This window comes from Rattus norvegicus, chromosome 14, assembly GCF_021556685.1.
Source record: "Rattus norvegicus strain SHRSP/BbbUtx chromosome 14, alternate assembly SHRSP_T2T, whole genome shotgun sequence".
NCBI lineage: Eukaryota > Metazoa > Chordata > Mammalia > Rodentia > Muridae > Rattus > Rattus norvegicus.
This window is the reverse complement of record NC_141547.1, coordinates 87,055,649-87,127,578: the sequence shown is the minus strand read 5'-3', so window position 1 is coordinate 87,127,578 and position 71,930 is coordinate 87,055,649. Positions and strand designations below refer to the sequence as shown.

At 40.2% G+C, this 71,930-nt stretch overlaps 1 non-coding gene and 2 pseudogenes across 1 annotated transcript; all 3 read left to right on the top strand.

The window, feature by feature from the left end:
* The first annotated feature begins 33,987 nt into the window (after positions 1 to 33,987).
* LOC148001443 (U7 small nuclear RNA) lies at positions 33,988 to 34,041 on the top strand (annotated as a pseudogene).
* A 10-nt stretch (positions 34,042 to 34,051) lies between these two features.
* Positions 34,052 to 34,105, top strand: LOC120096775 (U7 small nuclear RNA; annotated as a pseudogene).
* Positions 34,106 to 34,118: 13 nt separating this feature from the next.
* Positions 34,119 to 34,180, top strand: LOC120096773 (U7 small nuclear RNA). Its single transcript, XR_015637751.1, has one exon. It is a non-coding gene; the product is annotated as a U7 small nuclear RNA (small nuclear RNA).
* The last annotated feature ends 37,750 nt before the right edge of the window (positions 34,181 to 71,930 follow it).

The window sequence follows — 71,930 nt, the reverse complement described above, 5'->3', positions numbered from 1 at the left end:
GTTTGCACCAAATGAAGCCGTCTTCAAACGGAAGCATCTTTGATGCTCCTCATCTTCTTAGAAGTAGAGTGGGGGTGCTGCCAGGAGCAGATCTGTCTCATTGCAGAAAAATTCTTCAGTTTAAGAAAACATCTTTAAATGCCATATTCTGAGTTTCTGAGGTTTTTGAATTTTTGAATAAATATTTATTAATAGTATATTTGAGCAAGCAAAAATTACCTATTACCAGTTCAACCCAGAATGCATATTTCTGTGATGATCTAGACTAGTTTATGATATGACCATGAGCTTGACTCTCTATTAACTTTGTATTTCTTAACAATCCCTAATAGTTTGCAATAGAAATTATTAAAAAGACTGGGACTCAACCTATAGCATAGATATAACACCTGTATAAGAGTTGAAACCTACATACATTATGTTGTAACAAAAATTTAACCTTAAATTTTGTATCAATATACAAATATTTCTACCAATGAAACCTTAAACCTGTATTAATATAAAATAATCCATATCAATGTAAAATAACCTTATTTCAGAATAACAATAGATCTAAGTTGAAGAGTAGCTTCAATAATCTACTATTTATTCTAGCATTTCCATATGAAAATTCTATATTATCCCCTTTTCTTCTCAACCCTCTTGCCAGTGTCTAAAAAAGAAAGGACAGAGGAAAGGAAAGATAGAAATCTCTGAGTCTAAGCTCCCTATTTCATTTCCTCCTGTCCAAGACTATAATTATTTATAATCATTCCATAGAAAGGCAACATGTCTATAACTCTTTAAGTGACCAAAAGCATCTACCCAAACTTAAAGAGTGGGGCAATGGTCTTTATGTAATTGCTTCCTGCTGATTTTTAAATAGGATTCCTTTTTCAGGGACTCAAAAGAATTAGAAACGTTGTACATATTTCAATTCTCCAAACTCTATAAAATGAAACACACAATCTATTGTGTGGCATTGCTTTAAGTTAGCATCGACAATCATGATTACTCTTAAAGTCTAGCTGTAATATTTGTTGTCCAGTTTCTATGTGCTGAGAAAGTTCAAGACTTAAGGGGAATCCTGATTGGATCATTCTATAGACCTGGATGAACTGAGGTCATCAGGGGTCAGCAGCCCTTCCTAAAGCTGTTTTAGAAGCATCTCTTGAGGAAACAGCATCAGAACAATCTGAGGCAGGATTAGAGATCCTAGCACCCTTGATGGTAGATCTGGTCAGGGTTGCTTTCATGGCCTTTCATTCTGCAACAAACAAATATTTACAACATATGAAGTTCTATAAGGACATTTATGTAGAATGCACAGTGTGCACAGATAAAGATGATCATCTGTTCCTTGTTTGAGCAAGGGAAAGACAACTGCCTTTCTTTAGAAGTTAGTTTGATCATATAATCAAACTGCAATATAGATCTCTGTTCATGTCATATTAAAGGATGGCATACAATCAAAAGTTATGAAAATTTAGCCAACAAGACTTTTTGGCCATGCAAGCTGATGTTTCAGCTGGAGACATGTTCTTTTTTCTTTTTTTTTTTTCTTTTTTTTTTTGTTTCAACTAGTCTTATAGCTGTTCTCAAGTATGGGATTCCCACACACAAGTTACTTGTTTTGGTCTTGATTTGTTTCATGTCTGTGGCCGAGATCTTCAGGGGTTCTCCTTCTGTAAATCTGATTTTTATCTGTTTGGATGGAATCCATAGCTTTTTCTTTTCTGCAGAAGGCAATGCAAAATATCTTACCCAACATAACATACATCCTTTCCTTCCATTTTCAAACTAGGACTTTGATAGGCTGATCTAACTCAGCCGTCCTTTCTAAAATCCAGTGTATCTTAGCAGTTGTGTTATTTGTCTCATTGACTTTTAAAAAACTCTAAAGTCAACAAGGCACATTTTAATCTATCTTTGGGAGATCTCATATCCCCTTTCTGTTCTGTGAGCATTTCTTTCCAAGTCTAGTTAGATCTTTTTATAACAGCTAGACCTATAGGACTATAATGTATATCTATAACAGGTTTTATGGCATAAGGTCTAAAATATTGTTGCATTCTGATGGATATGTACGCTTGCGCATCATCAGATTTAATTTGCAAAGGCGCCTTAAAGTTAGTCATTATCTCTAATAAATGTGTAATCTCAAGTCCTTCAGAACTCAAGGCAAAAGCCCATAGGAACTCTGAACATGTATCAACTGTACAATGCATCAACATGTATACATATTTCAAATTTTCAAAGTCTATAAAATGGAACACATTTCATTGTGTGGCATTGCTTTAAGTTAGTATGAATAAGCAGAATCCAGATTCTTATTTTAGTATATTGTATCTCTATGGACTGCCATCCCAATTTCTTAAGCCTCTATAAAAGCTTCCTGTCTGGAACTACATTTTAGATGTCATTGTAAGTTCCAGATTGGATTTCTTTGAGATTTTCCTATTTTGATTTAAAGATTGTTAACTTCTGTTTTATGGTTGCCAATCTAGTATTTAATTTCTTAGTCTCTTCTTTCTCCAAGTCTGTGTTATTCTTATCTCTCCCAAAGAGGACATACAAAACTGTAATCACTAAAAAAACAGCCATTAGTATGCTGATAAGCAAAGCAAGATCATTTGGAATCCAGATGTGTAGTGTTATTGTGCTTCCTTCCATTACAAATATAGAAAATATTTTCCCTTTTTAATCTCAAAACGTATCCCCAAGGACTTAATTTCTTACATTTAAATTAAATATCTATTTTAATGAAGTTTTTATACCTAGGTTCCCTCCTCTTTTATTGTTCTTTAAATTCAATACCTTATCAGTTTAAATTATTGGGACTCCATAGTTTAAACTTTATGGTGTTAGGCTAGGCCCAGCTGTTCAGATAGCTCAAGTCTCTTGTCTCTGCCTTTTTTCCAGTCCTGGCCAAGCCTCTACAACCTGCCCTGTTTCTGTGATGTTTCAGGTCTTTGTCTGAGGGCATCCACCAGGAGTCTTTGGCTCATGGATCCTGAGCTAGTACCTCTAATGAGACTCCTGGCTGGGAACTAAGTGGACCCAGACTAGACTGCTGTTGTTCTCCAGGGGCCTCAGCATGAGGTCCTCTTTCTGCCAAGGACCTCTGCTTTCTGCCATGCAGAGTGCAGGCTTCCAGAATAGCTAGTAGCTCATGGGAGAACTGCGGGCTGTGTCTATCTTAGCAGCTGTGGGTTCATGGGCACTACAGTGTTAGCATCAAACCTGCATTTTGGGAAGGGCTGTGCCTCTCTACCTAGTAACTTGTCTTAGATTAGTCTGGTTCTATGTCCCACATTGGGCACCAAAATGTAGTAGTGATAAGAACTGAGTACTTTCCTTGATACCAGAAACAGAACAAAAGGAAATTTGATAACCTCTTCAAGTCAAAACCAGTTCAGAATGCCCATACAGCCATTAAGGCAAGATAAGTAAAAATGCATCCATATTTTGGAAGAGAAAAATTATCTATTTTGAGGAAAGACTGAGCAAAGTTTGGATACAAAGTCATTTCGACTGCAATAGAATTCGAACCAATGGAATTGGGAGTAGAATCTATTCAGAGAAACCCCCAAAAGAATAAAATAACTGGGATTGTGACATACACTTATAATCTCAGCTCCTCAAGAGAGTCTGAGGCATGGAAACTGCAATTGCAAGCCAGCCAGGGAAAATGTTAAATTTTAGACATTTTATTTATTTACTTATTTATTTATTATGTGTGTACATGTGTGTATGTATCCCTGTGTGTGTGATGGGTGTTTTGTTTTACCCTTTGCATCTTCTCTGCACTTTCTACATGTTTCTCAACATGCTTTATTTGTACAAGTACAAAATCACCCCTGACGAAATGTTTTCTTCCTGAATCCTCTCAATCAGGCAAGTTACCAATGCAATTCTTGTTTCTGTCTCCTAAAGCTGACAAATTATAGCCATGGCTTTGCTGAAGGCAGCCTGGGATGCTAAAGCTGGGACTCCTTCAGTATGAGAAGAGTCCACATCACTGCTCTCAAATGTGCTAGCGCAAGGACATGTAAAACAGGTCCAGAGGAGACGAGACCTAGAGATATAAAAGTAACAGTGAAGATAACAAATGTCATTTAATTAAAGGAATGAATGTTAAGCTGACAGTAAGCTACACATCAATCAACAAAGATTGGGTTACATAACAGAAGAATCAGCCATATATTTAAATGCAACACTAAAATGTATAGAAAGAATCTATCATATTATGGAAATATGTCCAAGGTATGTTAAGTAAAAATCATGCCTATGTAAAAGCATGTTGAACACATATAAAACACTATGTTTATAGTTACATCACAAATTCCTAACTTTTATATGAAACTTATGAATGGTATATGAGTGAATTAGGGTTGTACATTTGGCTACATACCAAATTAAATGATTGTCATTTATGTTTTATATATTTCATATAACCAAGAAATATGTTTTATAGCCTTGGGTTGATGAAAATAAAAGCTTTGCTTTCCCACTCAACATCATCTTCTAGAATCTTTATCTAACTCATTTTCTTAGTAGTTCTGAAATCATAAAGATAATCAAGTTGTCAGGAATTTTCACATTTATTACAAGTTTTATTGAATTATCCAGAAACATCATAACATTGCAAGTTCAGTTATCTGCACCTTAGTGAAACCAGGCTAGAGAAAACATCATGAAATGAGGAGTGATGTAATCAATAACTCTGAAAAATTCAGTCACAAAGATCCAGATAAATAGAAGCTTTCATTTTTTGTTCCCTTGCTTGTGATATGGCAATGCCTTTAACCTCTGTTTTGGAGCACAATGAAAGGAAATTTCATCAATTATGTATGTAATAGCTCATCCAGATGAACTAGCTTGTCACATTCGTTACAGAAGCATATATGGAGATAAGTTGACTGATCCTAGAACTGCCTATGATAGCTATTGGAGCAACAGTGTTTGTCTTTCTTTGGCTATAGAAATGCCCAAAAGTCTGTTTGATATTGAAGTTTTAACAAGAAGGCTGATATATTCATATGTATGCTTTCTCAGAGGCTTTTTAGGTTTTCCCCCATGTTTTACATTAAGCTCAATGTCAGGGACCTCAGTTATCTCTTTATACCTGTACATAGCTTATGACAGATAAATAGAGATAAATGAAAATTTTTAAGTTGAGCCCATTAAATCGACTAATCTTGGGAGCTCTGGATTGCAAGTTTGGATAGAACAGCACTGTTTTATTAAGACTTTTGCTTGAATTGAAAGCATCACAAGAATCACTCTTGGCCTGGAGAGATGGATCAGAGTGTGCAGTTATCCAGCAATCTGTGGTCAATCTCTGGCACTCGCATGGTGAGAGGAGAAAACCAACTTCTGAAAGTCATTCTCCGCTCTGCATATGGACATCACAGTGTCTTCTCTCTCTCCTTCACCCTTACTTTTCCCCCCTCCTCTCTCTTTCTCTCTCTCCCTCCCCTGTCTCTCTCCCTCCCATCTATGTAAATAAATGAGTAAACATCTGGATAAATGTAAAAAATAGTCATACTTGTTGCTCTCTTGGCATGTGTCCTGCATATATTAGCCAGACTTGTCAGGGACCAGTAAAGTATTGAAATACCCAAGAATCACGCAAGAATTTAAAGTTCATAGAAATCTGCTAAGTTTCAGGCAATCCATTTCTTAGAAGATCATTTCGTTTCTCATCCGATAAAATGCCTCATTGAGCAGCATTACATTTAGTCCTAGATCTCCTGGACTCCTGTACTGTTGTATGTGAGAAGGTTCATGAGTGGCCCATCTAATAATTGAGTGCACTAGTGTTGAGTGTGAAGGAGTTTGTTCTCGGATAGTATAAAGATTAGAGGTATTACTAACACCTGGCACATCTGTAGCAGAGCTCTGGCACTGTGCATGGTAGCATTGGTTATCCATAGGGAAGAACTCCAGAGATGGAAAATCTAAAGCCTTTATTGCTGTTGCATAGAGATAACCATTATACCCAATTCAGAGAAGACAATGCCCAAACAATAAGTGAGAGGAGAATTAAAACTGGATATATAATTTATCCTTTGGCCCAGGACCTCTCTACAGAACCCAATACATCAAATGCTACTTCTTCCCTACAAATATCACCTTCTGGGGCAAACAAAAAAGCAATGTTCATCTGTCCAAACATGTTAATTGCTGACAGTTGTTTTACTGACAACTTACTTTCACATGAGCAATTTTTGTATATGTATATGTGTGTGCTTGCGTGTGTGTGTGCATAATTTATTTATTTTTACTTATTCACTTTATATCCTCCCCACTGCCCTCCTCCTGGTCACCCCTCACCAAATTCTTTACCCAGTTCTCCTCCTCTTTTTCTATGCTGATGAGGGTGACCCTGGGTATCCCACCAAACCCGGCACTTCACTGAGGCCAGACAAGACAGCCCAGCTAGAAGAACATATCGCACATGTAAGCAACAACCTTTGGGATAGCCCCTGCTCCAGTTGTTGAGGGACTCACATGAAGACCAAACTGCATATCTGTTACATATGTGAGGGGAAGCCTAGGTCCAGCCTGTGTATGTTCTTTGGTTCGTGGTTCAGTCTCGTTGACTCTGTTGGTCTTCCTGTGGAGTTTCTATCCTCTCTAGGCCACAATCTTCCCTCCTGTTCTTCCATAAGAGTCCCGGAGCTCCTTGTTTGGCATGAGTATATTCCTCTGGATGAGTCAGTTGGTGGTGGTTTCTCTCAGAAGACAACTATGCTAGACTCACGTCTGCAAGCATAACAGAGTATCATTGATAGTATCAGGGACTGGTATTTAAACATGGCATGGGTTTCAAGTTGGGTGGATAATTGGTTGCCTGTTCCCTCAGTCTCTGCTCCATCCCCAATCCCTGAAGTTCTTGTAGGCAGGATAAATTTTGGATCAAAACTTTTGTGGGTGGATTGGTGTCCCTATCTCTCCACTGAGGTTCATGCCTGGCTACAAGAGGCAGTCTTTCCAGTTCCATATCCCAGTGCTAAGACACTACCATTGATTCTTGGGTGCCTCCCGTATTCAGGTCTCCATCTCTTCCTGGAGATAGCCCCTACCTCCTCCTCCTCCCATCCATTGCAGATTTTCATTCTCATGGCCATCTGGCCATCCTCCATTGGTCCTCCTTGCACACAACCTTAAACCCTCCTCCCTTCCCAATCCCCTCTCCCCACCCAGTTCCCTCTTTCCATCTGCCTTCTACTACTGTTCCATTTCCCCTCAAAGTGAGGCTCAAGCATTCATGCTTGTCCAGCCTCCCTGGGTCTGTGGAGTGTAGCACACTAAAGATATTATGGTTAATATCTACTTGTAAGTGAATACATACCATTCATGTCCTTTTGGGACTGGGTTACCTCACTCATACCTGAGCACTTCTGACCTGAACAAAAATGGAATGAGTTTCAATTGTTTTTATTGAAGGGTCAAATCATTAACTTCATATGTACCTACATATTATACTTTAGTCAACAGAATGAGACTTTCCTGAAAGCAAATATAATAATTTGGTGAAAGCAAAATATTAGGTCAATAAGGAATACAAAGAATTCCAAGACAGTAAAGAAAGGAAGGAAAGAGAAAGAAAAGAGGGGGAAGAGGGGTGATTAATGAGTTGTTTAGAATAGCTGTAATATTTGCAAGAGAAATTGAATCGTCATGAGACAAATATAAAGTAAAATTAAGTATCAAGACTAAAACAATGCTTATGGAACTGTAGTGTGTAATAGAGTTTTGGTTCTGATTGATGTTTTGAATTTAAGTTTTGTGAGCTCTCTCTTTGTATTAGCTATGAAGAGCTTCCAAGCCCTGAAGCTGTGGCTGTGTCACCATAATAGCAGGAATGAAGATGTTCTAAAGAGACTGCTTTACCCTCTCCCTTTGTCTCTTTGACTATTTAGACAGTGGACATTTTAATTTCCCTAGGAATTCCATGCTGGATGAAGGAAAAGTCTTCTCCTGGTGCTAGCCAGGAGCAAAACATCGCGTGAGAAGAGGTTCCACGTTTCTGACAACTGAGATCACCATTTAGGAGAATGAATTATGGGTCAGTCATAGGCAGGATCACACTGCAACTAGACTTCTTAGTTATGCATATCTCTAGCTTCTGTTTAAGTTTAAACATCATGTCAGGGATGTGAAGATGAGTTTGAGGTATGGCTGGGTGGGTTGCTCTTCTCACAAAGCAGCTACTTTGGATAGATCATCCTTCTTCAGGCATGGTGTCCTGATGCCCCCACCAGTGAGATGAGACCTTGATTCGGAAACCCCAAATAGCAGGTAGGTGATGACACTCAATAAAACTAATGTGGATGAACAGGTGCCCTCTGCCAAGTCCACAAAGAAAAAAAATATGAGATCTGGATCCTGAACTATCAAGATCACATTTTCACGTTGACTCTGAGCATGAATGGCAGAGGTGGGGCAGGTCTCTGGAATGCAGACATATGCTATGGTAACTTAGAAGAGGTGACGCTGGTTACTAAGAGTCCATTGTCCATTAAGAGGCAATGACTCCAAAGTACACATATATGGATTCACATGTGTGTATTAATATTTCACTAGCATCTAGTATCTTCTCACTATACAGTAATATACCTATTACTATTGTTATAGGTAAGTAGAAAGTATAATTAGCTCTCTCTCTCTCTCTCTCTCTCTCTCTCTCTCTGTGTGTGTGTGTGTGTGTGTGTGTGTTTCTCTATGGCTCTCTGTCTCTCTGTCTCTGTCTCTGTCTCTCTCTCTCTCTTTCTCTCTCTCTCTGTCTCTCTCTCTCTCTCTCTCACACACACACACACACACACACACACACACACACACACACACAATTTGGGTTCTTTGAAGAGAGAGGGAAGGGTCTCACTTCCTGGAGAATAAAACTGTTCTATGCCTTTCTCATCATGTTGCTCATGCTCCTTTCCAGGGAGGATACAGACAGAATCCTGACAAAACGTTTGAGCAATTTGCTGATGGGCTTTGTAAAACTAAAATCTATTTCTGGGAAGCAGCTTTGCCCTTCCCAGCCTAAAGCAAGGCTTCTTAGAATAAGACATTGACATTCAAATACCTCATGGCTCTTCTAACCCTTTGAGCAAACACTTCTCTATGCCACTTTCTTTTAATCAATGTTGCATCTTCTTTCACCTTTTTTATGGCCCTCTTAAGCTGGTATGAAATGAAAATGTTGTGCATTCTTGTGATCAAAACATTGACAGGTTATTTCTGATTTCCCTGTGTCTAACTAACCTCCTCTTTTCTTCGTTAAGTTTTGAAAAAAAAACTTAGATTGGAGCAAAATAAGCAGGTTTGTCAACACCAGAGTGGAGAAATCCCTCTGGTGACTTTTCGTCCATCTTCCATTTGCTGCTAATTGTGGCTTCCTTTCCAAGGCTGGGGAGAACTCTCTGGAGAAGAGAGTTTCATGGCTTTAAAGTAGAACGTGGGAAAAGGGAATCATTAATCTCACTAACTTCTAAGCGAAGTTTAGCATTTCGATCTTTAAAAAATATCTGTGACTTTTTCACCACTGAAATTGCACCTATTTTCCCATTAGTACAATAGTGCTGTGTTTTTTGTTGTCTGTGCTTAAAACTGTTATTCTGAAAGAGAGCCCTAGATTCAGTCAGTCCAACAAGTAGCCAAAGTTAACAAGAGCCATAGTTAACCTGTAAGCCCCACCTGCCCAAGGACAAGGTAACTTTCTGGAAGGTAGCTCTTGGGAGCTGTAGTTCTTGGGAAGTAACAAACCACGTGCTTCACTCTCCTAAACAAGTTTGTTTGAACCAACTACACTGGATGTGCTTGATCACATATAGACAGGAGGAACTTAGGAATAAAATAGGTCAGGATGTATGCTTGCTCCTCATTGGGCCTCATAGGAAGTGCGATAAATTATGGGTTTTTAAGCCCCTGCAAAACATGACTCATGGCCACTCTCTGGGAACCCAGGGCTGGACCTGGCTAGAGTCCTTTTGTTTCTGACCAGCATGTAATTAAGGTTTGCTTCAGATTTGCCTCAAAATTGTAGAATTGTTCTTTCAGGAATCTCAGGATTAACAATAGCCTTCAGAGCAATGATCACAAGAAACAAAAAACAAAAAACAAAATTTCAAAGGAAGCTGAGGACCACAAGTGAACACAGAGGTGTACAGTGGTATCCATGCAGTCCAGCCATTCAGGAGACATATGTGAGGCATGAATCCAGTTCATTATTGTAAGACCAACCCTGTGTAAAAAGAAAACAAAACAAAAACCAAATAAACAACAAAAACAAAATTCTATGCTTTTTGTATATTTCCATGTTATCAACAGAAAATAAGATGTTTCAACCATACCTCAGAAACTTAACTCACACAGAAGCCTGTCAAACTTTGGGCTTTATGTATGCAAAAGTAGGCATTAAAATAGAATAGGAAATAAAATAATATTAATTCTGTACAGACTCTTACTTTCCAGGAAACCCACTTCAGTGTGCAGAACATTTAATTGGAAAGGGGACTTGAGAATGTCTTGTGGCATAGGACTTGAGGCCCACATTATCCATATGTCATTGTTTGTTGGTTTGAACCTTTGTCTGTCCTTGAATATTTTCAGTTTCCAAAAGAATTGAGGTTAAGGGAGAGAAAGATCAAAACATAACCATACATTACAGAATATTTATTTAATAAACAGTTCTGGCCCTACTACTAACCGTGTAAGAGTCACTCCAGGAGCACTATGGAAGAAACTGTATGACCCCAGCCCCTACATGGATAGGATCAGAAGCCTGGTTTCTTCACCCAGAATCCTTCCCATGCCACATTTCAGGATAAGACATTGCTACCAGGCTTCAGGCAAAGCTTGTGGGATGACTTTGTATGTTTGACCTTAGCATCTCATTTCCCAGGACCAGAAAACAACAAACATGGAGAGATAAATTCCTTAGAAAAATTTTTCTCAGTTACTGACTGATGACTGAGAGCCAAAGCTCACCAGCTCAGCCTGCTGGGCAGCTGCAGTTTGTGGGAAAACGGCAGTGCAGCCTGGAACCCAGGAATCTGAATGTACCTAGGTCAGCCGCTTGCTCCGGTATGTTGTAACCTTAGAGGACTGAGAAGACAGAAAAGAGAAACAAAATGAGAAGCATCCCTCCTCTCAAGAGCAGATGTTCTATCCCTAGATATGGAATTTTTGTTTCACTCTTTTCCTCTTCCTCCCCTCAACACAAGTTTATATCTAAGAGTGGTACCTTGTCACCCAGGTTCCCTTTGGCCCATTGCTCTGGACACTTGGAATGCTCTCTAGGTCCCTTATTCCAACGTGAGTCCCAAATCGTTTTATCTCAATGTATTACAAGTTCAATGTGAGTTCTGATTTTCATATCCATTTCTGATACTTTGTAATTACTCTCTCCATCTGTATTGCTGAAATAGAAACTCTTTTGTATGTTCTAGCATGTCCCTGGTTCTTTCCTATAAAATTCTACATACATGTCTTCTGGGGTAGGAAGGGAACTTGAAGCCCTTCCTTGAATAATAGTAATTGTGTTTCTTCCATTGACACTTGGAACAAACAACAAATAAAACCATGGTTTTTGTTTGTTTATTTGTTATGTTTTTTCCCCATAACAATCACAGGAAGTGTGCCCATGGCATATTTTTTTCAGTATACTTTTCCATCTTCACCCTCTTGAGTTAACAGAAGAAATGCCATTCTTTATAAACTGAAGTCTGTCTAGGATTAAATCAGCCAGGTCTATGAAACTGATATGGAAGAAATTGTCTAAAACTTTTTAAGAAACTTTACAGTAGGAGCTCTAAGAGATTTACTTGTACTTAAAACTCTATTTGCTTCTGAAAATAAAGTTGGAAAGTTGTCCTGCCTCCCTTCCTTTTATTCTTTCTTCAGATGAAGGATTGAGAGTTTATTTGTGTGATTTTTTTAAAAATCAGACCTGTCCAACTCTATGATCACTACATCAAACTGGATCAGGTTGATGTAGATGGCTGCAAATGATTGACTAGGAAGCCAGTTAAATTGTCTGGTGGAAGGAGACCAGCAAACAGGTACTAAACCAGTTACCCTAAAGTCTGGAGATGTTACCTCCTTTTGGTCAGAGTGAAACATGATCCAGGTGCCTGAAGGAGGGAAATTTGCAAAGTTACTCTTTACCTGGAGTCAGACAGATCTTTGAAATTTTTCAAAAATGCCTTTATCTCCTGTCCTATCTCTTCTGCCATTGAGAGTGAAACGGGCAACCCAACTACTGTTTTAAACTTAAATTGTGTGGTGGTTTGAATGTGCTTGGCCCAAGGAGTGGCAGTATTAGGAAGTGTGACTTGTTAGAGTAGGTGTGACCTTGTTGGAGGAAGTGCGTCACTGTGGGGGTAGGCTTTCAGACTTTCTTCCTAGTTTCCTGGAAGTCAGTCTTCTGTTTGCCTTTGGAACAGGATGTAGAACTCTCAGTTCCTCCAGCACCATGCCTATCTGGGTCCTGCTATGCTCCCCACTTGATGATATGGACTGAACCTTTGAATCTGTAAGCCAGCCCCAATTAAATGTTGTCCTTTACAAAAGCTTCCTTGGTCAAGGTTTCTCTTCACAGCAATGAATCCCAACTAAGACAAATTGTATGGTGGTTAAGTGTCTCCTCTTTCACCCTCTAGAAGCTCTCTGACAGATCTCAGACTGAACACAGTTACTTGGAGCTGCGACTGTGGAATTCCTTCTTGTGTTCTTGACTTTCATAAGTGGGCCTACTCACTGAGATCATAGAAACTGCTTCCTCCTTCACCCATGATAAGTAGTTAAAGTATGTATTTAAAGAAAAAGATGTCATGTTTCACATTTAGTCTATTGGATGTGTTCATTCCAAAGGCGCTTGTGCCTGATGGCAAACAGGCTCACCCCAAATAAAAAGTCACCATGTGGCTTGTTGCCATCTGGGCTGACAAACTCACCAGAATGGAAGTAAGTATGTGGCTGGCTACCTCTTAACTGGTGACATCATCAAGCTGTAATATCTGCTCAAATTTAAAGTAGCATTATAAATTAATTACTAGAAATAGCAAACTGGTGCAATTGACCCTTCGAGGGTTCAATAACCATACTTGGAAACCTATGCTGATATTGTCAGAGGAATTAAAAGAGAGGGCATTCTCTCTCTTGTCCTCTAAGGCCACCTAAGTCCCAGGGAACTGTGGTATGCAAATATCTTATAACTATATAAAGTCACCTGTTCTCTTGTTGAGGGAGGCTATGGAGATGCCATTGAGTAGACTCTAATTAGTGTCCAACAAGAAGAGAAAAATTCTACATACTTCCAAAAGAAGTCATGGCCAAACAATGCCTTTTGACTTATCCTGAGATGGATTCACTGTAATCCCAAGTCCAAGTATGTCCTGAGGACCAGCCTCTTAACTGGCCTTGACAATAAAACTAAAGTAATTGATTTGGGCTACCTATATGGTCTTACATATCCAGAGGAAAGTATAACCAGGATTTAAATGATCCACATGTTTCTTTATCACTTGACCACAAAAAAATAGACTTGACCACAAAAAAATCTGTTTCTTACTAATGAGTCTTTTCTTCATATCACTATCCTTTTCTCAAAGAATACAATGACATCATGCATCTAAAACAATCACATTCCTTGGTTAAAGGAGGTTGTTGTCAAGATGCTAAGATGCTAAGATCTGTGATGACTTCAACAAACTGAATTTGGATTTCACTCAGGTTTGGCCTCTATTGACCAACAACACAGGACAGATGGATACATGGGCAGAGACATCTCCTGCTATTAAGGTACTGCCAATAGGTATTCTACAGGATTCTGGTAAAAAAAAATAAGTTCTAGTGCACAATTCAGTCAGCTACAAAATCATATTTCAACCATGATGCTAAAAAATTTTCCTCAATAAATTTGTTTCTTAGTGTTCTCTCCATGAGGTTAGAGTAAAAGAAAGTCAATGACTGATGAAAGGCATCTTGAAATCTTAAACCAGAAAAAATAGCCGTGAATTGACAGAGAAATTATCAATCTCAATGATACCTATGCCAAAATGTGCCAAGAATTCTTTAGATTTTTTTTGTCTTTTCTCTTCTTCTAATAAGGGTAACACATCCCCAGTTATTATTCTTACTGTGCCCTTTGTAGGAATTATAAGATTACTAAGAGTCTCACTTTGTATGTTACAGATGTGACCTCATTCAAATGACAATCTCCTAAGAGCCACACCAAATGTTTATCTTATGCTCCGGATCATTGCCATTGGTTAAGTTTTATTCTGGCCCCTTAGACAGACAGTCCCTATATTTTTACTCTTGCATTCCCTCATCAACCTTTTCTCAGCTTAAAGCAGCCAAGAGCCATTGGAGCTCTCAAAACCATAACAGCATTTCAGGTGACCTCTTAAAGGGAAGAATAAGAGAGGGGAGATAGACTACCTAGTAATGGAAACTGATAAGGAGAGGGACCCTGGAAGTTAATAAAGGTGGTGAATTTCCAAGACCTGATGCTTCCTCATTCTCCTGACTTGGGACAAAAACCTGGCAACTTAAAGCAAAGACCTTGTGGGCTTGCTTCTCATACCAGCAGGCCCCCTGCTGATGGATTAGCTCAACAGGCTCAAGGCCAGATCAGAATGTATTGCCCAACAGTTGCTAGCCAATTAAGCATTCTACCTTCCTTTAAACTGATCACCCTTCATTTAAAAACCCCAGGGCTTGTAAAGAGTCTGAATGTTTTGGCTTTTAGATCCCCAGAGGGCTTTGCAGAGGGTCTTTTGTCTTTGTGCCTGTTGTGTGCCTGTGTTTCATCACCCATCAATAAACACCTTCCTTCAACTGCTGCTGTCCATGGTGTCTGAGATTTCTCCACTATTTGAGCTGGAGATTTTTCCTGCCTTTTAATCTTTAACTGACAAAGAAAAGACTCAATAAAGACCCTTTGCCTGTGTCAATAGTCTCATGGTTATGTATTCATAGGAAGTTTCTTAGGCCACACTTCAATCCAGTGTCAAAGTTGTTATAATTAATGGATTTGTCTAAGATGTGGTAGAAGATTTTCTACAAGTATGATCACAGGAAATGAAGTCACATAGCATGGTGGGGTTTTAATTCTCTGGATCCCAAGATTGACATTATGAAAGTTGATAGACAGTTTTCATTTCAGGAATCAGATCTCTTCTTGCTGGAACTATTTTCTATTTATTCTCTGATGAATAGTCTCCCTTCGAAACCTTCCTGCAAAATTTAGCTTAAGAGCTCAAGAGATAGCTATCTAATTAAGAGCTTTTGCTAGGAAGATCTGAGTTCACTTCCCAGATCCGTAACTCCAATTCCAGGGCATCCAACACAATCTTCTAACCAACCCCATTCCCCTGAACACACAGCACATAGACACGTACATGTGTTGAGGTTTTGGTTTTGTTTTTGCTGTTTACTGTAATGCTAAGTGCTGGCCCCAATATCTGGAGTCCAGAAGTAGCTTCTGGAAACCCACCCCAGTTAATTCTGAATAGTAAATAAAGATGCCAGCATTCAATAGCTGGGGAGAAGAGACATAGGTCTGCTTTAGGTTCCCTGGGCTAGAGACCATGAGGCAGACTCAGAGCCAAAGAACAAAGGTGGGTGCGGGAGGGAGAAGGAAGCTGCCATGGAAAAGGGTCAAGAGAATGTGGCCCAGAGGGCTGCTAATTTGGGTCAAGAGCAGCCAAAATAGAACATAGAAATTGGTAAGTAGTAACTCAGAGTTATCAGTAGGAAAGTGGATTCTAACAGCATGGAGGTTAGGCAGTTGCCCACCTACTGTGCCGCTTAAGGCATATTAAAATATAAGGCTGTAATGTGTCTTTCATTTGGGAACATCAGTGGTCAACAGCAGAAAGAAACCCCGTGTCAGGATTTATCAAATTAGATTAAACTAGATACAAGCACATAAACAATAAAATAAATATCAAAAAGAGATTTAACAACTGTTATTGCTATATCAAGGAATATTACATATGACAAACTTTGGTATACTGTGGGACTCCTCTTCATGTCTTCTTGTGCTAAAAGTGAACTTTCTCAGGATTTGATGCCGAAGCCTAAATATTAAAGACATTAGTTAAAGCAAAAGTTATGATGCAGGCTAGCTTTAGATGCTATGCTGAAAATGCCTAGTATTGTACGGGAGGCTCGTGGTTACATACTTGGGTCTGTTAACACAAGTGGCCAGTCAGCAAACAAGATAAAGCTCACAGTTTAATATCACTGAACTGCTCTCTAAACAAGCTTTCTATTTATACACAGCACTAAGCTCCTCTGGGGCTAGGCATTTATCTTACAGTCAGTGTTTCCAACTGTCTGCTGCAGCCGCATCCACTGTCTGATGAGAGGAGCTGCCTAAGATGTATTAGAGGAAAAATGTTTGTCTGTGATATCCATCAGCAGCTAAAAGAACGCTGAGTCGTGAGTCATGAGGAATGTTTGAGATGAATCATGGACAATGTAAGTAGCAAAAGTTGCGTTATACCAAAAGAAGCCTTCTATTTAGAAACACAGTCTTGATTCGAGACTGTTTTATAATTCTTCATAATTATGAATTATCAACTCACGGTCCTCACTATACCTGTCAATGCACAGGAAGCTTTCTCAATTTCCCAGGAGCCTTTATTTACACACCTCAGCAGGAATGAATCTTCCTCTCTCTTGATGCCACTGGCAACAAGAAGATTTTAACAAAAGGGCCTTGCCAGTTGTTTTATACTTCTCAGTGACAAAATGATATAATGATAAGATATCTTAGCCTAGAGCACATCTAGAGAAAAATCTATGGGACCTCTCCAGAATCATTTTATCAACTCAAAGAGACATCTTTGGTTAAGTTCTCACTAGTATGCAAATGGAGCTCTGATAAAGCTATTCCTTCTGTTATGGTAGCCACTGACAGTCTGCCCAACAACTGCCAGCAAAAGTGGTGTGAGCATGAAGGTTCCTCTATAACTGGGACTAGGAAAGAAGAACTTTTTAGTATGCTTCTGCTTCTCAGAGAAGATACGTGCCATGTCCTGAGAACATGTCCACTCCCCACATACCACAGCCACCCTCAGGGCCTTTCCACCTGTGGTAGTTTGAATATGCTTGGCCCAGGGAGTGCTTTTTGCCATTGTCCGAAGAGTCTGTCTGAGGGTGAGGTAAAGATCTTTAGATTAATTGCTTTGACAAAGGACGTTCCAAAACAGCCTAGTACAAATTACGTTGTGTATTTACTAAAGTTCACTATTATGAAAAGAATAAAGCTGAGAAAGGAAAAATATAAAATGTTGCTTCAAGAATAAAAGGGCACCAGGAAGTGAAATGGAGCTGAACCCTATGTTCAAGGAGATAGACAGATTAAGGGAGTGGCAACTTTTGGGTAAGATCCCACCCAGCTAAGTTTAGGTCCAAACATGGTGGTACATGCCTTTAATTCCAGGAGACAGAGGCAAAGTAATTTTGGACTTCAAGGCTAGCCTGGTACTGAGCAAGTTCCAAGTAGAGAAAAGCTTAAGTCCAGGTGTGGTGGTACACACATTTATTCCCAGCATTCAGGAGATGAGCCATTCTGATTTCTGAGTTCAAGGTCAATCCAAAAAGCAAGTTCCAGGACAGCCAACTGTAGGCAGAAGGAAATTTAGAAAAGAAAAAACTAGTAATAGAATAAGGGGACCATGTTGTAGCTCCTCCAAGCAGCAGGACTAGGCAGGTTTGGCCATGTGACTCTGTCTTTAGAGTTCAGAAAGCAGCAAATACTGGGAAAATTGATGCTGGTTACCTAGAGCTAAGAAATTAGTAGTAATTAAGAGGAGATCACCATCATTGAGGTGAAAACACTTCTGGGAGCACAAAGAATTTGTGTTCCAGGGATAGCCAAGGTTGTACTTGTGCTGCAGCTTGGGACAGCTGGACTTGGTAATGTATAAGAAACACATAGGTGGTATTGGTCTCGAAGGCACATAGGGGTGAATGAAAGCAGATAAAGCTTGGCACTGTGAGAGGCCATAGAAGGCCATTGGTGAAGATGCAGCCTCAGTTGCAGTTGATGTGCAAAGGGGTCATGCAGAAACGTTGAGGCTTGGCTCCATAAAGAACCTATGAGAGGCTATTGGTGAAGCTTAGTTGCAGTGGAAGACCCCAGTGTATTAGACATAACAGTACCATGGGATGATCACCAAGAACAGCAGCAACAGTGGAATAGAGTCAACCAGAGCCTAGAGTGCTACAGAAGACAGAGCTGTAGATGTGATGCCAGCCCTTTGGAGAAGCCCAGAAGATCATATGTGGATCCCAGACATTAGAACAAGAAGCAGTAAGGTTGAAGTTGCCACGGAGACCCCCGAGATGTTTGAGATGCCAATGCCATGGGATATCTGCTGTGGAAAACTGCAAACAGGGAATGGAGCCACGCCAGGAGAAAGAAGTTTATTGCAGTCAACAAAGATTTAAAAAAAAGGAGATGGAACTCTGAAGACTGCTTTAATATCAGACATGGAGATGTAGACTTTGAAGTTCGCCCAGCTGTTTTCCTACCTTGCTTTGGGGATTACAGTTAAGTGATTGGGTGAATCTCAGAAAAGACTTTGAGGTCTAAACTTTTAGCATTGTTGAGATTGCTACAGACTATCAGTACTTTGGAAATTAAACTGAGTGTATTTTTTATTATGCTATGGATAGATATGGCCCCCATAGACTCACATGTTTAAATAAACCTATGAGTACCAAGGAGTAGAATGTGGTGGTTTGAATATGCTTGGCCCAGGGAATGGCACTATCAAGGAAGTGTGGCCCTATTGCAGTAGGTGTGACCTTGGTGAAGTGTGTTATTGTGGGCATGGCTTTTGAGATTCTGGTCTTAGCTTCCTGGAAGCCAGTCTTTTCCTATCAGCCATCAGATGAAAATACAAAACTCTCACCTTCTCCTGTACCATGCCTGCCTAGAAGCTGCCATGCTCTCACCTTGATGATAATGGACTGAAACTCTGAACCTGTAAGCCAGCCCCAATTAAATGTTGTACTTAAAAGAATTGCCTTGGCCATGCTGTCTGTTTATAGCAGTAAAATCCTAATTAATACATCCTCAAACTCTAAAGGCTACCTTGGACAAACCCAGTCACAGACTGCTCTAGGGAATGGCCAACTAAACCAATTCTCTGCCTCTTTGGCCCACAAATTTAAGTAGTTGAAGTGACTTATACCCACTGTAAATCTCATCATTTCTACTTTTTCAGATGGCCTGGCTCACAGGACGAAGGAAGGCTAGACTATGGGTACGAGTCAATGGACAGTCACCTTTATTCACCTGCTAGACACTTGGTCTCTGTTCTACCTTGCTGCAAGACCATTTGCTTCTGTTGGTAAGTTATGAAAAGAAGATAGACCAGGGACAAAGTTGTATAAAATTGGAATATATATTTTTGCCAGCAATTACTTCATGTATTAATTTTAATAAACATGCATACAATCAATGTGAACATAACAATTATATGACTGCAATGGAGAAGAACCATGGCAGAGGGCAGGACTATCAGAAGCAGATCTGTCGTTTACTGGTAGTACAGCCTTACAGAGCCTGCTAGGTATGGCTTTCCATATCTGCACTGGTGGCAATAATATGATTCCCAACCCCCAGAAGTTGGTGGGAAGGTTAGAAACACAGACCTGGTACAAATTAAGTGCCAAACAGCATGGACTGTAATTTTCCTTTAAAATTGTTATACAAAACACAAAGCCTTTGAGACTAAACAAAAATACTATGAAACTTTGAGCTTCCCCACACAGGAGCCTAGAGGAGAAAAATCAGAGTGTTAGGTTGTTCTGGATTCTCAGTTAAAGTTTCTTAGGAAAATGAGCTTCCCTTAACAAAACAAACACAGTGTTGGAAGAAAACGCAGAGCTGTCCAACATATAATTCTACTTCTCTTGGTCCACGATCGAAACTGCAGAGTTCATGTAAACTGTTCACATAGCAGTTCTTCAGGCAGAAGCAGGCTTCTTGTTTCTTCCCCACTGCTCTTCAGCCCTGTCTTGACCCATGAAGAATACTGTGAGGTGAAAAAATTAAGGGAACCCACAGTGAGCATACAACTTAGCACTCCAGCAAGATGTACATTGTCAATCTCTTAGCCACAGATAATATTTTAACAGTTTTTTTCCTCCAAGAAGCAAACATATCGCTTATTATTTTTAAAGAATTATCTATTTATTTTATGTATGTGAGTACACTGTAGGTGTCTTCAGACACACCAGAAGAGGGCATCAGTTACCATTACAAATGTTTGCAAGCTACTATGTCATTGCTAGGATCTGTGGTCATAACCTTTGGAAGAACACTTAGTGCTCTTAACTGCTGAGCCATCTCTCCAGTCCCACATTGCTTATTTTTAGTAACATCATCTACCTATAACTAATAGGAATTATTTGTGTGAAAGAGAAGGAGCAAAAAAAAAAAAGAACATGTATGTACCTGCATTCACATGTATGTAATTGGTTAGAAACTACACTGGCAAGTCATGAACAACTAGTCATCACAGCTCAAGTTTAATGTTATCAATTACATCACTTTAGGCAAATTTGATTTTGCCAACATGACATCATCAAATCACAGCTAGTAAAAGCATCTGCCTGTAACTAACAGGGATTGTTTGTGTGAAAGAGAAGGGAAGGAGCAGAAAAGATTGTGTAAACACAGACTTGAACAGCAAGCAAAGCAGTCAGTGGTTCACCTTGTCCTGGTGGCTATAAGTGCTAACATGGAAAGCAGAACAGCATTTCATCAGACATATCTGTGGATGCAAGGACCCCTGGATACCCTCAGACCTGGTGGTGTCTGCTGAGATGCTAATGAGCCCCAAGACACAGCATCTCTCAGGGACATTTGTTCATGATATCATTTTAAGGTTATGACATAGAATAGTCATTTAAGAGTTACTCTTGCTCAACTCATATTGGAGAGAAGATTCATTTATTCCTTGAAGGTGGGCGACAGCCAGGAGGAGAGGAGAGCCTTGCTCTGGGAAGAATTGAGAAAGCAATGGACAGCTTTTATCTACTTCCTGACCCAAGAAGCCAGTCCTTTATAGACCTGAATCCAGGATAAGAACTTTGATGTTCTGAGAAATCTTTATATCTGCCCTGCTTTCCCAGTAGTTCCTGACCAACTAGAACACCCACAGCACTAAGATGAAAGGACCGAGTCCCTTTCCTGTTGCTCAGTATACCAAATGAATTAATTTCTAGAATGTTCTTTATCAATATCATGAGATCCCTAGGAGAACAAAAAGTTTGATTTGTATACAGGTATAAAACAGAAGGAAACTAATTTTTTAATGAATGCACAAATAATCTTTTTTTTAAAAAATATTTATTTTATGTGAATACACTGTCACTCTCTTCATACATACTAGAAGAGGGCATCTGATTCCATTACAGAGGGTTATGAGCCACCATGTGGTTGCTGGGAATTGAACTCAGGTCCTCAGTGCTCTTAAGCACTGAGCCATCTCCCTAGCACACAAATGCTCTTTTATACACAAATGATTTTCACTAGGACCAAAGCTGTCAACTTGTATTCATAACATGTTTGTGATGGCTCCATTGTTCACAATGAAGTGTGTCTCAGTGGTCATGGGAGATTTGCCAACATTATTGGAATAGAGGTTAAAAATAATATCAGTCACCATGGGCAAGACTGAGGAAGAGAGGTGTGCCTACATGCTATGCCATTCTAAAAGCACAGGCTTAGTGTTGAAAGACAATCCCTTCAACTTCAGGCTGATGGCCCGGGCAGTGCTTTGGCTAGGCCTTATGGCTGGTGGTTCAAGTAACAATAGATGTAATATTCTTTCAAAGTAGCGATCACAGTGAGGATCTGGGTTCTTCTGGAATTCACTCTTTTCCTTTACTGTACCACTGTGACAATGTACTGGATTTGTCGGGTCACTGCCTGTGCACCTCAGAACAAAAGGATACAGTAACAGACAGACAAAAGAATAAAGATGAGTGGAAACTAGGGTTGGCAAGCTCTATTGTTTAAACCTCGATTAGTAAAAAAATTTTTACCTCCAATATGTAATTATTGAGATTATAAAACATTCCTCACTGTGAAAGAGTGGGTATCTTTGGGACCCCAATTGTTGAGTTATGAACAAAGAAACTGAAGCACACCAATGAGATGCACACACTTGTATGATAACACACATTGATTTAGCTTTTGCATTTATCCCCCACCCTGATTGCATTTTCCTAATCTACTTAATCTCCGTGCTTCATGTTCACTTCAAAGACTACCTATTGTGCCATGTGTTTTTACATGTGCACCCACAAAATTTTGAAGAGGAACTTTTATTGTGTATTTAATGTTTTCTATTTCTCATACTTGCTACTGTTTAATATACTTCAATGGGTATATTAAAGCTACTCTTTAATAACCATGCACGTTCATTGAGCATGACCTCTCAACTTTTCTGACCAGGTTATTTGGTAGGATCCACATTGTGTAGTGCTTTTGCAATGACAGCACCATGGAGTAGGTCCTCATGTTACCTTGGGTGCAGCTCAGGATACTGAAACAGGCACCTGAGAAACCTTCCTGAGATCTCACTGCTACAAAGGCCTTTGTGGTAATTTAAATGAGAAATGTTTTCCCTGGGATTCAGGGGTTGGTCCCAGGTTGGTAGCACTTTTTTATGGAGGTTATGGAGATTTTAGGATGGTTGCCTTACAAGCAGTAAGTCACTGGCTTTGTAAGTTTATAGCTTTGCCCCATTTCTGGTTTTTTCTCTGCTTTGGTTGCTGCATGTGATCTCTCACCTTTCTGCCACAGCTGTCTCCTACCATGTTTCCCAGATATCATATAGTTCATAGGTCTTCTATGCTGGACTTTTCCCTTACTAATAAAATGTATGCTTTGCCCATGTCTTGGAAACTCGTTTATGAGAAGCTTTCAAATTATCCTCTAGCATGTCTTCGCCAGCAACAAGTCAACGTTTCTGTTGTTTTTGTTAACCTCATCTGCATTCAGGGTTCTTGGTTATTGAGAATTTTGTCATTCTAAATAGTGAGAGGAGTTTTCTCATTATGAACTTAACTTATAACTCAGTCTACCAATGCAGTTCTCCAATGACATATTGGGATATGGGCATTGGCATATTGGCATATGGGCATTTTTTTTTTTACAAACTCAATTGCTGTTCGTAAGCCCTTTTTGTTAATAAGTCTTCATGTAGTTTTCCTTACCATTAAGAACTCTGTGGTCACTCGTTAACACAGAGGATCATAATTGGTCAGAGTGTGGAGAGTAAGTATGCCATATACTCAGTAAACTGCATTACTTAGGAACTAACTGCAGCTGTGGTTACCTGCATAAGATCTGTACAAGGTCAAGCCAACCCAGCCAGTCAACATTCCTCTAGGAATCGGTAATTGGACTCAGTGTGATACATAATAAGACAGGGTGAGGCACAGGATGTAAAGGTGGAAAAGGGGTGTGTTGGGGCAGCAGAAGGTGGGTTAATGATAAATATCTTGATGACTAATTGTGTACATGAGTGAAATTGTCAAAGAATAAATAAAAGGTGGTCTTAAAAGATAACTTAAAAATGATTGTTTTAAATGAAATGAAAAAGAATTGAGGTCTGTACATTGTGTCTACACAGACATTTTGGAGATATCTACTCCTTCTAGGTGGCTTGTCTTTTCCTTCTCTTGAAAACATCAAAAGTTGAGGTTTTCCTTTTACTGTAGTCAACCTTATCCATTTTTCTTCCACATACCATGTTTTAGGTATTGCATTTAACCAGCTACCAATCAAAACAGCAACATTTATTTTTTTCCAACTTTATCTTCTAAAAGTCTTATAAGTGTAAATGTATTCTGAACAAATTTTGGTAAAGGTATAGGGCACATATTTAAACTCATTGTATGGCATGTGCATTATTTCCAGATTTGTTTGTTGAAAGGACACTCTTTCTGCTTTTATTAAAGATATACTTATCAGATGTGGGGGACAGGGATCTTTTTAGACACTCTAGTTGGTTCTGTTTATCTTGCCCACTTTTGCCCAATATCATTGTTTTATCCACTGTTATTTTGCTGTTAGTCATAAAGTAGGCGAGCATCATCAGTCTTCCTGTTTTGTAATTTAGAATCATAGAGGCCATCCTGAGTATTTGCCTTTCCATATTGTTAACCTTGGAATCTTTTGACACCTAAGTGTGTGCACATATGCACTCATCTTTTTGATTTAGACAGGAACTGTACTGAATCTATAGACCAAACAGAAGGAACTTATATCTCAACTGTGAGTCTTCCTGTCTAACATGAACTACTTCTCCCTTTATGGTGATTTTTATTTCAGAAGTTTCTGTGGTGTTTTCAGATCTTATTAACACTACTTACTATTATCGTTTCCATTTTAATGACTTGTCTTCTTTGGCATGTTGAAGACAGTGTTTTGATCTGTTTACTTTACTGAAGACAAGCGAATAGACAACATCTGACAATACTTCTGTCTTTAGACCCCAGGAAAATATCGGGAGACTCTGAAGCTGCACATAGTCTTTCAGATCATTATGTAAATATGTGCAGAAGAAAAGCAAACCTATCAGAATGGTAGTCAATGAGAGAATTTGTTCTTTCTTACAGAACTCTACTTATTTTCTGCATGTGCATGAGTTGTGATGTGTGTGTGTGTGTGTGTGTGTGTGTTCTTGTGACTGCTCAAATATGCTGTTGATTTTTATATTGAAATTTTGAGCTCCTGAATTTAATTTGTCTTCATACTGGTCATGAGTTAATATGGAGTTCTGAATTTCATTATAATTTTGTTAATATTGTCCTATAGCAGCTGCTGCTTCTTCTTCTTCTTCTTCTTCTTCTTCTTCTTCTTCTTCTTCTTCTTCTTCTTCTTCTTCTTCTTCTTCTTCTTCTTCTTCTTCTTCTTCCTCTTCTTCTTCTTCTTTCTTCTTCTTCTTCTTTCTTCTTCTTCTTCCTCCTCTTCTTCTTCTTCTTCTTCTTCTTCTTCTTCTTCTTCTTCTTCTTCTTCTTCTTCTTCTTCTTCTTCTTCTTCTTCTTCTTCTTCTTCTTCTTCTTCTTCTTCTTCTTCCTGCTGCTGCTGCTGCTGCTGCTGCTGCTGCTGCTACTGAAGCACATATTTGGAAGAATTGATTTGTAGCTGTTAAATTCACACAGTTTTCATAAGAGATAGTTCCTATCTACTTCTTTCTGTATCCAGTTCAGTGTGTGTGTGTGTGTGTGTGTGTGTGTGTGTGTGTGTGTGTGTACTTTTCAATTTGGAATTGGAACTTTTTAGCTCAATTTCCTCTTTTTTTCAATTGATAAAGTGTAATTTGCTCATCTAGACACAAAATTCTGTACATACCCATCCCTTAAAAATATTCACAATAACCTGTATTTATGCACAGAGAGGAATCATAACATTTTCTGCCACGTTCTCCAACTCCTTGTCAACACTTCTGTCCCTTGCTCCCTTCTTTCTTATCCAATAACAGGCCTTGTTTTATCTTGTCTGCCTTCACCTGCATAATGACATCAACCTACACTTCACCCTTTCTGTCTAATTAAAAAAACCCTCTTCTTTCAAATTTAAGCTGAGCACAGCTATTATTATTTTGTAACTTATGAAGCATCAAATACACCTAATACCCAGTCCAACATTTTATCAGTTAAACAAAACATTTACTTATCTATTCTAGCTTAAGAATGACTTAAAATCTTTTATGTCCTGGCTAGCTTGTATATTATCTGATAACCATCCAATTAAATATGTATTCTCAAAGTTAAACAGCTTAGGTAGGCTATGAGACTATAACTAGTTTCAACCCTGTCAGAAATCTGAGAATGACCAATATATCTGTAAATATAGGAAGCCTAACACAACTTCCTGCTGTGAGACAGGTTAAAGAGATAATTGTCTATGTGTACAGTCCCCTATTAGTAACATGTGAGAGCAAGTCTTTAGCCTTCTGGTTTAGGATCATCTGACAGACTTTTGAAATGCAGAATTTCGAAGGGCTGATCATTCTGGTTTGGCAGAAATTGTCACTTGACTAGTCTGCAATGTGTCCTTTTCTGGACAGTATTTAGTCATAGACTAAATAGGCAATTTCTGCCTAGTGGCTACCTAGCCACAATGGAGGTGGAGATGTTCACTTTCTTCTTTGAATCCACCCAAGTGGAGCTGTTAGGAGCAGACATGTCTCAACAAGTCATAAATAACAATAACTGTCCCATTCTGTGGATTTTTGACATTTTTGAAAACCATCTAGCTATATAAAGTAATCTGGACTGTTGTCTGTTAATTATTCTCAGGTATTTCTCATGAGAATGCTTTGAAAATACCCTAACAGTAAACTATGAGCCATGGATTTGTTACTTGGCCCTTAATTCCTGTGTTTAATCATCTCAGATTAGTTTGCACTGGCATTAATAGAAAGACTGGGCCCAAGCCTTGTACTTTTAAAGTCTTTGTAACAATAGAGGAAATTTATGTCAATGTAAATCTTAACTTGTATCAAATAAATTTTATACCAATGTAAAAATTATAACTTTAGCTTACTAACAAAGATATGGGTTTTTACCAAATGAGATTATGTCTGTACAATCAATTCTAGCTAATTCCTCCCTGTTAAATTACGACCATTTCTAAATTCTCTAGCAAGACAACCTTATAATAACTACTTTTAGCCTCCCAAAGTTTAGGGAGTCCGGGCAATGACTCTTCAATGACTTCTTCAAGCTGTATGTGGGTGTTGGGATATCCTCAGGAAGGTAGGGAAGTGCTTGTTGTAGCCTGATGTCTGTCTTGACTGGACCTGGCTGAAAGTCCCAGCTGAGATCAGGAATCCAAGCAGGCCAGGTCAGCATTCTGATGATGAGCTTCACCAAGCTGCACATTCTGTAATACATAAATCTTAAAACGAAAGTTTAGTATCAAGATATCTTTTTATTTGAATCCCTTGAATTTAGTTTCTCAGGAGGTCTACCTTTATCAAATCTAATCAATATAACTCTGGAAGGTGTCCAAAGCCTAATCACCATTTTTAAAAACACAAAGACAAAAACTTTCTCTCCAAATACCATGTTCGGTAGTCTGTAACCAGAAAAGCTTGTATCTTGCTTTCTCTTCCAGAGAAATAATATAACCACAAAACCATACCCATTATGAAAATTAAAACAATTTTAAAAAAAGAAGCAAGTTAAACACTACTGTATGAGCCTGTTTAGGCTTCTTTAATCTATCATGCCAGGAAATTAACCCCAAATTCCCATGGAGCCCACGTTAAGAGAATATGAGCCTCCTGCTGTGGTAATTTTAAAAATAATCACAAACCCTAACTAGCCAGCATCGATGAGCCATATGGCATTAGTGGGATAATTCATAAAACAAATTAGTCACCTTTTTATTAATACTAATACCAACAAGAAGTAAGAATGTCAAACTAAGATTTTAGCCTAAAATACATCTGTTAAGCTCTCTACATAGAGTGTCAGACTTTTATTCATTAATAACTTCTATAATATATGTCTGTATTCACTATGTCTGGTGTACAGACTTCTATTTTATAATAACTTTTATAACTGGCAAATATCATCACTCTCTATTCAGAATCAGTGACTAATCTTCCCTATCTAAGTTCTGAACCATGGGTGAAAATCCCCATGTGATTTAAATAAACTCTGTACTCTCGCCTTCTCACTGTAAAAACAAATTTCATCACGTTTCCATTGATACCTGTCATTAAGAAGCAGGCAACTTGTCAAACCAGGATTTTAATCCAAACTTCCCATGGAGCCCATGTTAGAGAGAATCCAAGTATCCTGTAGACCAAACTATTGCCATCTATCTGTTAAGTTCTCTTCAATTTCCTCTTTTTATCCAGTTCTGGACTTTAGAACTTAGAATGCAGCTGCTTACAGTTAAAATTGGTATTCTTACCTCAATTAACTTGATCAAAATAACTCCTCCCATATGTGCACCAAAAACTATCCCAATCCAGACAATTTCTCACGAGTATGCCTGGAGGCTTATTTCTTAGGTGATTTCAATCCTGTCAAGTTAATCAAATTAACCACCACAGAAGCTAAGAACAGAAATCAAACTAAAACCTCTACCTTGAACCAATTCTAGCACTAATAAGATGTTCCCACTCTGGTAACACGGTGTTTTCTACCAATCAAATAGTGAGTATATAAAACAAGCCATGATAACAAAAATATCAGGTAGTATTTATACCTACTAGATAGGTCAAGACACCCCAGTATCAATGATGGCATGGAGGTACAGAAGAAGCCATTTATGTCCCCCAGAAGCTTGCCACCATGTCTGAGCACTTGATAATGCCACATAAGGAAGATAATAACAGAAGACACCATTTAAAAATTATTAAATTCCTCATCTTGCTTTCTCAAAATGGCATAATATCACCACAAGAGAATTCCTTCTGTGATTATCTCTGAATCATAGGTGTATGTCATTTACAATTTTTTAAGGTGACAGCAGTAATAATTTTAAGGCAATGATTTTAATAAATTCACATATTTACTTAAAAATGGCTAAAGCATCATATAAATGATAATTTAAGAGAAGCACATAGCAAGTCACTCTACTACCAATTGGAATATATATATGTATATTAAAGCTCTTGCTTTGGAAATGTATCTCACAATTCAAAAGTTCTGAATTACTTCATAAAAAGTGTCAGGAGAGAGGAAGAGAGGTGTTTATATAAAGTTAATGATGAAATTCTGAGTGATTTTAACAACATAACAAAGTTAATTCCTGCAGCTGAGGATGGAGCCTAGACTTCCTGTGATAGTTCTAAGTTTGCTTCTTCATTCTGGATTTAGCAGGATCTGTGTTTGTTATTTCAAATTACGGCTAAATAGGCCAATTCCCACAAGTCCCTCCTTTTGTGCGCCTTACATCAGACACTCTCAAGATATAGGAAAGAGGTCATTAATCTACAGGGACAAATAAATGGTGCAGAACAACCCCAACACTATCCTAGGGTTATTTGACTTGCTGTATAGCCTATGAGTGTGGATGCCAAAGTCATGCATTATATGCCAATGTTAAAGGACTTTTCAGAGAGTCTCAAGAAGGTCTTCAGATCCACTCGGGTTGCGGGACTAGCCTGAGATTTTCCTGTCAACCACCAGGGGCACTCTCTTGCCATTCGCCTTTCAGGTAGCCTTTTGAGTTCTCTTGAGTCAGCACTGATAATACAACTCTACAACTCTGTCCATGGTTAGGAGATGAGAGATTGTTGTCTTTTTGATGTGATTATGCTTAGAAGAGTCAGAGAAGGACCCACAGATATGTGGCACTCACATAAAATCTAAAAGATAAAGCAAGGAGTAGGGGTGGTTCCCAAAAGAGAATTAGACATATGACCCCATATGTTAGAGACAGTAGCCAAGACTCACAGGACCATCAAAGCACAGGACCTGGGACTGGAGAGATGGTTCAGGCTATTACCAGCACTTGTTGCGGGAGAGGGCTTTTTTTCAGTTCCCAGCACCCATGTTAGACAGCTGATAGCTGCCATTGACTCTAATTCCAGGGCTTCTGATGCCCTCTTCTGGCCTTTGTGAGTAATTACATGTACGTGATACACAGGGAAGCCCAGGGCAAACACACACACACACACACACACACACACACACACACACACGCACGCACGCACGCACGCACGCACGCGCACGCACGCACACACGCACGCACTTAAACAACAACACCTGAGTGTAGCCCAAAAGTGTCGTGAAAGACAGATTTGGAAAAAGGCACTGCTCAGTTTAGTCAACAGGAAATCAAAGTCCTTAGTCACGGAAATCTTCCCTAAGGCACTGATCAGTTATTTAAACACTGGGTACCCACTCTTAATAGATAACCCAACACTCATGCATATATAGACAACACTAAGTGGACATGATGGGTTAAAAAGCACATTAAGTTAGGAGGGGAAACCAGTGGGAGAATAGAAGAGATTTTAAAGGACGATAGGGAAATTTGATCAAAACACATTTTACGCATGTATAAACTTCTCAAACAAACAAACCAACCAACATGACCAGAAATGTATTCTGGAACTCTTCACAGTAGAGGACGACTAATTTTTTTACAGAATGAGCAAACTGAAACAGACATCCAATACAATTTGAACTTCACTTAAATTAGGCGTACTTAGCAAAAGGACATCTAATTAAGTATGCTATGCCACAGGTAGACTAACATGACTTATTACATGTCTGAAACCTGAATGCAACTGGACACCCTGGCAATCTTGTGACCTTGGTATTCTAGGTCATGGAATTGAGCCCAGCAAGCATCAGTGATAGAAGCATAAAGCTCACCACTGATCGTTTGGTCTTCAAACTATTTCCTAATGAGATTCAGATTAAGAGAAAAAACAGAGGTGGAAATACACCCTGTATGTCTTGTAGAAAGAATGTATCGTGTCTGTATGGGTGTGGCACCTGTCAATACCAAATCTTATGGCCTATAGCTTTGGCAGGAAGTAGAAGGTGGGACATTTGGTAGGCAGAAAGGGTTCTGGGATACTGCCAGGCAGAAGATTAGACAGGGAATATATGATGAGACAGATGCATGGTTCCTGAGCACAGGCAACCAGCCATGGTGGCAAAATTTAGATCGGAATAAATGGGTTATTTTAAGTTATGATCAAGTCAGAGATAAGCCTAGCTACATGACCAAAGTATTTGTAAATATATTTTGAGTTTGAGTGTTATTTCTGGGAATATGGGGCTGGGAGGAAAAATCACCTAAGTTTTACAACAGCTTCTGTGAAAGAACTGAGTGGAGAGGAAACTTTCCAAAATGACCTAGGAGAGAGCAGAAGCTGTCTGGATTCATCAGTTCCTGCTCTTGGCCACCACTTAACCTACTCCTCAAAAGTCACCTATGACCCTAGTTGCTTGTCTTTACATTGCTCACTGAGTACTCATTCAGAAAAGCAATAGATGCAATGAACTGGTCACTACAGGTTAAAAATTAAAACTGTTCCTGTGACTTTAGGCAACTTGTTTAACGGATCCAATCATCAGTCCCCTATACTTGGTATTGATTGGCTCATTGTTCCTGATTTGTTTGTAAAGTTGTGAAGTTCCTGCCCCTTAGTCTTTCCTCTGCATCATTCTAGTGCCTCAACTACAAAGTTTAGAAAGCTGAACTAATTGTTGTACTAAATTTTGTAGTTGAGTCTGACCTCGGTGTGTTTACCTTCAAGGTGAGCCAAAGTTGACTTAAATGGATGGGTTTACTCTTTCATGCATGGAGTGGACCAACAAGATTTGAGGGTTATTAAAACTTCTAGAGGGGAGGAAGTCCAATAGCGGCTGACATCCATCTGTTCCTGGAGAGAAGAGCCTGTCTAAAGTTGTAGCCACCAATGACACTGATAGAAGGCAGAAAGTCTTATGAACAGTAAACTTTTGGGAGTTGTAGATCTGGATTTAGTTCAAATGATGATTTACTTCTAAGCAATTGGTTCTCAGAGCTGATAACTCTCTAGATTTTGTCCCATTCACTGAATTAATAGCCTTTCAGACATAAGGCTGATCGATCATATTTGGTTTGCATTTCTTTTGTTCTCAAAAATAAAGAAGATACTGCATTAAAGAACTTTTTTGAATAAATCATTTTCTCAGCTTTATTGGGATCTAACTAACATAGAAGAAACTGGATATGCTTTGTATATATAATTTAATTTTTTTTTGGATATACACATACAGCTGTGAATTTGTCATCCAAAATAAAGGTGTGAAGGGTGTTTGTACTGCCTGTAAAGCTGCCTGCAAGAACATGGCCTGAAATTTAGAATTTTGATGCCCACATGGTTTTAACCATGGACTCCGTGTTGTACAGCAGATCTCTAGATGATGCATTCTTCTGTATAATTGCCGTTCTGTTCTCTTTGGACAAGCTCTCATTTCCATGTCTCCACAGTCTGTGGCTAATTGATTTTACTTAGTATAACCTCTTCCATATTCACCCACACAATTGCAGATGGTAAGATGGACTGAGTGAGTCCAAACCATGCACTACATTATTTTTATCTGTTCATCAGCCAAAGAGCATTTGATCTGTTCTACATCTTGGCTGTTTTGAATCATGTCATAAAATACATGTGAGGGCAGGCACCCTGCCTGGGTACAGTGTTGGTTATCTTGGCTAAATGTCTGACATAAAACTTTTGGATCACATGATACTTCTTTTTAATCTTCGAGGAACTCTGTGCTATTTTCAGTAATAGATTTGTCACTTTTCACTTCTACCAATAGTCACAAGGACAACAGTGTCTCCACATCCAACATCCAGCTATTGTTTTTATAGACATTTTAACATATAGAGTGATACATAGCTATAGCTGTAATTTGCTTTTTCTTTTTGTAAGTGATGTTGGGTACCTTTTATTCCATGTTTAAAAATCTATGTTGTATGAAGAGAATCTCATTATCAGTATCCTGGTTGATTTTTCTCTTGTTCTCTTTTGAGTGTTGTATGGTTTTAAGCCTTATGTTTCGAGTATTTAATCCATTTTTGAGTTGGGCTTTGTTCATGGTTAGAGAAAATTGTCCAATTCGTTTCTACTTTGAATAAAGCGCCTTGAGTGTGCTCCATATGACAGGTCTGAAGCTGATAAACAGTGACATGAGCTAATGTGTCACCTGAAGAGGGCAGAGAATGGGCCATGATCCAACCCTACTACAATATCAGCAAAAATCAGGGACAGGAATCAGGCTGCCTGATGCCTCAGAAAGCTATACATGGAAGTACTTGGTTCTGTATTTTTAAAACATGTCAATGAGGGCTAGCAGGGTAAGTAGAATACTGCTTCCCTGGGAGCATAGCTCTTTCACAGCCTCTACCCTCAAGGATCTTACTGTGACAGAGCTACTTCTGCACAATCCCCAGAACAAGGCTCCTGCTGGTACTTTCCACTTGTATCAATCATGTGGATGGAACCTGTCTTGTTCCTGCACATGTGACTAGCCATGCCCAGGAAATTGACTTCCTTCTGCTCATAAGCACTACCTCACCTATGCCTGGAGTATTTCGAACTTTCTTTAACTTAAACATGGTTTCCTTTCTTAACATGCCATGGGACATTATAATAAGCAATTTATCTCTAGCCTATGCATCTATGAATGACTTTCATAATATAAAAATGATTATCTTTGATTTCCTAAAGCAAAATTGGCAGTTTTGGTGATGTTTGTTTGTTTGTTTGTTTGTTTGTTTCTTATGCCAGTTTGGAATGGCTATGGTGATATGGTCCCAGCCCCTGGAGCAAAGCAAGTGAGATGTGGGTCTCCATGAGTGCTGGCAGTTGCTGTGAGCATAAGGATTGTTTGTTAATAATGTACATATTCTTTCTTCATGCTCCTCCTTCAAGGAATGCTCTCTCTGCCAAGGTTAATGACTCCATATGATCAGAAACAACATGGTCCCAGGAAACCACAATGTGTTTAATGTTCCCCAGCCAAATGGTAAATGCTGTGACCTCCAAGACATTTCTTAAGGCTGTGGCAAAGAACTCTGAAAACATGAGTTCAAGAATATATAAACAGAATTTTTCAAGTATGCAAAATATAAGGATGCAATATGAATATATGAGGGACTTCAGAGACCAGAAAGAATAGATGAAGCTGCAATAATGAGTCATTAAAAGGAAAGATAAAGTGAAAAAACAAGTCTCATGGTTCAAGTAATAAAGAAGTAGCAAGAAGAGAGGGAATGGGGATCTCAGGGTGGGATGCCACCCAGCTAAGCTTATTGTTTGTGTTAACAAAGACAGGTAGATCTCTGAGTTTAAGGCCAGCCTGAGACAAATCAAGTTTAGGTCCAGTCATGATGGTACTTACCTTTGAATTCCTAAGGAAATAGCCTATGCAAATAAAAACCTGGGCTTTGGTCTGCAAGAGATGAGCTATCCAGAGAGTTTCTGGAATTCATCTAGCAGGTTTTCTGACTTGGGTTGGAAAACCAAAGAACTAACCAGAGAGCTTTTAAATTTTTTCTAGCAGGTTTTCTGACTTTGTTCAGAAAATCCAAGAGTTACCTAGGAAGCTATTAAAGCTCTTTTAAAAATTTTCTAGCAGGTGTTCAGACTTAGGTTGGAAAACCCAAGAACTATGTAAAGAGCGATCTAGAAAGCCATCTTGAGCAGAGGACAGAAATGTCAGTTTGTATCCACCATTGACTTTGAGTCATTTATTTTGCTGCTTCCATTTGCCCATTTCTCAGGACCCTCTCCCAAGCCAAGGCTGGTCCTCAGCATTATAAGTAGGTGAAAAAATTCAATCACAACAGAATCACTTGATTGTTCTTTGCCTTGGCACTTCATGATTACAAATGTTAGTACCCCAATCCTTCCAACATATCCTGCTAAAAATGTTTAAAAAGAGGTAGCAAATAGGATTGTTCCATTATAGTATAATGTTTAAATTATAGCCACAAAGCAACTTTCCACAACTGCCTGGTCTTTTCTTTCTAACACTGAGATAGGGGACAAAGAGAATGTGTTGTACATGGCCAAGTCTGGGCCACACGTGAAGATATGTGATTTTTCAGTCATGGGCATATTATGAAAGTCAATGAGCATATAGAATATTTATACTCTGGCCAACTTATGGACAATATAATGTTTGGAGATAGTTTGTGTTTACAAACATTCATATCTACTGGGTTTTCTAATCACTGAGTATATGATTATGGAGGGGAGGCTGTACCTATATTGTATGACAAGATAACATGTAGTATTTAGACTGGATGGAATCAAAGTAGTACCCAAGGTGTCAATGGGGATTTTACTGGCACAGAAGTAGAATCTCTGGAATCAGAGGAGGAAGACAAAAAACTTAGGCCTAAATGGGCTAGAGTGAATCAAGGATAGGAACAACACTAAATTTACTCTAGATTGAGGTTCAGATTACAAAAACCCATCATTCATAGCAAGAGATAATATATTCCAAGACCTCCAGTGCTGACTGGAAGGTAGCAAAATGAAAGTGTTCCAGCTTGAACAGTTGCATCTATGATATGAGTGTGAGGCATGCCATACCTCTACCTTGCTAATTCTAGGATATTCCCATTTTCAAAGCCAATGTTTCTTTTTCTTTTCAAAACTTGTTTTAAGCTGGAGTATCCAGAAGTAGAAGAATGGCAGTATCAATTCTTGACATAATAGGGAGGGACTGCTCCCAGATGTCCATGCTGGGAAGCAACTATCCCCTCTTGGCCTTCTTTCCTGGTTTTGATATGTTTCAGTGAAATATATGGTACAAATAAATGATATGCTGACAGAGCTGTGACTCAGTAGGAGAAGGTCTGGGTAGCATCCACAGAGACCTGGATTCTGACTCCAGCACTGCAGTAATAGCCATTACCAGAGTGAAATAGAGGGTGCAGCCTATATGCATGCTCAAAAGACTAGCAATGTCCCTTGGGGCTGATGGTATCTGTCAAGCATTTAGAGTGCCCCTCCCACACAAATGCCACTCTTGTAGATTTTGTATTAATTTTTTTTTGCTTTGAAACTACCTACCTTATTTGTAAGTTTCTGAATGAGACATTATCATACCATACCCTAAGAACACCCCTTGAAATTCCTGCGGTATAGCTTTACTTGTTCAACATGAAAGACTCTAGGCTGAACTACACCAATATAATCAATGTGACTTACTGTCATCGTCCATTTCATCAGCATCATTTGTGTTTTATAATGTGTATCCAGTCTCCTGTGCACCCACTATGGTCTTGTGTTCTCTGTTAGTGGACAGCAGTGGACTTTCTATTTCAGTAATATAAGCTGTGGGAGGTACTTCCGGCTCCATATACCTGGTATATAGGAGAGGGTTTCTCTGAGAGTCATTTTTGGGAACAGGCTCACCATGTCATAGAATTTGCACCTCCTTGCCACAGGCCTCAGTAGAAGTGGCACAGATTATATTGTGCAGAACTGTGGACGGGCTGACTTCAGCATGTGACAGTTCACACCAACCCCTGATGAGGAAGCTCTCTATGAAGTCCCACAGCCAGTGCTTCTATGGGGCCCCAGTCATGTGTTCCAGCATGAGTTCAATGACCCTTTTCATGTTCTTGCCCTCAGTTTCCTTGACATGCTTCCACACTAGCTACTTCCAGATGCCAACTTCAGTCAGTTCATCTGCTGGGATTCTTTGGGTTTGGCACTTCCTCACACTCTGCTCTAGTAGGTTCTAAATTCTACAGAAGAAAGATGAAGACTCTCTTATGTAGCTCTGACCCAGGCCCTACCACTCTCCCATAACCAAGTTACATATAGTATGGTGACACTAGTTAAAAATAATTATTGTGGACTTGATATTTCAAAATAGCTAGCAGAGAGAATTTCTAATGTTATCATAAAAACTAAGATGTATATGGAATGACAGACAGCTAATTATCCTGATGTAATCACTTCACAGTGAATACATGTCTCTACACAGCATGCTGGGATGTGAATTCGCCTTTATGTGTCAATCGAGGCACCAAGAAAGATTGATTGATCTGCTGTATACACACTTGCTTAACCCTGAAGATCCTTAAACATGGCCCTTTTCAGTGATTCCATTCAGAACTATTAATTCTCAGAAGCAGTTATTGGATAAAACATAGCCCCCACCCTTACCCCTGGCATTTATTATGCACAGGTATGTTTTTCTTGGAATGGCTAACCGCATTTTCAAACATCATTCCCACAGCTTTGCTCTGGTATAATTACTAAGATGGCATGCAGCAACAAATACTTTTTAATGCTTAGCCATCACAACCTCCAGGTTTGTGCTGAGAAAGGGAGAAGAGAATTACTGCTTTTAGGTGAGAGTGAAGAACAGAAAATCTCTCCACAACGGTGGGGCTTAAGGTATATTTTGAACCACTAAGTAAATCAAAGGCAAAGGAAACCACAGAAGGCTTAGAAAAAGAGATGCCATTCACTTCTTCCTTCCCATATGGTCTGGGATTTTCTCAGATGAAAACTGACCACTTATGAAATAGCTTTACTTTGAAGTTCAATATGGATGAGTGTGGTGGTTTGAATATGCTTGGCCCATGGGAAGTGGCACTATTAAGAGATGTGGCCTTGTCAGAGGAAGTGTGTCACTGAGGTGGTGGGCTTTGAGGTCCTATGCTCAGGCTGCACTCAGTGCAGAAGAGTCTCTTCCTGGCTGCATGTAGAACTCTAAGCTCCTTCTCCAGCACCAAGTCTGCCTGGATGATGCTACACTTCCCGCCATGATAAAAATGGACTGAACCTCTAAAACTGTAAGCCAGGCCCAGTGAAATGTTTTCCTTTTAATCATTGCCTCGGTCATGGTGTTTCTTCATAGCAATGAAACCCTAATTAAAACAAATGTGCTCCCTATCCACGATGCCAGGGATCTGGGGTAAGAGGAGCCTTGAAACTGTGATTTCAGTTTTTAATCTTCCAGTCTGGGCTTAGGTGATATTTACAACACAGTCTGCTCTTTCTAGACTGTATACCAGAAGATGTATAGCAGGTTACATACGACATATGGAATAAATCCCAGAAACCATAGGAAAGAATGTCTATAAGTCTTTTGCAGAGGTTCATTGAGGAAGAGGGATTGGTGATCAGTAGGTGAAACTGTGAGAATGAAATTTTCTAGAAAAGTCTGAACCCACAAAAGCGTCCCACAGCTCTAATATCAAGGCACTAGATGTTGACTTGGTGGATCAGGCGCTTTACAGGTTTAAGGAAATGCTGTCCTGCTTTGGTTCTACTGAGTCATAGTACTTCTCAGTGGTAACATTCAGAAAAGTAGCCAATAGGGTCAGTGTCCATCCTGGAAGCTGGATTAAATACTGGCTTAGCAGGCTCTGGACTCTGGGGCCTCAGGCTTAATTAAGGAGTGGAGGTCAGTAAGAATGAATTGGTCTATTGAGTGAATGCCTTGTGAGGACTCAGGCAGGGAACACTCACAGCTGGAGGAGTCAGGCGGGGAGCACTCCAAGATGGACATACTACAGAATAAGGTGGTCTATGGTCACTGCTTTGCAATAACTCTGAAAACATCTTCCCCCTCTTGAGCCCCATGCTCCAGAATCTTCTAGGACATGCATAAAATTATATTTTAAAATGAAGGAGTTTGAAGTTAACATCTGAAAGAATCGCCTGTCACTGGAGGATGCATTTAGAATCTCTGGGGAGTATTGGGGCAATCTCAGGGAGATTTTTAACTTAGTCAACTTTGGACTTTTATAATCCTCAAGGGAAAGAATCTAGGCCACCTTCTATTTAATCTTCCCATTAAATTTTTGGAGCCACTGCACCATCAAGCCTGTAAACAGGGCAGGAGTAAAAAGGTTTGGATGCAGAAGTAAGTAAATATTTGACTTTGTCAACTCGATCTGAGAAACTGGTTGGAGTTGCATGATCTAATGGGTGTTCTGGCAAAGATCTTACCATATCGTTGTTAGGTATGCCAAATAAGGGGATGATTTGTTTTGTTTTCTCATAATTACCACAATGATGAGCATGTTTTCCATACTGGATATTATTTTAAAATGCTGTGAGAATCATGTGCAGTAGAGGATTGTAGTGTAGAGCAGAGGCAAACGTATTAACCAGGCTGGCTTCTGGGGTTGCTTCTCACCCCCTAACCTGCTCCCATGGTGAGAAACCTGCCTTTCCTCCTATGCCATCAGCAGGAATTTGAAGTGGAAAAGTGTCCTTTGGAAAGTCATTTGTGTTGGATGGTATTTGGCTGGGGCAAACGTGTGAAGGTTTCATGGAAGCAGACACAGGTGAAAGGATGGTTTGCTAAAGCAGCTTGAGAAAGGACATGTGAGGAAAGATTCCTCACTAACAGCAGCATGTATTGGTCTGCCTTACACTACATAGTTGAGCTGCATTCATTAGGACTCCATAGATAGAAACGCGCCATAAAGCTTCAGACGGGGTGCTGTAGTTTCTTGCTACTTCTGCAGACTTGGACTGAAGCAAAACATGTGGTGAAACAAGACCCATGGAGGACGTGTGATGTTTGGAGGGAGTATAAAAAGGACATAATGGACAGTGATGGAGGCTGAGCTTGGCTTGCTTACATAGCTACATGCATGTTGGTCTCACATCTTCACAGATCGTCATTTCACTGAGAGAGGCACAGCTGAAAAGTTTTCTTGGCCTTCCTATTGGCTCTGGTCCTTACTGCCGAGCTCATGCTGATCCGGGTGATGCCTGGCTGACTCCGCTAGATAGTACCGTACTGATTCATGCTTGTTTTTCTGACTCTGCCTAACTGGACTGCTGGTGTATCCATAAAGTGTTTGCAAGTGGATCGAGCTGCCACTGCTGACCTGTGAACTGAAATGCTGATTTCTAGACAATACAGATGGGAGTTGCTCCAAAGAACCCTTCTAAACAGGTCCACTTCCCCTGTATTCTTTCTTTTCTACTACTTCTTACGGGTGGTGGGCTAGAAAGGAGGTTAAAGCATTTAAGAGCCATCATTATAAATAGGCTTCTGAAAAATTAAAGTTATAGAAATTGCACCCTGTCAGTTGAGGATGTTATTTTATGCCAGGTCACTTCTGAGTATCCCCTCGAGGTGACAATTTTGGTTAGGTAAGTTTTACTTTAACAACATTGAAATAACTATTCTGGTTTTATAACTAAAAAAAAATGCCAGGCTTTATTGGAATTCAGTTTGATTGCTTTTGAGGGAAGGGGAGCAGACCAACGGAGAGGTCTATTAGTGCTAAAGGAGGTAAATTGTCATTGGGAGACATAAAGCTATGGAGGCAGAAGCTTTAAATAGCAACCATGGCATTGACCTTTGCTTAGGGAGAGGCTGTAGTCATATGTATGTGTTTTTATGTACAACGGTTACTCTTATGGTGATGAGAAAGTAACTTATCTACATGTTTTGTCTAAAGTGTACAGACCTGTAGAAAATGTATATAACTATTAGGATTCTTATATTTCACATACATCCTAACAGGCAAGACCAGAAATACCATGTTCTGAAAATGTGTGAATATTCCAGCTAAAATGATAAGCAACCATCACTGTCCATGGATGGCCAAGCAAGCAGGAAGTGGCCCTCCACTTGCTAAGTAATCCAGCAGGCCTCAGGCATTCAAATGTCTTTAGCTCCTTAGCATCAGAATTCATTCTCTATTTTATCACCTTAAAACTGGATTTGTATACCATTCCAAATCTCTCAGATCTCCCATAGTCTCTCCTACATTGAGAGGATTAAAGGCCATAGCCCTGTAATACTCCCAAGCTTCCTACTACATTAATTTCTTTTGTGTCATGTGAGCACAGAGATAACTGGACCTGGGCATCACCGTCACCTATTTCATGAAATGTATGCACTTCCTCCATTTTTCTTCCATCCCGATACTCACGAGGACCTATCTGGTAATAACCAACTATTATTAATTTCTCATATGACCCAGTAACATAATTTTCCCTTGATGTTTCAGATTATGCACCTTTCTCATAAAGAAGCACAGAATGAGATTTTAGTTATACCCATAGTTCCTATATTTACACAGTACTCAGACCTATCATCATCTGTTGCCATGGCCCATAGCCTCATTCTTGTCTAAAACCCTTTCCCAATTTAATCTGTCCCCTTGCAGAGTGTTCTGAGATTATCATAGCATATTAGGCCATTATTATGGCCCCCATGTGCTTGTTGATCATGGACTTTTCCAGTGTACTCGAGGTGAGAGCTGAGGGGTATTTTCTATCTCATATAGCCTTCTCCCTCCTACTTTGTGGTCCAATTCTTCCTATTGGTTCCAAGATTTTGGATCTCTGGAAGCCTTTTTGAAAAAGGTCTCATTTCTACTCTCTTCCATGATCCAAAAGAATGAGAAACCAAAACACCTTCATCTCATCCTCCCTTTTCTTCATCTTCACCCTCAGATCAGATAATGACACACAGAATAGTTCCCGCATGCCCTTTCTCCTTTACAATTACTGGCTTATTCATTTAGGGGCCATGACAACTTTTATCATATAGAAGAAGACACCATCATGGAATTCCCCCAATGGACACTCTACCCTTAGACTCAGTTCCATGTTTTATTACCCATTGAAAGGACTATAAAAGTTTTCCTTTCCAGCTGTTTTATAGTGAAATTTCTTGACATTAACTCTTGTGAAAATCCTTTTGAACTAAAGATGTACATCTTATCAATTATAATAACAAAATAGAAATGCTTTCCACATTGTTAAACAGTGGTGCTTATAATTCAAGTTTCTGTAAGATTAAGCAATATCTTCCATTTACTGAACATTTAGATCATGATTCAACACCCCAACAGTGTCTTGTGGTATTCAATCACTCACTTGTATCATTAGCTGGCAGATGTGTGCATGAATGGATTGGGTAATCATTCACAATGAAGACACTTTGCTAGAATGAATACCTCTCATCCTATGAAGAATAGCTCTTAAAGGAAGTTTAGTTTCCAGTTTCAAATAACTAAAGGTCTAAAGAGCTTCCTATACATCCAAATGACCATGCCTAATGCACCCTGAAGCCTCACTCAGGGGCAGGAATTCTTCTAAGCCTGACATAGAGAATGCATACAAAACATTCTGATTTCCTGGTGGAGGAAGTTGTGGTGTACATCACATGTGACCCACCCAGGCTCACAGATCCTGGAAGCCTTGAAAAGCCCAAAACAACAAAGAAGCAACTTGATGCATTTGAGTGAAGAACTTAAGCCCAGCCTAGACCCCATAGAACCTAGAAAAATGACTCCAGATTGTACCTAAGACTGCAGAGGAGACCATGAAGGATAAAATCCATCATCATTGTGTAGTAAGAGCAACATATACACAGTCATTTGAAAAATGCTATTGTACCATCAATGGTTGTTCAGTGCTAATCCCAGGACAGGTACAAAGAAGTCTGAACTAGAATCCACACCCAAGAAGGCCAATGAGTGGCCACCATACTCATTTTTAGGTAAGGGCTTGTCTGTACCTCACCGGTTCTTTAGCCCTTTATTTTTTGAAGGACAATTAAACATCTCACAATTCTTAAGGTGCTTTGGCCTTCTAAGAGAGAATAAAGAGGGAAATCAAGAGCTCCTGCAGCCTGCATGCTGTCATTGACCTCTGCTTCAGATCACTGACTGCCTAGAGAGGGGGTTTTCTCTGACCATAAAAATACTTGTTTTTGTGTGACTTCTGGGATCATAGAAATTACACTCTGGTTTTCTACATGCAGCACAGGAGGGCCTGCCCATGTCTGTGTAAATAAAGCCACAGGCGTATAATGGCTAAATGTGCTATTTTCCTAAAATTTGTGGGTCTGAATTTCCTATCAGTAACAACATTGCCTCTGAGGTAAATTCCTGGGGTAGTTATGAACTCCAGAGAACAAAAGCTTTTAGAAAAACCTTCACTTTGTTTTTGTTATCGTCAAAATTAGTGTTTCCCGTAAGAACTAAAAAGTCAAACCATCACTGAGTTCAAGAGAACTACCTGGGAGCTGGTAACTCTGGTTTGAATTTGGACCACTGTGCTCCTCTGGTGCCAAAGCAACTCAGTAGAGAGTGGGTGTGGCTGAGATTGGTATAATGGCCTAGCACGCTGGCTATTGTGCGGTGCCTTTTACCCCAGCTCTCCTAGTAGAGTCTATTATAGCTTTTCCTCTCTCTGGACAAGAGCCTGCTTTCTTCTGTCATGTCCAATACCTACGGCAGAAAGGTGAGAATTCTCCACACTCAGCCCTGGAGCTCTGAGACAATGGCCATGCTTTACTCACAGCTCTAAGGGAAACCCACACTCATTGTGGGGTCCCTTTTCGCATTGCTTGCTATTAGCCTAGACAGCGGGCAAATGCCTCTTCCGGAGAAGAACAGAATTAATTAGAAGAAAAAGGTATTTGGCCAAATGTATAGCTAGTTCCCTAAGAGAAATGCTAGTTTTTCCAAATGCCATAAACTTAAAAAATCAGTATTGCGACAGAGCATTGGTGACACACACCTTTAAGTCCCAGCACTTGGGAGGCAGAGGCAGGAGGATCTCGGATTTCAGGTCAGTCTGGACTACAGAGTTCCACGACAGCCAGGGCTACACAGACAAACCCAGTCCTGAAAAACAAAAACAAAAACAAAAACAAATCAGTATTACATATCCATAGTACCCAATGATAGGTTTTATTATGTATTTGCATGTGTATTTGCACTCTGAGGTACTGAGATCTCCTTCAAGCCTAACCTATTCTTATTCTTCCATTGTCCTTTCTTCTCCTGACTCAGTTTTCCAGACAGATTTTTTTTTTGTTTTCAAGACTTTTTTTTTTAAATTTAATCATTTCCATACTTGACAAAACACATATTTGTGAGTCTGGCTTATTTCATTTAGCTCTATGACCTCCAGTCATCAGAATCCGTTATTTATAGCTGCTAGATAGTGTGTGTGTGTGTGTGTGTGTGTGTGTGTATGTGTGTGCACATGTGTGTGTGCGCGCATGTGTGCATACATACCAAATATTCTTTGCTTATTTTTCATAAGCATTCTTTGCTACATTGTCTGAGATGTCAATACACATTTGATTTGAGTTCTTCAGTCATTTGCACTTCTTTTGAGAACTGTCCATTTCCCTGGCCCCATTTCCTGGAATTATTTGTTGAATTTTTACTGTTTAATGTTTTCAGATATTAAAATATATTCTGCATTATGTATTGCCTGTTGGTGGATTAGCTGTCAGTCTTTTTCTCACATTCTGTAGCGTGCCTCACCACTCTTTTATCTCCTTCGTTGTAGACAAGCCTTATAATTTCCAACAATCTTTTAAATCTTACTGCAATTTCCTGAGTTATTGAAGTTTTCTCTTCTGGAAGTCTCAGCCAATGATCACATTCTAAGTGTTTTTCATTCATTCATTCATTCATTCATTCATTCATTCATTCACTACTTGGAAAGCTTCAAGTCTTATATTAAGAGCTTTAGTCCATGGGTGAGAGAAATGGATATATAGTTAGAACCTTCTACACGTGGATTTCCTGACTCCAGTCACTAAAGAGACTGTCTTTCATCCAGTGTTTACTTTTGATATATTTCATGAAATGGAAGAGACTGGAGTTTTGTGGCTTATTTCTGGTTCTTTCCGTTTCATTGGTCTGTGTGCCTGGTTTTGTTTTAGCACTATGCTGTCTCAGTTACAATAGATATGTAGTATAATTTGAGGTCAGATACAGTGATAACTCCATCATTGCTTATGATTTGATAGTTTTGCTTCTTTCATGAATTTCAGCATCCTTCTTTCTAGTTGTGTGTAAAATGTCATTGGAATTTTGATAGTGTATTAGATCTGCAGACCCTGAGAGTATAAGGCATTGTCACAATAATTCTACTGACTCACGTAATAAGGCAGTCTATCTTGTAGCATCTTCTTTAATTTATTTTCCCAATGTCTTCAAGTTTTTATTCTGGACGTTTTTTCCTTCTTCACTTACATCTATCTCTTCAAAGCTGTCATTGTTCCCACTTTTTCTCCAGGGAGGTTCCAGACAAAACTCTCACAACCTTTCCAAACAGCAGTTGTTGCTGGGGACCAAGTGGCAGGCATTTCACATCCAAACCATAAAATCTGACAGAGGATTAATATCTAGAACATACAAAGAACTTTTAAAATAAATAATCATGAAAAATTAGACCAAAAATCTACCAATGGGATGATCAGAGAATTCCCAAAAGAATTAATATAAACCGCAAATAAACACTGAAGAATGGTTGAACAATCTTAGCCATTAGGGAAGTGAAAACTGAAAATACTTTGAAATTTCATAGCACTCCAGTCAGAATGGCTTAGCATGGAGAAAACAAATGCCAACAAATATTGTCCAGAATGCAGGGAAAGAGTAATCCATTCTTACTGTTGGCAGGATGGCAAAACTGGTGGATGGAATTCCATGTAATTTCTCAAAAAGCTGAAAACAGAACGTTCATGTGACCCATTTGTACCACTCTTGAGTTCATACCTAAGGGATTCCATATCCTATATTAGAAGTACATGCTCATCATTGCTTATTGTCTTCACAATGGTAAGAAAATGCAATCCGCTGGGATGTCCCCCAACAGGTGGGTGCACAATGAGAGATGAATACAAGCAATGGAATTTCATTTAGACACAATAAAGAAGGAAATTAGGGGTTTTTTTTGGGGGGGAGAATGAGTGGAATGGGAAAATATATTCAATTAAGGGAGATAAACATTCTATTAGGTAAGATAATCCATGTAACTACTATGTACTCTCTCATATATGTAGATTCTAGAATTTAACTTTTATTTGTGTGTATTTGTGTGTGGGGGGGGAGCTAAAAATAAAAATTGAGCTCAAAGAGTGGAAAAAGAAGCATTTGGAGATTGTAGTAGGAAAGTAGAATGGGAGAATAATGGGGATGGAAAGGTACAAGCTGGGGTAGGAGACAAAGAGATGGGAGAGAGGAGGTCAAGAGGAGAGGGTCCACAAAAACTAAAAATGCCATAAGAATACATGATACTTTGTAAGGAAATTACAAAATTAAATTAAAATTGAGAAAAATCTGGGTTCTAAGGGATTTTAAGGATCGATTTTCTGGAGCAATTCTGGCTTCTGACTTTAAAGTCATGTGAACTCTATTGGCTGTGAAAAGAACATTGGGGATTCACTAGACAGGACTGGAGATTCTTAGATTTGCTAGGCCTCAAGCACACTTTACAAGAAGCAAGGCACTGTGTGACTCTACATGGAACTTTCAACATTTTGGAAAACCTGGGTATGTAATGACTTGAGTGGTTGCTAAGAATATCACTGGGCAAAGTGGTGAAGGAAAAGGATGGACCTTGGGGTTCCAATACCTGGCTCACAAGTCTTGTAAATGACCTAAAAGCATGTAGGAGTTCCATGAAGGAACCCAGAAACTGTTACAATGAAACAAATTATAACTCCAAGGTAAATGTTTTCCCTTGCAGCCTACTCTCTGTTAACCTAGACCATTGTCAGGGAAGCAACAGGAATTTGGAAGTTGTGTGGAGACATTAGTGAAGCCAACAATGCGAAGACCTTAGATTCTTAGCTTCTGGTTCATGGGTTTTGTTTCAGGGTTTTTTTTTGTGGTTGTTGTTGTTTGCTAGTTTGTTTTTGTTTTCTAGTAAAATTTCTCAGCCCCTAGCACCCCCCAGTGGTAGCAACCTGTCTCCCCACAGTGGTATGAATTCAGGTTCTACCTTTTACCCCATAGTGTTAGTCACGCACTGAATGTGGAAGAAGAGGGACTTCACTTGAGTCAGTTTCCATGTTACCCAGCACTCATGACTAAGTTGAGAAAGGGCCACATGGTGTGATTGACGAGGAGCTGTAGTATATTCTGAAGGAACTGCTTGCATTTTCTAATTCACTGAGACTTAAATCTAAGGAACTTGGAAATGCACTCTAAGGGTGTGGGAGTAATGGCGGAAGATACAAGTTGAATCAGAGCACATTTGAGTAGCATGAGGTCAAGAGCCTTGGGAGGTAGAAAACCCTGTACTTGCTTGTGTGGAACACAGGAACAGAGACTTTGTGTAGTTAACAGTAGGTACACATAAATGATGGTCTGACTCAGGCTTAGAATAAAGGAGGACACTCAAGATATTAATGCTTAGTATGTTAGAGAACACGATTACAATTTATGATGTAGTCACCCACACTATGAAGGTCCAAAATATTCGCCTCCTTTTCTATTCTAGCACTAAATTTGAGGAAGAAACCTGAGAGCCATGTGATTGCTCTTACATGGATACAGCTAAAAATGTTGGCTGGGAACTTTTCTCCCAGCCTTCCCTAAACATACTTAGGCTTTTTATTAGAGAAAGTGAGCATTAGGCAAAAAGAAGACAGCCAACCTTTGGGGGATTATTGAACTCTGGCTCTGAACTGTAACTAATTCTCCATTCAACTCTCCTATTTGGCTTTTGCAGAAGACAGATGGACAATGGAGAATAGTTGTAGAGGACTGTAAGCTTGACTCGCTGACAAGTGTAATTACAGCTGCCCCATTAGACACTTCACTGCTCAAGCAATGGAGATGTGGCCAATCTCAGTTACCTGTGTTTTTATTATAAGGTCCATCAGAAAAGTTTATCTTCCACTGGCAAGCCATACTCATTCACTGTTCTCAGAGGTCTCTCCCCTTCCTAGCCCTAGGTCATGCTTGGGTTCATAGGTTGCTGGGTTGCCTTTCTCGTTTACAAGAGATTGTGCAGGTCTAGACACTGTGGTGGCTGCGTAAAGTGAGCAAGAGGTAGGACCTGCTCTGGAATTATTGGTAAGATGTTTGTGGGAGGCAATGTGAGAAGACAATGACTAAAATTCAGGCTCCTCTACCAGAGTGTAATCTGTTGGGGTCTAGAGGTGTGGGGCATATGGAAATACCCTTTCTAAAGGGAAGGATATGTGCCGTATTTAGCGCCACCTTCGGGCAAGAGGTACAATATCTGTAAAGCCTATGTGAATTCTGAAGGCAACATATTTTTCTTTTGGGTGCTCATTTACAAAGTATTAGGAAGGACGCTAATGTTTCTTGAGACTCAAAACAAAGGAAGGCTCTTCCATCCCGTGGTTTCTGTGCAACTTGCAATGAGTTTCAGCTATCGAGCCTAGCAGAACTAACATATCTGAGATGTCAGTAATTGGATTCTGTATGAAGACTTTGGTAGGTCCATATGTGAATCACTGAGGAGGCCCGTGGGATTTTGGGACAGGGGTCTACTTCTTTCTTCCTTCTTTCCTTTGTTCCTTCCTTTGTTCCTTCCTCCCTTCCTTCTTTCTTTTCTTTCTTCCTTCCTTACTATATAAAAATAGTTTTTACTAAGCTCTTAAACTACTATTCCATGTTTATAACTGGAACTTTTTAACCAGTTCAATTCACAATTTGACCAAAATTGTATTTTTAAAAATTGTAAATGTATCATGGACTGGACACATGGAACTGAACTTTACCTTTTGTAGAGGACTTGAATCTGAATAAAAGGATGAGGGTTTCAGTATCTCTCCAAAGGGATAAACAAGGGAAATAGATTCATCTAGTGATCTGGAATTAACATCAGAGTTTACAAGGGTTTTATTAGCACATCGTCAAAGGACCATCAACCACCCAGAGAAGTGTTGGTCTCTTCCTGCATTCAGTAGCTGAACTACAGGACTGTCTTCTCACAGATGGCTCTGCACACTGAGGTGGTAACGAAATGGAACCACAGTAGCAGTAGATCCCATATTTGGGAAATTTCCAAAACAATAGCAAACGTAAATCTCCCCAGCATTTAGAATTCTGAATAGATATCCTGTGTGTGTACACTTTAATGGAAGGATATATTAGAGTCATTCAGGAAAAGGGAAAATGCTTGTATCACAGTGGCAGATCTGTGAGGCTCTTTCTTGATTGGTAATTGGTGTGTGAAAGGTCCAGGCTATTGCAGGTGGTGCCAACCCCGGGAAAGGTCCTAAGTCGTATAAGAAAGAAAACTGAGCAAGCTATGAAAAGCAAGCCAGTATAATTCTCTGATGCCTGTGTTAGTTCCTGCCTTGAGTTCCTCCTGCCTTGACATCTCTCAGTGATGGCGTATGACCTGAGCATTGTAATCTGAAATAAACACCTTCACCCCCAGGTTGCATTTTGGTCATGTCATATTCCAGCAATAGAAAACAAACCGGGGCAGAGGCCGTTCTATATTTGGTAGGTTTCTGAGATGATGGGCCACACGTCTCACTGTCATTCCTAATGAGCAGCCTGACTTGTCATTCTCAAACTTGACTGTTTCATAATTCCTTTAGATTTATCAAATGCTTCCAGATCCTTCCACAAGAGACTTCTATAATTCATCCGTCTTTCCAGTCTGTATTAAAAGACTTGTCATAATCATTGGGTATTCTTCATCTTCCAAACATCTGTTGTTTTTGTTTGTCCGTATTTCTTCCATCTACATAATCTCTTCCTTTTTCTTTTTAGGAGATGTAGGTTAAACTCTGTAACATGTTTCTATGCAGTTCAAAGATATCGTGTGAACAGAAAACTCTCCTTGTTAATATAAATACCATTAATAGTCAAATGTTAGCAAATACAACACAGCAGCATATAAAATGATTGTGTATTATGAGTAGAATTAATTTCAGAGATGCATGACTGGGACAGTACCTGGCAATCCATATAGTTCATTATTTTAACTAATTAACTGAAAACTGTATTACCACCAGCAAAGCATTTGATAAAACTTAACACAATCTTATGCTAGAGACTGTGATAACAGCACAGTCTCAGCTTGATAAAAATCTTTTGTAAAACTCTGTAGTGTATATCACACTGAAAGCATGAATGAATTTTTTTGCTTGTTATTACTATTTCAACTTCTAACTGATACAGGGCAGGAGAAGGAAAAACATACAGACGAGACAGAGAAATAAAGCTCTTTCTGGTCTCAGATATTATTTGCATAAAATTGTTAAGGAATCTAAAAAAGAGTAGAATTATTAAATAAATCCAGAAATGCTACAAATTAAGTAAAAACACCAATTGGGTCCAGACTTTGGCAGTGCATAATGGCCATTGAAATGAATGCAATATCATTCATTTTAATCACAGAAGAACAAATATTTAAGTATGACTCTAACAAAATATGACAGGATTTACATTCTAAAAGACACAAACTACTGACAAGAGAAACCACCATTGCACTAATGAGGTAACTGTTCTATGCATGTACATACACTAAGAATAGTGAGGAAAAAATCACAAAATATACTTTACAATACAGAGATCAATGGAAAGTCAATGGAACCAAGAAAACTTCTTATACCTGGCAAAAGAGTATGCTATGTTGTGCCAGTGTGTACTGTACATCTTATCACTGAGATTAAATAGCACTTGAACGGCAGGACTGACCAGTGTTGCAAAATATGTTTACGGGTGCAACACTGGCAGGAATATTATGGGGGTAACCAACCTCTTTCTCATCATATTTAAGCCCTTTTCCACAAGAGGAATCACATACCTGACATGGCAAATCTAAATAAGAACCGTCAGTTTGGGAGCTCACAGGCTCAGGGGTGAATTTATTACTACTATATTCCTAAATAAACATAGTAGCAAAATGCCTTCTAAATTGTATTTCTCTACCTGTACCTTAGTGCAATTCTCAGATGCCATCAACGGTGTTTCTTTGTGCAGTGAACTGTGGCTAAATACAGAAGTTCACAACTGGTCAAAGGGAAGAGAACAAGTGACTATGGGGTTCTCAAGCACAAATGAGACCTCCATACCACATCCCTTTCCAAGGCTCAGGGACCGTTGAGGAAGGGGGGTCAGAAAGACTGAAGAGCGTTAGGGAGAAGTGAAACAGTACCTTTTGGTCTCGAGAGGACTACTGAACTCATGAACTTACAGGCAATGTGGTTGATTGTATAATATCTGCACAAAGTCAAGCCAGGCAGCATTATAGTGTGAAGGGGGAGGAGGAGTCCATGAGCCTCCACCCCTAGCTGAGGAACTATGAACAGTTGATGGCTTCTAGGGGAGGGAGGCTCTCCTAGAAGTTGGGCAGATGGGAAAGTGGGAGTGGACCTGAGAGGATTAGGAGAAAAATTGTGATTATTATGACCAAAATAAGTTGTATGAATTCTCAGTGTTAATATGGTAAACACACACACATGCATCTATGCACACACACACACACACACACACACACACACACACACACACACACACACACACACACATGGACTCAGGCACTGATGGAATTACATAAGATCTAAAGTACAGAATGCAGAGTTCAGAATCAGGCCCACAGAAACCGACAAGATGTAGAAACAAGTAAAGTGAGGAAACTGAATGTTGTCTACAAATGGTGCTGGAACCCTTGGAGCCCCATAACCAAGTCATGAAGCTTGACCTAAGTTTCAGATTTGATATTAAAAATAAGCTCAAGGTACTGAAGGCATGGCTCAGAGTATCCAGCTTTAATCCCTAGAATCCCCATGGTAGCTCACAACCATTCTCAGGGAATTCCACTGGCCTCTATTGTTAACTTATGATGCACAGACATTAATGCAGGGAGGACACCCATAAACATATCAAAAAATCGAAACAAGTGAAATAAATACTCAGCCCAAGACAGATCGCAGGTTTAAGTTAATAATACCTTTAAGGAAAAACCTTCAGGATCTAAGACTAGCAAAGTATAATTTCAGACTAGATTCCAGAATATGGTATTAATCCTGGGAAAAATCAGAGAAAAATCAATTCTATCCTTTTGGGCCAAATTGGAAGCAAGCTCTATTAAATATCAAATACTGACCAAGACATGCCTCTTTGGTTAGGACTGCTCCCTGGAATTTCTAAGCTGAGTGGCCCTGAAACACTTGTAGGTGTTTTATGGACAAAATTCATAAGCTACCATACTTTCCCAAGAGGCTTTGTTATTTTTCAAGAACTACAACTCCCAGCATCCCAGGAAGTTACCTGGTCCTTGGGCAAATAGGGCATATAGGTTAATTTTGGATATTATGACAGAGCAGTGTTTAAGTCTGAATAAGGTGCTTGGCTTCAGGTTGCTCCTGTTCCGTGGGAAACAGGTTGACTCCATGCTTGTTCATCTTCAAGCAAAGCCCCTCATAGCTTTAGTGGCAGGTCCCACACTACCTACCTCATCTCTCCTGCCCCTCCTTGCCCTAGCCTTAGAAGGTGTGTGTGAATAAAACATGTCACCCAGGTTCTTCTCCTTTGATAGCTGAGTGGGTCTGGCAGAAGAGAAGCACCAGCCAGATATGGAGAATGGAGGTGGAGCTCTGGCTTGCCACCTTCTCTTTTCACTCTACACAGTTGGAAGGGAGCCTGCCTCTAGAGCTCAGGCCTGGCAGGCCCACTGCCTGCTTACTGGATTCAAACATGGAGGCCAGCAGCTCCTCCCATTGTGTGGGTCCCAGGCCCTGTGGTTTCACTCCTAACTCTTATGCCCCTTCACTACTCAGTTGAAGGTTAGCCACTGTGTTAGACAGTATTCTCTGGAGGAATAGAACTAACAAATGTGTAACTATGACAGAGGAACAGCTGTGGATATAAGGTGTGAAGTTCCTTTCTTTCTAGAAACAGGTCCATTCTTGAGACAGGCACTGGTCTTGGTATGTGGAGGTCTGTGGGTTTCAAAGACAAATGCCCTGTGCTCTGTGTCCTTTGACCCTGGAATACCACTGGGAACTTTGGGCTGTACTGTCATACTTGGGGAAAGCTCCTGGAAAGGCAAAAGTGCTTCATGCACCACAGAACAAATTGCCAAGAGTGGACCAAGCTCTCCCAGGCCAGCCTTTCTCTCTACCACTTGGACCTCAAGGGTACAGCGATATTGCTTCTGGTGGTGGATTGTTCTCCACACACCTTGTCAGCTTCACAAATCACACATATGATGGGACGTATGTGTGCCATCACACATATGATGCCCTTCCCTTAGCCAACCAGGCAGCAGCCAAAGATGGCGGAAATACCTGGAAAAACAGCCTCCTGGGCTACATTGCTTATTAAAACCTGCCCTTCCTTTGCGTTATTTAATGTGGAAAATAAAAACAAAAACATTGCACTGTCAAAGCCTTCACAGCCTATAGATTTTGCCCTGAGGGCACACAAGGTAGAGCTAAGTCACAGCCAAGAGATGTCAGGACTTCATCCAGGTGCTGAGGTCACCCTAACTGTATTCCTCCTTCAAGCTGCCTCCAAGATGGGAAGAGTTTATTTTAAGTTTTACAAGCCCCAAAGTTGATATTTTCCTGTGTTTTGCATTTGAATGAGAGAGAAACTACACTCTTAAACAGTTCAGCTATTTCAACTCAGGCAGGGTCATTTGTATTCCCAGCCCTCCTGGTCTAGTGTAGACGGGTGGGTGGGATGGAACATGGCGGTCTAAACACCTGAAAGACTGAGTGAATTGCTCAGTCTATGCTCTTGGCTGCTTCCGCATTTTCCAATCTGATGCTGAAGGGCTGCAGAGTCAGTGGTACCTAGTCCATGTTGGAAGGCTGAAGAAGGAGGGTCTGATGTCATCAGAGGAAGATGGCAGCAGTGACGGATACACAGGCACATCACACGTCTTCTTCTCAGACCTTTTTATATTTGTGCCACCAACTGGAAGGATCTTCCCACTCTGAGGGTGAGTTGTCCTCTCCCAGCTAATCCTCTTGGAAAAAAGCTCTCACATGTGAGTCTAAGTCTACTCTAGTGGCCAATCAAGACCATCCGCACACCAGACTAGCAGCAGCATCGACTATTTCTGGCTCTTAGACTCAATGAAATGAACCTTACCTCATGGGAAGGAAGATTCTTAACAGTTTCAGTTCCCTGAATTAATGGGAGACTTGGCTTGGCACAGACAGCTGCCAGCATAGAGAAGAGGCAGAGGGCTCAGATGATGCCTCCTTGTCCAGCGTGTCATGCAAACTCTGTCACTTAATGTGCAGTGTTTCCCACTGCTTGTTGGGACTCCTAGAGTGGGGACTTCCAAGTCTCAGAGGAAGCATGCAAACAGATGATCTGACAGAAGCTTGAGAGTTAGAGAAAGAAGAGAATACCCAGAGAACCCAAGGCAAGGCTAGGGAGTCTGAAGGCCAGTACCTGCTTAGGGCTGAAGAAGAATGGTCACAATAGACAAGCTGGACCCTGGCAGCTGAACACCTGCCCCCCGAGCTCTTCTGAGTCTCTAAGGGTGAGGCACTTCCTACTCACCTTGATCAGCCAGAGATCCTGAAAGAAGGTCACCTTCTCTGGCCAATAGTCTCCCAGCCTCAGTCTCTCAGAGCAACACCACCTGAAGTCTTAGCCCAGTAGGCTTTCTCAACCTGAAGTCTGACTGTCACTGACTATAGGCTGTATGATCTCCTCCCTTCACACATCCCAAATGTTCCACACTGTGTTTCTCAGTCTTAGGGCCTCCCGGTATGGTATGTGTCTCTGAATAGGAATCCTAGCCCTCTGGCACTGTGAAATTGGTGATTGGCCTGTTTCCTGGTGTGGTTATTTGCTTCACACCCTGGAGACCTCTGTCAGGGTGAAAGTTTTCATTACTGTCTTTGGTTGACTTTGATTTTGCATCTTCATAAGACTCTAAAAGGTCGTTATAGGTTTTTGTAAGATATTGTAGGGCAATGGTTCTCAACACGGGGTGTCAAGCAACCTTTTCACAGGGGTCACATATTGGATATCTTCCATATCAGATATTTACATTAGGATTCATAACAGTAACAAAACCATACTTATGAAGTAGCAAGAAAAATAATATTATCGCTGGGAATCACTACAGCATGAGGAACTGTGTTAAAGGGTCACAACATTAGGAAGGTTGAGAACTTCTGCTGTAGAGAATGCTGAGTTGAAGATAAAGAGGAAGCCAAAGCTGTAGATGCTGTTTGGAGACAGGAGATATACAGTGTAGGAGTGTCTTCAATGTTGAGGGCACACAAAAAGGGAAGAGATGTTTTGTATATGGTTTAAGGGGAGGAAGACACCACCAATCTAAAATGGTCCTTGAATCTTTAACTTGTTGGCTCTAGTCCCAGATTTTAGCCTGGGATTGCCACAGGCCTCCATGAGGCATACAAGAGACTTCTACCTACCTGTAGGTCATTATCAAGAGATGACCTCTCCAATCTGGTCACCTGTGGACAACACAGAGTCACCAGGAGGTCATTGTGATGTGTGCTGACCCACAGGTAAGGGGCGGGAAGGAAGTAGGAACAAGGATATTTGCTGCTCTCAAGGCAGAGACATTGTGAATAGATCCACACGTTAGACACTCGAACATCTACGACTATCTTTCCCACAGACATATTATGCTATAAACACTACATATTCCTGCAAACATCATATACCCCATGTGTTGGTTTGAATACGCCTGACCCATGGAGTGGCACCATTAGGAGGTGTGGCCTTGTTGGAGTAGGTGTGATGTTGTTGGAGGACCTGTGTCACTGAGGGGGTGGCAATGAGACTCTCCTCCTAACCATGTGGGGGCCAGTCTGCTCCTGGCTTTCTTTGGATGAAGATGTAGACCTCTCAGCTCCTCCTATGCCATGACTACCTAGACACTTTCATGTTCCCGCCTTGATGATAATGGGTTGAACCTCTGAACCTGTGAGTCAGCCTCAATTAAATGTTGTCCTTTATAAGAGTTGTCTTGGTCATGGTGTCTGTTCACAGCACTAAAACCCTAATTATGACACCCCACAATACTTACCTCACTCATACCACACACACAAGCACTACACACTACAGCCACAAGCACCACACTTGAAAATACCACACAGCACATTAGACACCACATATCACACTCAACACATTTTAGGCCATATTCACAGATTCCACACAAGATAGATTATGTTCTCTAGACACAAAAGAGACATACATAGAAATAGCACTCACAAATATCAGGTTATACAGCGTGCGCGCACACACACACACACACACACACACACACACATCACCTACATCCTAGCTCTCACAGTAAACATAAATATAAACTATGCACTTTATGCATAATTTTTCAGATTATTTTAATTTTTTATCTGTTTACACACTGTATTGTGTACAATGACATATATGTAGACTTGGCAGATTTTGATGTGCACATATCACATTAACAAATGCTCACATAAATATTGAAATGCTGTTTCTCCTGCCATGGCTCTTTCTGGACTCGGGTTCTGTAGCAAACAGGGGGTTTGGTTTTAGTTTTGTTTTCTTTTCCTCATCTGAACTCTGGCATTGGTCTTTTTCACAGTGAGGAATCAGTCCAGAAACAATTGCTCTGGGCTAGAAATGTGGTTTATCTAGTGTGGCAGATAATGAGGAGGCCAGAGATCAACCTCCCATTCTTCCTTTTCCACACCGAGTGGCCCTGCCTGTCAGTCCTGCCTTGCTTTGTGACTCTAGAGCATTATGGCAACGTGCTCAGAAACTCTTAGGCTTTTGATTCCAAGGAGCACAAGGAAAGGGTGTCTTATTCAGTGGCCTTTCAGGTTGCTCACAATGTGAGATGTAGGGGGGCACTCATCAATAACCTTTCCCTTGAAGCCTGTCACTTCTCACAGGACTGAGAAGACCTAGCTCAGATTCTAGTCTGTTGGCACAAGAGGCTTCTTTGTGGGAAGGGCCTTCCCGCAGCTCCCAGGGCTCAGAGACAGAGTGAAATGCATTTGTGGCTTTGCAGTAAAGCCAGTGACTCTTGCCAGAGTGCTGATGTGTTCCTCGGAATACGATTTTCCAGAGGGAAAATGTAAGCAAAAACCTCAGAATAACTTAACAGTTTCCTCACAGCCTGGTTACATCCTGCCTTCGACGTCTTTTCCTGCTCATTGTACGAATCCTGATGTCACCTTGAAGTCTCAATCCTGAGAACCAGCACGCAGTACAGCATCCCTGACGCAAGCAGGGCAGTCACCCTTGTACTCCCTGTTAGTCAAAACAAGAAGCTATTGACCTTTCTCTATTTCTCAGGGAAACGGACAGGTGCCCCTGCTTCTTCCTCTTCTTGACCCTTCCTTGTTATTTCGTTTCCTGTACTCGCTTTTTCTCATACTCACAGGCATCCAGCAGATTCCACAGTTCCTCCTTCAAAATCCAAGCCCAGTCTCAAAGTTCTCACTGCGCTCTTTACCACCCATAACTCAAGTTTACACATTCATCCACAGTTCTAGGGTTGCCTTCCAAGCTCAGACCCTTTTTATTGTGATGCCCCTGCCTCTTTCTGTACCGAACATACAAACAGACCTCTTCTGACGAACCGTGTTACTGCCTGAACTTCATTAATTCCTGAGACCATTTTACTTGGTAGTAGTCAATTTCTAGAAACAGTACATGATTTGTCTTCAACAATTTGCTTTCTGTGTGAGAATTTACCAGCCCATGCCCCTCACCTCCTCACACTGGCTACCCTAACCACCTGTGGCCTGCTGCCAGATGGCCAGGGACACACTTAACCTCAAAGTGCTCCCAGTTATCCAAACAAGAAGACAGCCAGCCTGCTACCCTGCCGCACCTCTTCATTTCTGCAAAGTCCACTGCTGATGTTTCCCCTAGGTGTCCCTGACTTCTGATGGTCCCAGTGCCTCCCAAGTGGGCCTGCATGAAGTGATTGATATCGTTTCCATCTTGCTACTGCTTAAAGTACATTAGCACCTGTCATCTGTGTCAGCCACGGCTGTGCATCCTTCCCTCTGGACTTTGCCATCTCAGATCCAGGAGACTTTCTTGGGATCTCATATCTTACTGCATCTTCAGTTCAGGGAGTATAAGGCTTCCAGATGACCCTCCAGACCATCATGTACCTAGAATCTTCTAGTGGATTCTGCTGAATGAATCTTTCAATAGGACTCTCAAGAGAAGATTCTAGGAGTTTATAGGTCACTGGTCAGCTTGTTGATCAGCTCCACTGAGGCAACTCTGCCTTATTACTAGTTGGACCCTAGAGGGTGCTCAGAGGCCACATAACAGGATCATTTGGGGTGCAGCATTGGAATACCCAGAGGGACACTGGCTGGGTCTATGGCAGTATGACACAGAGGTCTTAGCTCTGCTGCCTTCCACACAGGCCTTCTTCTTTCGCCTTCTTAGAAACCAGTAGCCCTCCCATTGGCCTGAACCCAAACTTCTTTCTTACTAGATATTGCCCATTAGAGAACGTGCTGGAACGTGTGGCTTCTTTAAGGGAAACTGTCTTGGCACCCAATCTGCCTGACACCCTGCGGCTCACTCTGCCTTAGCAAGTAAACTTCTTGGAAGAGCTGGCTATGCTCTCCCAGTCTGTGTGCATCTTTTAAGACCCATCTTCTTAAAGCTATGGAATAACCTTTTCCTGCATGAATGGTCTAACGTTATTACCTTCTCTAGACCTGCCAAGTTATCTCAGTTTCTAAACCTTTTCCTCCAAAGTGCTAGTCTGCTTCCTGTAGAGTCTGGGCCATATGCTTGTGTCTTAGTGCCTCCCTGGAAGACTCATAGGCCATGGTGTGCAATTGATTTTCATGCTTCTCAAGGGAATGGGGAGGAAAATACTGTAATCAGTTCAAATTGCTCTGCTGGTGACTTACAAAGCACATTCTCTCTCTGTCTCTCTCTCTCTGTCTCTCTGTCTCTTTCTCTTTCTCTGTCTCTCTGTCTCTTTCTCTTTCTCTGTCTCTCTGTCTCTTTCTCTTTCTCTGTCTCTCTGTCTCTCTATCTCTCTGTCTCTCTCTGTCTCTCTCTGTCTCTCTCTGTCTCTCTCTGTCTCTCTCTCTCTCTCTCTCTCTCTCTCTCTCTCTCTCTCTCTCTCTCTCTCTCTCTCTCTGTATCCACTCCAAAAAGAAAGCCCTGAGCAATAGGTAGATAATACTAGCTACTAGCTAAAGGATACACGACAGATTAGAGAGAGTTGGAGAGTTCAAGTGAGCCACAATCTGACAGACAGCAATATCTTATATCCTCATGTCCCCTGACAGTATTTATTTACTACAGAGAAACTATTTCTATAAAGAAGTGCCAATGAGTTAAAAATGGGTATCTCACTTAAAGCGAACACTGAAATGTTATTTAACAAATCCACAAATCCATTTTACATGATGTGCTGTCTCTTTCTTCCTGGCATTCCTAACAGTGAGAGAAAAGAATCATTAATGAAGTGTTGTCCATCACAGCCCATACATCCTTCTCCTGGGCTTATCTTCCTTCTTGACTATAGTGGTCCCACTCCTGCCTCCCATTGCTCTGGAAGACTCTGACTTATGTTGAGGCAGCCTTCAGAATGCTACCTCCCAGGACTTCAAGATACTTTACTAGAAGGATCATGTCACCCAGTTCTCCTCAGTCACCTATAAGATCCACATGTTAGGGTTTCTGTCTAGAACTGATTCTCTTCCAGCTCTAGTCACTGCTTACCAATCATCTTATTGTATCTAAAGACTCTTCTGTGTAATACTTTATAGTATAAATTTTACTGTAACACAGAGTAAATCTTTTTTTAAAAAAACTCGTGTATATGAGTGTTTTTCTAGCATGTATGTCTTACACCCTTGCCAGGCAGTGTCTGCAGAGACTGGAGGACATTGGATCCCTTGGAGCTGAAGTTCCTACAGTTGTGAGAGCTACCATGTGGGTGCTGGGAATCGAACAGCTCTTGCTCTTAAACACTGAGCCATCTCTTCAGCCCTCATAGAATGAATTTTGTTGAACATTTCTGACTTTGAGCTCTGTCACACCACCACCACAGTGTGTGTGTGTGTGTGTGTGTGTGTGTGTGTGTGTGTGTGTGTGTGTGTAAACCTACCAAGCTAGTTATCTAAACATGCAAAAGCCTCAATTTGGAAAGGACTGGAAAATTCTTCTGAACAAAGAAATGAAACAGCAAAAGTAAGTAGAAAGAGGAATGGCATGTTTATATTTAAATAAAGAATATGCCTTACATGAAATGGATTCTCATGTAGGTCATTGTGCATTATCAAATACACACATGGACTTAGCAAGTAAGCTAGCACTTTGCCTGTTTTCTGCTCTTCCTTCAGGGCACTCCTTTGTTTACTCCACAGCACGCTCAAATCATTTCTCTTCTTCACTCTTCTCATTTCCTTTCACTCTTTTGGTCGTCGAGTCTTACTTTACACACAGTCAACTTCACTCTCGCAGGAGCAGAGTTGTCGATGGCTCATTGTCATATGTTTCTTCCTCATTCCCACTCAGGGCATAAAAGCCAAGAGGAAGTTTTCTAGAGCAGACTCCAAAGTTGTCACTTGACTTGGTGTGGTAAAATGTATGCTGAAGAGAATTAAGCCAGTGAGTGAGAATTGGTTAGAGTGGGCTCTGATATTTGCAAGAGATGTGGGTATGGTCCTGGGTAACTCTCATGATCTTATACATATGTATGAACCACACATTTATACTATACTATACATTTTATGGGCTGTTGTATAGGATGCATCTTATTCTGTGATTAATGTCATCATTGTGTCATGTCAATCTTATATATGTGTGTGAAGTCTGGATTATGTATATGTGTGAAGATTTACATGAACATTTTTCCATGTAATGGAAGTCGTACAGTCTTGACACTGAATAAAGTACACAGGTTTGTGGATAAATGGATAAACTATCCAGAAACAGAAGATAGGTAAACTATGTTTCTTTTATATGATGAATTCTCATCAGTTATTATTAAATATGGGGATAGTACTGGGAAATAATATTTTACTTTGAAAGATGACTATTTCAATCAGATGGAGATATAAAAAAATGAGGATAACAGTGCACCATGAGTTTGTGCCTTTTGAGCACTGAGCAGAAAGACTCCAGTTGAGGGAGAAAAATGCCATTCTACACATGGCTTCTCTAGAAAGCCCTACATCCTGCAACATGCAACACCTCTTCTCTAGGGTGACTTGAGTTTATTTCCTAATTTAACTTTGTCTTATAAGGCTTCACTATTTAGTTTAATTAGTTTTAAAAATTTTAATCCAAATCACTCATTTCCATGGTGTCTTTTGATTCTGGTTTTTTAAACCACTTAGCATTTCTGAGCTGAATATGGTCAGCTTATGATACATTAAATCTGTGCCTCAGCACAATTATTGTCCTATGTTCATTTCTTTTGTTATGAAATCATTTGGTTAATGATGCAACCCCTCTCCAAAAAGAAGAAAAAAGAAGTACAACAATGACCAAGGACATTGAGGAGATGTTGGCCAATCCATCATGTGCCCTTGACCCAGAAGACCATGGTCACCCTTGCTAGATCATCACTCTATACAAATGTGTGAATAGCTTACCAGGTCAAATTATTGTATCACAATTTAAAATAAAACATTTAAACATTTAAGAGTTGTTTTTCTAAGAGACAGAAGCATTCCAGTTTCTTATTTTAAACTCCATGGCTTGCATGTGTTTGTATGGAGATGAATGCTCCTTATTGAAATTGTATTTGTGGACCCGCTTTCTGAAGCTTCATGAGGCCACTGAAAACTTTCATGACAAGCCATGTACTAAGGGGGCTGATATATTAGTGACATGCCACAGGCCAGTGACTTACCAGCCAGTTTGGGTCTCACCACCAATGTATACATAGTTTGCTCCTGAGCTCAGAGCTCCAAGAAGCAATGAGTAGTAGAGTTATCTTCAAAGTTGCAATCAAGATTTTTAGAAAGAAAAACACAATAGACATGTCAAGTAAAGTTATGATGTGAAAATTGCCATAATTATCAGGGATAACCACATTTGAATTGGCGTGTTGTCAAGAACAGCTCATTCTTGGCTCAACATCTCTCCCACTTTGAATCTGCACATAGAATCTTGGGAGTGCAGAACAGTGAGTCTGCACATTGGAAGCAGGGCTTTTCTCTTGTTTGCTTTTGAGTGAAGGCCTCATATAAGTTATTACTCCCATTTGAGAGGATTTTTAAGAGTACAACTAAAGAGGCATGGTACATAGCTTGGTACGTGTATGAACAGTAGGTATCTGGGCTTGATGAGTTTTCAGTCCTCCTCTTCCCTTTTTGTTTCTTTATCAACCAGAAGAGAATGGATAGACTCTCCCTCCATGCTCTGGGTTCTGTTTTCTGCACACCACTTTTTGACTTTGTCAAGGGAACATTCACTGACACCTTTCTGTAACACCCCTCTCCCGCAAGATTACTAAGGACTGAAACTTCAAGTTCACTATAGTTTGCAGGGATTTATACCAAAGAGACAAAAGAAGAAATGAGAAGAATCTGAAAGGGAAGACAGAAAGTGTTGGAAGAAGGCAGGTGCTCCAAGGAATCTTCTTAGGCTGCTGGAACAACATGGGAGAGAGGCACACTCTAAAAAGAATGAGATGTTTATATAGCAGAAGCTATGGAGACCCAGTTGCCTATAAATGCAGTTAAAATTCATTTTCCTCCAGTGAATCTAACACACAGAAAGATACAGCTCTGTCCATAGGTGACACTCAAGCATCCACTACTGGCACATCCTGCCTGAAAGACAGGGGAAGAATAGGTGTGATTATCACACAGATGGACATGCTACCTACTGTACTGAAGATGATTCAGAATATGTAAATAAGGTGGTTCAACTTTCAGGGCAGCATTGATGTCCCATGTATCAGCTTTTGTGTGCTGGCCCACAGGAAACTGTTTCTAGCTATCCCAATGCAGCATGAGAGATTTCTTTTCAGAGGTATTGTATGACAAGAACAGCTGCTTTTACAGCCTCAAACTGATCAGCAAACACATTTTTAGTCAAAATATCACTGGAATAGCCCATGTTCCCCTTAGAGTTTTTGTTCCTATCTAAAGCCTGGTCAACCTGGCCTCAACTGTCCACATTTCTCTCCCTATTACTGACTTTTAAACTTAAGCTTCCACTGCAACAGTTCTTAAAGCTCTATCCACAGCATTCAATGGATTTACTAGTACAAAGTGTCAAATGTGTCCACGTTTCTCCAACAGAATTATTCCAATAGGCTCAGAAGATACCTGGTCTGCTTTATTTTTTAGCAATGACCCCAGTTCCTCAGTACCTTTTTTTCCCCTAGTTTTGTTTCTACAGCTGCACTAAAATATCCTAACAAAAATCAAGGAAGGCAAGAAGGGGCTTTATAAGGTTTCCATTGCCATCCATTGTTGACGAGAAGTCAAAGCAAAAACTTTAAAAATTTGATCAAATCAACTATGTTTGGGTGCATAGTCATGAGCAGAGAGAAATAAATGTACCCATGTTCATTTTTTTTTGCTTATTCTACTGTTGATTTCCCCATTGTTGTACCATTGCAGATCTCTGCTGGAGAATGGTGCCGCCCACTTTGGGCTGGAACTTTCCATATCAATTAACTTAATCCCCCACAGACATCCCTACGGGCCAATGTAGATAATTCATTACTGACACTATCTTCTCAAGTCATTGTAGATTGCGTCGTGTTAACATTTAAGGCCAGCCATTACAGAACCCTGTCCTCGCATGTCTTACGTGGCTGCTTGATGTAGGCACCATTCAGAAGCTGTAAGTTTTATCTGATATACGTCAACACAATAGCTGAAGGGGAGAAGGCTAGGCTTATCTTCCTACCCTGAGTTTGATATACAGATCCTAGAATCTTTGACGAAGCCTCAGCTGGGTAGGGTGTGAATCAGGAGGTTTTGGCTATCATTTTTTTTTTTCTTACAGTGGTTGTGGCTTGGCTCTGACAGCAGGCTCATCTCCCCTTGGCTTCAGTTTATAGAAATGCTTAGGCATCATCAGTAGCTTCATTAATCACAATATGACATCCTAGAGACCATTCCTCCAGGATTATCCAGAAGAGGCCTCCTTTATTCAGGGGAGAAGAATCCACCCCCACAACTCCTAAGTGGCCAAATGTAACTAGGGAAAAGGGAAGGTCTTGATGCTTTAATCCAGGCCCTTGAGATAGATATTTAATTTGTGGTTGACTTCCAGCCCCAGGTGTGTTTATGTGCCTCTCCCTCCCGCTCCCACTACTAAGGATAGATACTTGACCTTCTTCGTCTCTCAGGACTCATAAGCCCTGACATTTACATGCAACAACCAGCAGTTCCTCTCAAGGTTTATTTGTGATTTAAAAGAGTTAGCTTATTTTTTCATATTACATGGGAATTGGACTTTAGAGTTACAAGAACTTTGCACACTTAAAGCACTTCATATCATATACAAACATATCTGTTGTTTTTGAAAAAGAACTTAACTTGAACGAAGTAAGACATGTAAATATAAGAATGAAAGACTGGCAAAAATCAGAAATTACCCTCCGTTTGCAAGGTTAAATGTTGAGCCTGATCTAAGGGACATCTTGCTTTTGTTTATTTTTTTCTCTATTCCTTCTGTACTTAGAGGAACCAGATAATACCTCTAGTTACATCTAAGTAAAACATGGGGCAAGCCCAGCCCACAGAACAAGAGTATCTAGACACTGTGCTGCTGGAGTGCGTATGGAGGGGGCTTATACTGGAAACTTGCTAAAAGCCAGATTTGGCAGAATGGTAACCTCTGTGGAATAGCTGGGGGTTCAGTGCTTTCCCTCCCAGAGCTTCACAATATCTGCTCTCCTTTATTCAGGAGAAAAGAATACACCTTCACAACTCCTAAGTGGCCAACTGTAACTAGTGAGAAGGGAAGGTCTTGATGCTTTCATCCAGGCACTTGAGAGAGATGTTTGATCTGTGGTTGACTTCCAGCCTGGGGTATGTTCATGTGCCTGAAATGCTGGACTGGAGGCAGAGTTAAAACCCTAGTAAGCTCCTAGAATCATCTTTGTATTTAGTCTGAGAAGAGGTACCATGCCTCCAAAATAAGGCAGCTTGAGAACTGACCTGAGTTGAAGTCTAGACCACCAAAGCCCAGAATGTCTGAATTCCCATGCTGTGGTGCATGAAAGATACACTAGTGTGAATCTGCTGGAACCATGAGGTAACAAGTACCATATGCCTCATTGCATATGTGAAAGCAAAACACCACAGTGGTAGGCTGGAGAGACAGGGAGAGTTTGTGTCAAACGGGTCTGTGGAGGTTTGAATAGGAATGGCTCCCATAGACTCATGTGTTTGAATGGCTTGGCCGTAGGGAGTAGCATTATTAGGAAGTATAGTCCTGTTGGAGTAGATGTGGAAGTGTGTCACTGTGGGAGTAGGCTTCGAGATCTTACATGCTCAAGCTAAGTCCAGCGTGGGAGACCATCTCCTATTGCCTGTGGATCAAGAGGTAGACCTCTCAGCTCCTTCGTCATTCATACTACGTCTGCCTGCATTCTACAATGCCCCACCATGGTGACCATGTTTTAAACTTCTGAAACTGTAAGTCAGACTCGATTAAATATTTATGAGCTTATAAGAGTTTCCATTATAAGAATTTCAGTGGTCACGGTGTCTCTTCACAGTAATAAAACCCCAACTAAGACAGGAACCATGTACTCTTAGCAGGCAATGTCATATTCTGTGTGTAGTCTAATCTCACCAAAGACTCACTTCCTGGAAATACAGCACTAAAACCATTGACCAGGTTACAGCCACTAGAAGTTACCATCAGCACCAAGATCTCCTATTCCAGCTCAGAATTCATTTACAGTCTTTTCCAAAATGTCTGAGTATAGGAGTCTAGACTCCATGCTCTACTAATTCTCCCAAGTTCAGGTTTTCTGGGGGAATTAGGATCTATCCTGGGGTGGCTCGCACAAGCAGTGGTTTAAAGTTCAGCATTGGGAAGATAAAAAGATGTGAATTGAGCATGTCGTCAATTCTATCTATAGGGCTTGACCAATTAGTATGACACATACTTATTGAGCAGCTATGATGTGCCTGGGATAATATGATAGATCCATGCTGCAAGGATTAATATTATGTGTCAACTTGACCAAGACACAGTACATTTTGTGGACAGACCCTCGTCCACATGTTCCAACAAAAACAGTTAATGAATGTTATTAGCATTCACATTCACCTTTATTTGACTCCAAGTTGACAAAATGAGCCACTACAACGTCCACACATATCATCCATTCAATTGCAGGTCTGCAGAGCAAAACCCAAGCTTTCCTGGAGAAACAGTAACTCTACCTCAAGATGCCAAGACAGAACTTTTGTCTCCATTTCTTTTATCCTAGCCTGAACTGCAGGTTTCAGATTTGCTATCACCCAAAGTCCTACAAAGTCAATCACTTTCATTTTCTCAGTGTTCATATACAGTTGTCTTTCTGTATCTTCAGTACTGGTGCTAATTACTCCCCCTATGAACAATGCACTCCACTAATGCTAAGGTCCTTATATAAATCAGGTCTATGTTTGCATAGATTATCTGGAGATAGCCAATTCACTATACATAGGCTCTAATTGACTCGGAATGACTATCACGATGTGTTGAATAAATATTTGCCACAAAGTATTGGTCATGAATAGTAACAAGAAAATAATGTGTGCTTCTTTACTACAAAATCACATTTTAAAAAGCATTTCTGATATATTGTTTGTGAAATCCACAAATATGGAGCCCATGTGAGGGGAAGATCAAGGGTTTACATAATATATGTGTATGCGTGTAGACAGCTCTATCCCATTATTCTGTTTCTCTGTTGAAACATGAAGGATACGCATTAGCACCATTCACAAATGAATATATACAACAGATGCCTATAAAAAGTATATGGAACATTTTACCCAAAGTTTTGCAGTGAGAAAATAGGATGTTGTCATACAGGAAAGGAGAGGGCTCCAACTTAGAAAGGCCAGGCTGGGCCAATTTGCCAGAAAAGGATATTTAGAATGAAGAAATGAAGATGCTGATGTTATTATCAATCACTCCACCCCTATAATCAGCCAAACAAGAGGGTATTCAGGGAGAAACAGAGCCACCCTAGAACACAGCAAGGACTGTAGGAAAGAAAGTGTGTGTTTGTGTGTTTGTGTGTTTGTGTGTGTGTGTATGTGTGTGTGTCCCTCTCTCTGTGTCTCTATCTCTCTGTCTCTGTCTCTGTCTCTGTCTCTGTCTCTCTCTCTTGTGTTTGTGTTTGTGTGTGTGTGTGTGTGTCTTTAATCCTCAGAGCAATGGATAAACACCTCACATCTTGGCTCAGCGTTTATACTGCCTCATCCTGCATCACCCCAAGGCTCCTTTTCTCAAGTGTGAGGCTTAGACGGTCAGAGGATACAATGACTAGTCCATGCCTGAGACATTTGCAGGCTTCGATGAGTCTCTAAACGTTCACTTTGTTAAAAGAAGTGCCCTCAGAGAACAGACTCAGCTGTAGACTGCCATGGCTCTGACATTGTGACCCAGCTAAATCACCACCTGTTGTGGGATTCTGACCTTGGCTGACTGCCTTTGGAGATTTCCTCTGGCTTGGAAGAACCATTATAATCTGAAAAAGATGGAATTCTTAAATAAGATCTTCCAGAAACAGCACAGTGTTAGAGCTATGTACATTTAATTAATATTTGTTGTTCTTAAAAGCAACTGCCTAGACAGCCACCATTGGCTGCTAATGCCGGAGTTATCACATAGCATGCAAAAGCTTATTTAGGTTGTGTTGGCCCAGCTGTACACAGATGTGTTGGGAGCACCTGTTGGGTTTTATGAGCAAAGGATCAATTAGCAGCATAGGAAGCAATTGTCTCCATTGTCCTGTGATGTGTCAGTCATCTGACATAGGCCCACTCTAATTTGGATTCAGTTATTTCTTCATGTTTTTCCATACATACTACAGAGATTTCTTCCCTAGTATCTATGTCTACAGGCAGTATCTGAACACTTCAGTGCTTGAGAGTCCCTGGAAATGTTGTATTTATAACATGGTAATGAAGTTGGGACCTTCTATTTTATAGAATAAAATTCTGTGGGTCATTTGGTTTACTTCTATGGTCAGTATACAAGCTCAATCATGCTCATCGGTGATAGTGAGTTTTTATTTTTTGATCCCTTATTTGGAAATAAGAATTTTCCATAATGCAGAACTATCAAAGCCGACATCTGTGTGGTAAATTACAATGAGGTAGTCTTGGGCTGCTTGGCAGATGATGGGGACGCCAAGATGTATCCCTAGTGGGGCAGCTCAGCTGTGGACATTGCTGTGAACAGCAGTGAGAGAGGGAGTCATGAGCCATTTCTCTAAGCCTTATTAGTGTGCTTCTAAGTTTATAATTCTAAGAATGTTAAAAACAGATTCAATGCCTGGAAGAAGAAATGATGTGTGAGAAAAAGAATTAATAGCTATGTCTTCTTTCTCTGCTTGATCAGGTAGCATGAAAGTCTGTGTGTGTGTGTGTGTGTGTGTGTGTGTGTGTATGAGTGTCTCTCTCTCTCTATGTGTGTGTGTGTGTGGTGTGCGACATATTGAGTGTGTGTTGGGGGAGGAGGTCATGGTAAACTGTATAGTAAAAATGTTTGCTGTTGAAATTTTCCATTTTGACATGAGCTTTTCATGCTAAACTGCTTTGCCCACTCTAAAGCCCAATGCTTAGAGTTTATTCTTGTAGAATTAGAGTACACAGGCACTTTGGAGCTTCCTGAAGCACACATCTAAGACAAAGCTGCACTGAGCATGCTCCTTTCCTCACCCAGGCAAGCTTTGGATTCATTTTGAGAAGATTTTGTCTCTGTGGTCAGTTTTCCATGGGAATTTTACAGAAAGTGTGAGGGAATCTCGTCAATGAATAAGATGCAAAACATGCAAGAGAAATGGCATGTCATTTAAATTAAGTATAATTTAATAGTATATTTCGAAATTCACTGGGCCACTAAGCTTTGAGATGGAGCAGTCACATAATAGAGGCACAAAAGCAAATGTGTGTTGCAGGACACCTTTTTCTAGTGAGTGTCAAAGAAGTCTCCAGGGTGCAAGCTTCCCTCAGTATGGTGTGGAACAGCTCCAACTTCAGTCTTCTGCTTCCTGTGGAGGATTTGAAGAATCATGGACTATCAGCTCCTTCCCAGAGCCTCCCTTCCGCAGGGCGGCGTATCTCCTAAGCTGCCTTGTGAGTATACATTTGTGTTTTCAGTTTAACATGGAAATTATACCAGAAAGGAAGGAAACAGCAATCGTATCAAAACAAAAAGCAGTCGTCCAATAGCAGTAGCTGTGAGAAGTTTTATTCAGACAGACACCTTCCCTGACACCACCATATTAGGAGAGACCAGGAGCTGAGCAGAGTGGAGCCCAAGAGCCTGGCAAAATCACACATGCTGACAGCTGTCGAGAGAAGTATATGTTGTCAGAAGTCAAACAGCAGGAACAGGACCAATGCTGGGAGGATAATGGGGAAGACACCCTCTTGTGAACTGAGTCTGGGTAATCAAAAGGTCAGCCGGTCTGACTTCAGGACAGAGAGCCACTGCAGAAGGTGGGGTGGATCTTGTGGATGTTCCCAGCCCAGCCTTTCATTAAGAAAATAAATAAATAAACACGTCTTCCCTGAGAATTGGTATTGCAAACCCTGCCCTTGCTGTGCTTGGGACATGATGTTATACTGTCTTCCTCAAATAAACAAACAAAATCCCAAGCTGAGAATTGACATGGAAGTCATCCAACGTCTGGTCACAAGTCGGAAGCCGGAGTAAGTGACTGAGAGAGGAGCAGAGGTAATGAAGCCAGAAGCAATTGCCAGCGATGAAGTTTCAACAAAAACTGAACTCTGAGATCAAAAAGAAAAGCTTCACAGTGTATGGGGAAGGAAGCAACCCAGAACAATCTTCAGTGTCTAGAAAAGAAAAAAAGAGGAATCAGATGTTCAAATCATTCCAGGATTGGAATATCTGAAACAGAAGTCTCAAAAAACTACATTCAGCAAGTGAAAAATAGTATTGAGTATTAAATAAGAATAAATGTCAAGTCACAACGAGAAAAAGCAAAGGTTGTAGAAATGGAATGAAAGCTATTGAAGTTAGGAGTTGAAAGTTTGCAGCAGCATGATTAAAATATGTCAAGAACTGATAAACCTTAAGGTGAGAATATATTGTATGAAAATTTATTTTTTTATTGACAAAGAGATGGTTGAAGAAATTGCGCACGATGTACCAAGAAGAGTTTGGTTGTGTTTCATGGAAGATAGAATGAGAAGGTATATATAAGGATCAAAGCAGAGGCGAGTTCTTGGTAAGCCAGAGGGAAAGAAGAGAGAATATTATGAAAACACACAATACACATCAACAAGAGAGTTCCCCCCATGCCCAACTGAAGCCTGGGAAACACATTTAGTATACAGAGTCACTGAACTGGAGAAAGTAAGGGTGTGCGCTAATAACCACAGGGCCTTGCATCACCAGCAGGGAATCTCCAGGGACCTTTCAGACTCTTCAGGTCTGGGTGAAGCTCAGTGACAGACTCCTATGCTTAACCAGGAACAAGGCCCTGGGTTCTATTCTGAACACCAAGACAAAAGAAAGTAATCAACCTCCATTAGAACAGCTGAGCTATAGAACTTACTAGTCTACCAACTAGACAACAAAAACAACAGATCTGTGCATAAGCATAAGCCCAAATCCACAGCCTAAGAGTAATATCTAATTTTATAAGATTCAAATATGGCCCAAAGTAAAACACTAGGAAAGTAGAGTCCTTAAAGCAAGAGGGTTATTTTAAGAAATAATTTTAAAAACTAGTTACAATAATATAATTATGTCATTTACCTCCTTCCTTTTCCTCCCCCAAACCCTTCTGTCCTCTACCACTCCCATTCAAATTTATGACTTCTTTTTCTTTGATTGTTATTACACACACACATACACACACACACAAACACACACACACCTATATCTGTTCTCTCTCTCTATATATATATACATATATATATTTATACATATATATATTCCTAAGTATATAAATACCACCTGCCATCTAGTTAATGTTGCTCGTATGAATATGTCTTCAGGACTGGCCATCTGGAATTGGATAACCAGTTGCTGTACTCTTCGCTGGGGTAGACTCTCCCATTCTCAGAGTTCCTAAATTATCTGTACTTTTTTTCTTAAATCTAGGGTGGAAGTTTCCTGAGCTCCCTCTCATCCACATTAACATGTGTGGCGGTTTGAATATGCTTGGCCCATGAGTAGTGCTACTATTCAGAGGTGTGGCATTGTTAGAGCAGATGTGACCTTGTTGGAGGAAGTGCATCACAGTGGGAGTGGGCTTTAAGGTCCTATCATCAAGTTCTGCCCAGTGTGGAAGAGACCCTCCTCTTGGCTGCCTGCCCCCAAAACAGAGTAGTCTCCTTCTGCCTGCCTTCAGATCAGGATGTAGAACTTTCAGCTTCTCCAGCACTGTGTCTGCCTGCAGAATGCCATGCTTCCTGCCATGATGGTAATATCCCGAATCTCTGTAACTGTAAGCCAACCCCAATTAAATGTTTCATTTTATAAAAGTTGCCTTGGACGTAGTGTCTCTTCACAGCCATGGAAACCTTAACTATGACAGCTGGGCTACTGGTGTCATCATACTCTGATCATGCTTAGGCAGCCATGTTGGTTAGACATCATAGGTGTAACTTTCGTGACATTTTAAGAGGCGCAATCTCACAATGAACTCTGTTCCTCAGGCTCTTTATAATCTTTCTATCCCATCTTCTATAATGACTCCTGAGCCTCAGATGGGAGAGTTGTGCACAACTCTGTCAGGTTAAACATAATTACCTAGAATTTCTACAGACTCGGAAGGCTATAAAACAACATGAAGTTCAAATGCTAGGAACTCATAAACTGTAAATCAGGAGAGAAGCCTTTGGGTTTCAAACACCCAGTCTCTTGTGTTGCTGTATAATGAGAGGAAAAAATGTTGTTCCAGCACACAGTGCTAGGCTACTATTCATGTTAAAAGTTCCCACAGTACACAAATTAAAAAAAAAAAACAACAATGATACATAATTTTCAAAGTTAGTGTCTACAGGTCAGATAAAGAGAAAACATTCCCAAGACTGAATAAAAAGGAAGAATAAGATAAAACACAGTAAGAGGGCCAAAATATCATAAAACAGGGCAACAACGAATTAGAAATTAATTGTAAACATATTCCTGAAAAACAAAAATGACTTCGAACTTTCCAGTTGAAGCCGAAACAGTTCCACTCTAGTGTTTTTAACAAGGTGAGGAGGGAGTTCTATTTTAAATGGACCTCAAACAAAACAAGTCACTTGGGAATGGTCTGTTGAGAGAGAACTATCACGAGATAGGCAAACCCTTAAGCCTTCTGGGATGTTGTTTATCTTATCAAGGAAGTTTCACCCCATGTACTGCACTTCATGTCCTCAAGGGCACATATTTTAAGTCACACTAAAATTTATCCACCAGGCCATTACATTTACTTTCGTTCGAAACTGTGAAATGACAAAAACAAAGTGCTTGAATAGAAATGTCTGGAATTCACTTACGTTGCTTTTGC